General features: G+C 34.9%; 1 protein-coding gene and 2 long non-coding RNA genes across 3 annotated transcripts; 2 read left to right on the top strand and 1 right to left on the bottom strand.

The window, feature by feature from the left end:
• The first annotated feature begins 47,351 nt into the window (after positions 1-47,351).
• Positions 47,352-55,119, top strand: LOC142638232 (uncharacterized). Its single transcript, XR_012844996.1, has 4 exons — positions 47,352-47,496; positions 47,888-47,983; positions 52,651-52,890; positions 55,017-55,119. It is a non-coding gene; the product is annotated as an uncharacterized LOC142638232 (long non-coding RNA).
• Positions 55,120-58,734: 3,615 nt separating this feature from the next.
• Positions 58,735-62,061, top strand: LOC142639224 (receptor-like protein EIX2). Its single transcript, XM_075813359.1, has one exon. The coding sequence runs from the start codon at positions 58,850-58,852 to the stop codon at positions 61,952-61,954; it is 3,105 nt and encodes a 1,034-aa protein (XP_075669474.1). The 5' UTR covers positions 58,735-58,849; the 3' UTR covers positions 61,955-62,061.
• Positions 62,062-63,464: 1,403 nt separating this feature from the next.
• Positions 63,465-65,683, bottom strand: LOC142637856 (uncharacterized). Its single transcript, XR_012844919.1, has 3 exons — positions 65,618-65,683; positions 65,286-65,316; positions 63,465-63,652 (listed from the first exon to the last, which is right to left on the bottom strand). It is a non-coding gene; the product is annotated as an uncharacterized LOC142637856 (long non-coding RNA).
• Between the last annotated feature and the right edge of the window lie 6,406 nt (positions 65,684-72,089).

The raw sequence follows: 72,089 nt of genomic DNA, 5'->3' as shown, positions 1-72,089 counted from the left end.
TAGGGTAGTTCAAGCCACTAGAAGTTTGAAGCTCCCCACACTATGGCCGAGGAAGGAAAACAGCCAAACACAGAGGAACCCATAAACACTCAAGATTGAATAGCAGCTTCATATTGGGCTTCAATTGAAAAATATTCAAGCAGAGGAGGAGGAAAGCTTCTGAGATGGACTTCTTGGACTTGACCAGTAACATTGTTGCAGACGACTCCCACCCATTGACAACAATCCCCATCACTAGCCCAAGAGGCAAGCTGGATTAAAGGATCAGCAAGATCTTGCTTGAATCTGAGAAGGGATTGTTGCTCACTTTGGATGCAATGAACGTCAGATTTTCCATAGCAGAACTTAGGATCAATAGTTGCCAAAATGAGAAACACAAGGAAAAGGGTTAATGTAATGGCTCTTAATTTGAAGGAACCGTCCATGGTTATGCAAAAAATCTATATGATTATGTAAATGCTACTAATTAATGACATGGTTAACTTATTTATAGGAGGCGGATTCCTTTGCTTATTTAATTTTTGCTTTTTGTTTTTTTTTAATCCTTAATATTCTACCACATCCCATAAAAAATAAAAAATAAGATTTCCACCACACATTATTTCAGTGATAGGTAAGACTTAGATACAGTACTTAGATATTGTTCCTTAGATTCCCCTCTTAGATACAGTATTTTTTGAAGCCATAACTAACTTTTTTTTTTTTTTTTTTTGAGCTGAAACAATAGTATACTATATTAATGTAAATCACGTTGTACAATGAGGAAGAGAAAAGAGAGGCATTCTTTTAGTCAAACAATAGCCTCCTTTTTCTCTTTTGCAACACTAGCTAAAGCTAGTGTAGTACGATTACATCGTAAAGGAATACTAGCAAAAGAATTAAAATCAAAACTTTCACTAATTAAACTAATGTCTTCCAGGATCCATGCAGCCTCAAGAGAAAAAATTCTATCTGAGTTAATAAAATCCACAAGTTCAGCAAAATTGCATTCCAATTCCACTTTTGAAAAACTAATACTTTGGCGGAAAAGTAAAGCTTTCCTTATTATAAAAGCTGCTGTGCACAGGGGGTTTAAGCTCTTCTCTACACGGTCACGGGATGCAGCAAGCACTTCACCCTTCTTGTTGCGAATGATAAGACCAAAACCCACTGCTGGAAACTTCTTTGACTAGAAAATAGCCACGTTCATCTTGTGAATAGAATCTGTCTGAGGAGGCTTCTAAGTTGCTGCTGAAATCACATTCCCTTGCATATATTTCTGCTGCACATCCATAAAATCTGCTCTGCATACCTCTGCCCGAGTCCATAAATCCTTACGAGAGGGAGTAATGTTATCAAAAACCATCTTGTTCCTGCACTTCCATATCATCCAGCATGCTATGCATAAAGTATCAAAGACTATTGCAGGTAACTTCTTTAGTGCAGTGTCCATGACATCAATGAACTTAGTATTAGATGGGAACCTGTAATCATTTGAGATGGGAGATTGCAGCCAAACGGCTTGGGGAAAGGGACACTCCAAAAATAAATTATCACAAGTTTCAGCTTCATCACAGAACATACAAGAATAGGAGTTCAGAATCTTCCTGTCAAAAAGTTTAGTGCGAGTAGGTAAACTGTCGTGGCATGCTCTCCAAATAAAGGTCTTAATCTTAGGTGGAATCTGAGCAGCCCAAATACCTCCCCAAAAGGAGTGAAGCCGAGTTGGATTAGAGGATGAGGCTTGGTTTCCTTTAGTATTCCTATCAATTTCAATTTGTAAGTAGTATGCACTTCGAACCGAAAATTCACCAAATTTGTTCCTTGTCCAGATCAAAGAATCATTTGGTCTACGAAAGCTTAGAGGAATTGCTTTGATGATAGAAGCTTCAAAAGGGTAGAAAATTGTATCAATAAGTATGTTTTTCCATCGTGGCTGAGGAGATGATAAATCCATTAAGTCAGCAACTCTAGCTTCAGGTGGCAAGATTGTTCTAGGAGAAAGAACTTTCTGATTGGTTTTAGAGGGAAGCCATTTATCTGCCCAAATCAAAGAGCCATGATCTACTCTCCATCGACTCCCTTGAATGATTAAGATGTCGCCCTTGAGTAATGCTTCTCTAAGCATATGAAGAATGAGTAGGAGCAGCAGCTTCTAAAAAGGAAATATTGGGAAAATACTTGGCTTTATAAACTTTGTAGAATAAGGAGTCTTGATTGTGCAGAAGCCTCCAACACTGTTTAGCCAGCAAGGCTAAATTAAAACTTCTAAGATCTTGAAATCCCAAACCGCCATCTTTTTTTCCTAAACATAGGTGCTTCCAACTACCCCAATGAAGTTTCTTTTCCTCATTTTTCTGACCCCACCAGAATTGTCCCATCATCGAATTGATCTCATCACAAAAACTCATGGGAAGGAGAAAATAGTTCATTGCATACACCTGGATAGCTTGTGCTACTGATTTGATAAGCACCTCTCTGCCTGCCTATGATAGAAGCTTGCCCTTCCAACCACACAACTTTGATTGGATTCTATTCTTGATGTCTGCAAAAGCTTGTTTCTTCTAAGGAAGTTAATACCGTATCGGAGGTTGTACCGGTTTGGCCAACGGTACGATATATTTTGGATACCGGTCAATATTGGTGTACCGTTTCGGGTTTACCGCTATTTTCATAAATAGATATATAAATATAATATTTTTTGGGTATAATATTTTATTTAAGCAAAATTTTCTTTGGACTAAAGAAAAATCAACTAATTTATTGTTCTTTATTTGTCAAAAAATGATAATACAAATATTAAAAACGATATAATGGCCTTATGGGTATATTAGTAAAGAATGAATATATTAATGTATAAAAAAAAAAAAGCAAATAAGTTCAGACTTATTTATTACAAATAACAATTTACAAAGTAGAAAACTTGGAATTAGTGGTTTTTCTTTAATGAGAGTAATTCTATATAATTATGACAGTGGGCTAGTTGATGCCAGCTATTGTTTTAAAAAAAAGTGTTTGGTCTTATCTCTTTTCTTTGGTAAAAGAACCACAACTGAACTGACTATAAAAGCTTCGGTAAAAGAACCACAACTCAAGAGGCCGTTCTAGAAAATTCCAAGTATAAATCGAAGGTAGCAATGGGCTCAATCTTCAACTGTTATGGAGATGAGCGTTTTTTCAGCCCGTGGACAAGCGAGCAAAGCCAGAAAAAAAAAAAAAAAACAAGATTAGAAGAAATTTTTTCACCATTATTCTCAAATTGAAGCAAAGAACAACAAAGAGTAGAAAAGGAAAGCGACTAGTAGCAATGAAGAAGAAGAAGTGCAGATCTGGTAAATTGGTGTTTTTTTTTTAATTTATTTTTTTTTAAACTTTAAATCTTATACCGGTCCGAAACCAATATATCGGCCGAAATCCACCGAAACGGCCGAAACAACCCGGTACACTCCGGTATCTAGAGCGGTATGGATCAGGTCTGTTTTTGTATCGGTCCAGGCACTGGCATGAAAAATTCCGGCCGTACCGCCTGGTACGGTACGGAATTGTCTCCCTTGGTTTCTTCCCTCTCCCAATAATGGGAGGTAACCCCAAATATTTTTCAAGTGGCTCATTGGCAGTAGCATTTAAGAAAAGCCTGATATCTTCCCTTAATGAGAGAGGAGTGTTAGTGCTGAAAAATATTGAGGTTTTATCACAATTTATCCTCTATCCTGATGCTAGCTTATAAGTATGAAGAATTTCCTTGATGGTGCGACATTCCGATATAGAAGCATTACCAAACAGTAAGCTATCATCCGCAAATAGGAGATGGGTGATCTGAGGGCCTCCCCGAGAGATACTAGTCCCATGTAACTGTTTGTGGTGAGCAGCATGCTTCAGTAAGGCTGAGAAACCTTCAGTACATAGAAGAAATAAATGGGGTGAAAGTGGATCCCCTTGCCGAATGCCTCGAGAAGGTCTGATAAAGCCTGAAGGAACTCCATTTACCAAGACAAAATATGATACAGATGAAATCCTTGCCATTATGAGATTAACCCACTTTGGATGAAACCCCATCTTTAGCATCAAAGCCTGCAAGCAATCCTATTCGGCCTTGTCGTAAACTTTACTCATGTCAAGCTTGAGAGCCATATGCGCAGTATTCCCTTGCCTTTTAGACTTCATGTAGTGCAAAGTCTCAAAAGATATGAGGGTATTATCTGTGATCACTCTGTCTGCTACAAAAGCACTCTGACATTTGGATATGATTTCACCAAGGATTTGCTTTAAGTTTGTTGGCAAGGATTTTAGAGATGAGCTTGAAAATGACATTGCATAGACTGATGGGTCGGAAGTGAGCCATGAGTTTGGGATTCTTTCTCTTTGGAATGAGGGTGATATGAGAAAAATTTATGCTTTGCAAAATCTTACCAGACTTTATACAATCAAGCACAACATTAGAGACATCAATAACAACAATATGCCAATATTTTTGAAAAATAAAGGATTCATACCCTCAGGCCTAGGTGCTTTTGTTGGATGCATTTGGAATAATGCTCTCTTCACTTCCTCATGTGAGAATTCTGCCAACAACGAGTTATTCATATCAGGGGTAACAACTTCACGAACATGAAGAATTACCTGATGAAAAGAACTTGTAGAAGCACTAGTGAACATTGTTTGGAAGTAATCAGCAGCTATCCTCTCCAAATCTGTCTGTTGAGTGTGATAGGTTCCTGCTACATCTTGAAGTTTTTGGTTCTCATTACTCCTTCTCTATGAAGCCACTGCATGAAAGTGTTTTGAGTTACGGTCTCCATCCTTCAACCATGAGATTTTTGAACATTGATGCCAATAAGTATTTTCCTGAGCTATTAATTCATTCAGTTCCTCTTTGATAGCATTCCGTGCATTAGAAAGCTGCTGATTAGAAGGTTTCGACTGACATTCAAGCTCCAAACTTGTAAGTAAATTCCTACTCTGATATAGTTGAATCTTCTTAATATATAGAGATAACAAATACAAATAGAAATTAAACATTTGAATACAAATGGGTGGTGAGAATAATGGCTTTTTATTTTCCCTTTGTATGTGAGATAATATTACTCTTTTAACATTTTTTGAAAGAAGTAATTTTGTATTTTTTTTTATAAAGATAATTGAAGTATTTGAATTCAAATAAATAATAAATATAGATAGGAATCAGACATTTGAGTACAAATGGGGAGGGGTTTGAGAATAACGATTTTACATTAGTGTGGATGGAAGAGGATTTGTGATAACTATATAAACTTGGATAACGAAAATTTCAGTATTTTTTAAAGAATTTTTTAAAAATAAAAATGGACATTGGGTTTTGAAAATAGCTGGACAATGCTTTTTTTAATTTTTTTTCCCTTAATATTATACCACATCCCATAAAAAATGAAAATAAAATTTGCACCACACATTATTTCGGTGATGATGCTCCATTTTGTGGTCAATTTGGCTGATTTGTCTAAGGTATCAATTTTCTAACTTGCCGTAGGGGCGAAGCAAGAATTTTGGTTTGGGGCCAATTAAATATTGACCAAAAAAAAAAAAAAAAGTGATGTGACTGATCTTTACTAAGTCGGTGAGAATCTATAGTTCGTTCCCAAAAGATTGGGACTAAAACTTTGTTGTGGTTGTTGTATATATTTGAAGATAACTTATCATCTTTATAAAATATAAATTTTAATTAATAAATTATCTATTTTGCAATCAACACATACCCAAAAAATACCATTCTTTTATTGTATATATATATATTTTAAATCTCTCATGTTTTTTGGTACTATCATCTCCCAAGTCCCAACATTCTCTATTTAGTTTTTTTTTTTTTTTTTTTTTTTTTTCACTTAACATTTTGAATCTAAATCAAACATAGGCAAACAATTGAAAACTTTATAACAACAACAATGGGCATAGTTTCAAATTAAAATATATATAAAATAAAAATATTCTCCAAGAGAATATTACTTTTGAGTTTGAATAATATCACCCCTGATATTAAACCTCCTCTATATAGTCTTTTATTTGACATTTCGAGTCTAAATCCTGTTGATCACCGACTAGAACTCCCCAAATAAGACAAAGAAAAAAAAAACTAAAAAGGAGTTTTCTTTTTTAATGGGAAAAAAATGTTGAAATAGTGGACGGTTTACATCAACTTTCATAAGATGCATGCTTAATAATCACTATTTTTATCTTTAAAAACTAACAATAATCAATATTCTCTATAATTTTAAAAAATCACTTTTTTTTTTCGTTAAAGAAAAAAAATCAGTATTTTGGATACTACTTCACCTCTTTAGGCGTAAAGCACAAGACTTGCCAGCTGCAAAATCATTCCAGACTTTCAGTGCCTACTACAATTTCATAATACCAACAAACAAAAATCCACAAAAGAAAAAAAAGTGTATCAAGTTCCAATGTCTCCTATCTATCTATCTATCTATCTATCTATCTATCTATATATATATATATATATATATATATATATATATATATATATATATATATATATATATATATATATCAGATGTTGTGTTGATCTTACCATCGTTGGCGCCACCGCCATCGTAAAAAGTCCCAGATCCGAACAGTAAGGCTTGTGAAGCCAAGAGAGCGTGAGGGCGTGAGAGGAATAGGGTTGATGAACGGTATGTGTTACGAAATGCAACGGTTGTGAGAAAAACATGATAATTGAGTGTTATAACTAAGATAGATATTGATAGAATGTGGAGATCCGACTCCTCTGTTAGCTCTAGGACTAGTTGTCCTCCTAATATTGTAAATGAAGAAGACCTCACTGTTGGAGAAAGTGAGTACCCAGATTTTAAAAAATGGAATATTCCTAAGATTTCTACTAAATCTATTTATGATCTAAATTGGACTGAAAAAAGTATTTTTTCTGAATATAGAGCTAGGACTGTTGAACAAACCTTCTCTATTTCTAAAACTCATGAAAAATGTTGTTTATTTTCGAAGAAAAATATTAATGAGTTTTTGTCCAAGAAAAATCTTAAATATTTACACATTAGTTTGGTTCAAGTTGTTGTTAAACCTTTAACAAGAAAAGGAATTGATGCTTCTGTGCTTATGTGTTTACGTGATGCTAGATTTAAGAAATTTAATGATAGCATTCTTGGCATGATTACTGCTTCTTTGTATGATGGTCCTGTTTACTTTGATTGTTATCCTGATCTTGCTCTTGCTTTAGATGATCCTAATATTATTAAAGCTTTGACTTTGAATATATTGACTTTTGGTTATGATATGGATGATGGCAGTAGACTTTTTACTCTTATTTACCAAATTTTTTATAGATTGCTTGATTCCCAGCTAACTCCTCGGTCTAGAGGACGTGATCCTGCTAGAAAAAATATGTTGATTCAATGTTCCACCCCTAATGCTAAGATCCAAGTCCCTAAAATGATTCAATGACAAGATATTACTCTTCCCAAAGAATGGACTTTGGAACAAGTTGCACCACCTGTTAAACCTATTTTTGATGAACTTGATCTTACTAAAATTGCACAATATACTGATGGAACTGTTAAAATATTTTTTGATGATACCAAATGTTTTCCTACTAACAAATCTTTAAGAATCAATGAAGGAAGAAAGTCCTTTGCTGGATCTGAAAGTTTTATTAAGAGAAATTATGATGTTGATGAATTTTTGAAAAAGAATTTTGAATCACGTGATTTGAAGCTAAAAGGAGTTGCTAGCAACAATTCCCAGGTTAGCAATACTTATTATTCAACTAAACCTGAATTTCCTTCAAAAAATGATCAAGAAGAAGGAGAAGATGCAAAATCTGATGCTCCTTCTGGATCTGATTTTTCACCTATTGAAACACCTCCTATTTACTACAATCATTTGCGTGTGATAAATTTGATGGATATGGATTCTAAAATCCCTGCTTTTCAAATTGATATGGTTGCTTTAAGTAATGAATTCTTTTATAAAGCAAACCGTGATAAAAGAAAGTATTATCAAAGTACTTTTGCTCAGTCTGAAAAGGACAGAATCAAAAGGAAATGGAGAGAAAAAATGAATTGGTTAAAACAACATATTTTGTTTTTTGATTATCTTGAGAATTATTATGTTTCAAGAAATGAGATTCATACCAATTACTTGAACATAATAAAAAAATCTGCTTTTGTCAAACCTGATAAAACCATTATTAAATCTAGTCATCCACCCCTTGAAACTGTTTTGATTACTTGCAAAAATGATAAAGAAAGCACTGAGGTGAAAGCCTCCCCTTTCAAAATTGCTGATGATAAAACTCCTGTTTTTGCCATTATTGAACAAAACAATTTTGCTAATGAATCTTTGCATATTATTGGTCAACAACTTGACCGTATTGAAGAAAAATTTGTTGAAAACTGTTGTTTCAAAGCCTGAGAAACTTTTGATTGATTTCCCCAGTCAAAGAAAAAATATTGATTTTAAAACTTCTCAGAGTAAGGCTCTTGATTTAGTTAACTCTCAAGGATCAACTGTTGAAAAGATTGAAAAAATGCTTGCTGATTTAAAAGTTAAAACTGAGCAAACTTCTACTTCTAGAAGCGCTGCTTGTGCTATTTCAAGAAATGAGAAAGAAATTGCTTCTGATGAAGAAAAAAATTCTGACTCATTATCTTTTGGTTCTTTAAAAAATGCTTTTGATGATGGTTTAAGTTTACCAGAAATTAAAAGATTTGTTGGAAAACCCAATCCCACGTATTTTACAAAAAATTGGTATTCTAAACCTACTCCTCTTGATGTACAGTTTGAAGAAAGATATTCTCAAACTCAATTTTCTGTTTCTGTTGATAAACTTTATGAATGGAATATTGATGGTTTGTCTGAACAAGAAATTATTAACAAAATGGCTCACATGTCTATGGTTGGTATTGCATACATAAATAACCATGATAATCTTGATCATCCTGATATTGTTGATTTGCTTGCATCTGGTTTTATTGGTTCTCTTCGAGGTTGGTGGGATTCACATCTCACAGAAGAATCCAGAGAATCTATTAAACATGCTATTAAAAGAGATACTGATGGTATGCCCATTTTTGATGAAAATATTAATCATGGTGTTCCTGATGGTGTCAATACTTTGGTTTACACCATTCTTAAACATTTTGTTGGCACTCCTTCTGATATTTCGTCTCGAATTTCTAATTATTTGAATAATTTGAGATGTCTTACTATGTCTGATTACAGATGGTACCAAGATGTATTTACTTCCAGAGTCATGTTCAGAAAAGACTCTACGAAGCCTTATTGGAAAGAGAGGTTTATTGACGGACTACCTCCTATCTTTGCTCATAAGGTAAAAAATGAATTAATTGGTAAAAATGATTCTATTGATTTTGATAATTTAACTTATGGTGATATTTTTAGCACTATTAAAAAACTTGGAATTAATATGTGCAATGGTGAAAAATGGTTAAAACAACAGTTAAAAGATAAAAAGAAAGCTAAATATGAAATGGGTAATTGCTGTGAACAATATGATTTACCTCCTATTGCCCCTTCTAGGCAAAAAGGAAAAAATAAACATGATAAAATTTACAAAAGTTATTCCCATAAAAGCATAAAAGATACAGAACCCAATTTGTTAAACCCAATGATTTTTATGCTAAAAACAAATCTGCTTTTCGAAAACATGATAAACAGAGATTAGGTAAAGGTAAATACGTTAATTGTGGCAAATTTGGCCATTTCAGTAAAGACTGTAACCAAAAGCCTAGTAAGTTGAAAAATAAGTTGAACATGTTAAACATTAATAATAATAATCAAAATGAACTATTTTAGATTCTTGAATTTGCTGCTTCAACTGATTGAAGAGGATTTTTCCTCCTCATCTGATTCCGATTATCACTCCAGTAGTGATGTTTCTAAATCTCCTAATATTAAACTTGACTGTAGAGATTCTTGTTGTAATGTGATTAAATCTGTTAAAATGTTAACCAAAAGTAAAGAGAATGATGATTTACTATTAATAATGATAAGTAAAATTGAAGACCCTAATTTACAGAAAGATTATATTGACAAGTTTTTGAAAAACTTAACAAAAGAAGATAACGTTAAAAGACCTAATTCTACGATAAGTTTTGAAGAAACTCTGAAAAGATTTAATAAAAATAAATCAAAAGAAGTAACTGTTAATGATCTTCAACATGAAATAAAAACTGTTAAACAAGAAATCATTCAATTAAAAAATGATGTTAAAACTATTAAACATGATAATGATCATCTTAAACAAGAATTGTTAATTATAAAGATTGATAAAACTATGGATAAACACCAATCTGATGATGATGAGCAAAAAGACGGAGATGAATCCGATCAACAAGCTTCTCCTTCTGGTAATGTTTCTGATCGTACCTTGATTAATTTGATTGATAAGCAATTGTCTCTTGTTAAACATATGCTGCCCAAATGGTACACTAAAGTCAAAATTGTTGTTGCTCATGATTATGCTTTTGATGTTATTGCTATGATTGATGCTGGTGCTGATGTTAATTGTATTCAAGAAGGACTGATTCCTTCTAAATATTTTGAAAAATCCATTGAAAGATTAGTTTATGCTAATGGAACTAAAATGAAAATCAAATATGAATTAAACAATGCTCATGTTTGCCATGATAATGTTTGCTTTACGATCCCCTCTGTACTTGTTAAAAACATGACTGATAAAGTGATTCTTGGTTTGCCTTTTATTAATTCTTTGTACCCTTTTCTTACTGAAGATGATGGAATTATTATTGATCCTTTTGGACAGAAAGTAAAATTCAAATTTTGTTCAAAGTGTGAAACTCATATTGATAATGCTAATAAACATCTTAGCTTCATTAAACAAAAAAATAGCTCTAAGAAAACTAGTGGACAACTCTCTGCTAATTTGTTGCCAACAATAATTGCTACTTGTCACAAAGTCTTGATAAATGATAGCTACCCTGACAATATTGATATCTTTCTTGTTGACTTGCATAATGACAAAAACTCTAGTGAAAAGAATATCTTCACCAAAGAATGTCCTACGGATGCTAAAATTCAAAAAAGGATTCTTTGCACTAGGCTTTTGACCGAGTCCTTGGCATGGTCCAAACTTGTCTAAAACAAGTCTCCCTCCTACTTCAATATTCCCAAAAATAATCATTGTCATCCTAAAACTTATTGTCCTGCACAACTAAGATATATTACTATTATACATTGGCTTTTGAAACATCCTTTTCAAAAGAATTTTATTGATATTATTTACTCTCATTTTTCCAAAAAACATTCTATCATTATACTATTAACTATGGCCAACTGGCTTAAACATCTTCTCCCTTACTTGGCAGGAGAAAGTAAAATTTAATACTACCACTACTAAGTGGAATATTATGACTTCTTCGACAGAGAAAAGGGACAAGGGGAAAACGCTTGCACAGGACTTTCCTTAAGACGAAAGGTTCCCAGCGGGACACCCTTTGTAATGCATGAAGGCGCATCTTCTAGAGTAAAATCCAGTAATGCAACATCCCTTCAGGAATTTGCCCTGGCAGAGGTGACATATTTCAGTAGTGATATCATATTAACCTTACAAGAAGTATTGAACAAAGATTTGCAATTTCATAATGGAGTCTATAGTGAATTACACACACACACACACACACACACACACACACACATATATATATATATATTGTATTGAATGAGGGCCAAAATGGGCCCATTTCACACAAAAAAAGTAGCATTCTGCCTCCTTTCCCAAACATTTCAGTGAAATGCCCCTCTTTTGTAACTCGATTTTTTTAAAATCGAGTTTCAATGTAAAACTCGATTTGTAGAAAATCGAGTATGGGGCAATCAAACTTAAAAAAAAAATTGCATGAAACTCGAGTTCATGGAGCTCGAGTTCCATAAAAAATGCCACTATAGGCATCTATGAAACCCAGCTATAGGTAAATTTTTTTTAAAAAAATAAAAATTGCATGAAACTCGAGTTTGTAGAGCTCGAGTTCCATAAAAAATGCCACTATAGGTATTTTAAAACACCACTATAAGGCTCCCTAGGCAGTGATCAAACTTGAGAAAAAAACTTGCATGTTAAAATGCCACTATAGGGCTCCCTATGGAGCGATCAGACTTAAGCAGAAAACTTGCATGTTTTAAAACGCCACTATAGGGCTTAAAAAATTGCATGGAACTCGAGTTCATGGAGCTCGAGTTCTAGAATTTTATTTTATTTTTTTTTAAATTTTTAGTTTGCTATAACTTGATTGTCCAAAAATCAAGTTTTAAATTGAAACTCGATTTTGAGAAAATCGAGTTACAAAAGAAGGGCATTTCTCTAATTAGTTTGGAAAAGAGGGAAGAATGTTGTTGTTGTTGTTGTTGTTGTTGTTGTTGTTTTTTTTTTTTTTTTTTTTCTTTTTTTTTGGTGTGAAATGGGCATTTGCCCATTTTGGCCCATTGAATGAGTGTTGAATTCTTCACACAAAGCAAAGATCCTGAGTTAGGAGATATATTGTTCCATATATTTTTTATTTGTGTATGAAAATTCTAATCGGATTAATTTAGACCCTTTTGTGATTTAACAATGTGAAATAAATAATTTAAGGAAAATGCTCACGAATGCTCTTAGGACATTGGTTAATAATTCATTTAAAGAAAGTTTTTATGAGAAAAGAAAAAAAGCAACTAATGTTTTGACAGTTTTTTTCATTTCTCATAAAAATGGTGTCAAAACATTCCTAAAATGGATTGTTAACCAATGCCCTAAGGGCACTCGTTAGCATGACCTATAATTTAATATCTAATCACACAATATAATAAATTTCGTTGTTTCCGATTACATCAAATGAGTGTTTAATTTTCCACACAAAAGAATTGAGTAATAAAGCTTTTGGGCCATGGTCTCAACTACAACTCTTAAGCATGTTGGACTTAGATTACACCTTTCCACAACATATCATTATCAAATGCAGAAAAATTTGGTGTACACAACGTTAGTGTGCATGGGAAGAAATTTCATCATATTCCAATTGGTTAGGTTAGTAAGGGACCTATTCCAATTTAATGATCCTTGAATTTTGTACACAAGTAGTAATAATCAGTGAAATTTTTGTCTAAAATAAGTCCGATTTTTGCCGAGGAAGAAAATTGATGTCTAGCAAATCAAGCTCTAAGGCTAACCAAATGGACTATATTCTTATCTTGATTTGTTCCATGTACAAGACTTATAGAGTTACAGTCAATGCTTAGCGTTATAAAGAGTTGAACCTCTTATCTAAAGTCCATGCCCTGCAAGCTTGAGGAAAAAAAATCCATTTGAACCAACACAAAATAAGAAATTATAAAAGATTTTTGTTATATAAAATATTTGTCAAAAATAATGAATATTTTATCTATGCTTCAATTCTTATAAGGATGAACACAATAGCAGTAGTCAGGAATGGAGTCAAAACTTAGAGTTAAGGAGGTTGCTTTCTTGTTAGTTGTGTGCAATGACTTTAGTTTTCGACTCTGTTATTGCTTAGCCTTTGATTTTTTTTATTTTTATTTTTATTTTTTTATCTTCGATGTATGCGCTGTTGGGTAAGAACAAAATTATTTTGTTTAAAATTTTTTAAAAGGTCAAGTTATTTATTTTGGGTAAAATTGGTTGATTAGGCTTATTTTTTTTTAATTTTTTTTATAGTTTTATTATTGGTAATTTTTGTTGTTGGACTATTTTTATTTTTATTTTTTATCTTATATATTTTGTTTTAGATTTTAGATTTATAATTTTTTTTATAGTGTTTAAAATGAGGAAAATTCTAGAGCTACAAACTTTTTTACAAATTGTTAATGTGATGAGTAGTTATTGGTAAGTAAAAAAAAAATAATGTAAGCGGTGGGCCCAAATGTGAACTTATAAGAATTTGCTTCCTTAACAGTTTGTAAAAATGTTGTAGAAAAAATTATGACTATAATAGTACTCTTAAAAGAATTAATGATATTGTTCAGGGGTAAAAATGTACTTTTATAAAATAAAATTGCTAAAATTAGTAAATTGGGGGGGGCCGGGGGGGCTCTGTTCATGGCAATAGCCCTTTTTTTTTTTTTTTTTTTTAAGAAAAAACAAATCAATGCTTATTTTGTATGTATGATAAAGAGTGCGTTTGGGAAGTGATGAAAGTTGAAACTTATTAGAGTTTTCAGCTTTTTTTTGCTACTATTCATGGGTTATATTACACTTTGTAGTATTATTCATGGATCTTACTGTACTATTGGGCTAACTTTTATTTTTTTTTTTTTTTTTTTAAATTTTTTTTATAGTACTTTTAGCAAAAAGTTTTTAGTTTCAGCTAAATAAGTTGTTCTCAAATAGACGTAGCCTCCAAGGACTACAATCATTGAATCTGTCAATTAATATCTTGACTAGAGGGATTCCATAGAATATAGGTGATATGAGATCACTGAAATCTATTGATTTATCTGTAAACCAACTTTTTGGTCAAATTCCTTAAAGTATGTCAAGTAAGACATTTTTGAGCCGGTTGAATTTTTGAAACAACATTTTAACTGGGAAAATCCCTTAAAGCATTCTGCTACAACAAAAATTATATCTTGTACCCGGCATATATGCCTGGTACACCATATACCTTCTCCAGCTATCGAGCCTCTATGCATCCAGTTTTTTTGGAAACAGACTTTGTGAATCTCTACTTATTGATAATTCTACTATAATTGATGTAAAACCCAACATTGGAAACAAAAGGAGTGAGGATTTTTGAGGACTTGAAGTAGATTGGTTTTACGTGAGCATGGCCCTCGAATTTATTGTTGGGTTCTAGGTTGTATTGGATACTTTATTACTGAAAAAGCAATGGAGAATAATATACTTTCAATTCCTAGATCATCTTGGTTAGAGCATTCACATTGGTAGAGCTATTTTTTTTAGCTATTTGGCACCACAAAAAAATACTTTATCTATTTTACCTTCTCAGTTTACAAGTCATACGACATTAGTGGTTTTATTTTAGCCTTTAATACAATGAAACAATATAAACACTATAATAAAATAATATTTCATTCAATAGCCAAAACACAACCACAACCACCATCAAAGCCATGGAAACCACCAACACAGCCACAACCCCACCACTGTAACCAATACTCATAAAAAACTAGCGAAGAAGAACAAAAAATGAGAGCAGAAAAACCAAAAAAAGAAAAAAGAGCAGAGCTAAAGGTAAAAACCAAACACATGCAAAGGGAGTATCACACATGCTTGATACTTGGTTCGAAGAGAGTTTGTGTAACGGGAAGAGAAAAAAAAAAGAGAAAAATAAAAATAAAGGGAAAGAAACATTATTTTAATGGAAAGTTTAATAAAATATATATATATTTTTTTTTTTTATAACTTTTTGCTACAGTGCATAACTATAGATGGCTGTACACCGTAGATGAGGGGCTAAAATTTTTAAGTTTACCTCCACTATTGCGACTTAGATTTTAGAATTGGTGGTGCTAAAAATTGCAATATGACTTTTTAGCACCACCAATAATAATGCTCTTACAAGCTTTGTGGTGTTGTGGCTCAAACTCGGTAGCCTTGTAAATAAAGGTTGTAAGATTCTTAATATTTAGCAAATACCATGTAATCATATTTATCAATATTTTGATGATTTCTTTATAATGCTTGAGCTGGTTAATAATTGTAGTATTAGCCATATTCAATTCATTGACAAATATGAATGTGGGGTTTCTTTTTATGAACATAGAATGCAATCTGAGTTATAGTTTTCCCATATTGTTGGGTTCTAAGACTTTTGGTTTAAATATATTAAAACTTCATTTTGTAATGTTGGCAAACCATGATCAAAACGTTTAGTCTTGTTTTTAGACTTGCTCAAAGTATGTTTATGTGTAAAGTTAGAATTGAGTGCACTACAAAATTTACTGTGTAAATCTGCCTGGCTTGATCACTCAAAAATTAGACTCGATCAATCAAAGCTCATGCAGATTGTTTTTCTACAGAATTTTTCCAACTCAACCCAAGCTTGTTTGATGTGTAGGGTTTTATGTTTTGCCTTAGGTATAAAAAGGAAAACCCTAGTCACATTTTAAAGGTTGTTGCAGTTATTGTTTATGCTGTGTATGTGAATTTCTTATGAGATCTAAATGTGTTAGCCTTTACATATACTTAAGGTTATCAAGATCGAGATTGATATCGAGAGTTTGGTGATCATTCAGTTATTGCAGTAAGAGCTTAAAGATACACAAACGGGAGTGCTCGTACTTGCTGTAAATCTAAGAAAGAAATAGTCGTGAACTCGGAGCTGTTACGTAGTCGTGGTAGTAAGTTTTTTACTCGAGGTAGTAATAGGATTTTAATGGTCTAAGTCGCTATTGTGTAAACTTCAATTCTTTCATAGTGGATTCGTTTTACCTTGAGGATAACTAGATTAAATCCTCCCCAGGTTTTTTACCGATTCGATTTTCCCAGGTTATTATATCGTTGTGTTATTTATTTTCCGCACTGTTTCAATGATATGATTTATATGTTGTGGGGAGTAAAAGGACCCAAGTGGGCCTATGGGCCTTTGGGTTGTAACATGGAGGGCCGACCTGCTCCAGGATTAAACTCTATGAGTTGGCCCATACGCCGAGGGTCCGAGGATACAGCCGAGGGAGAGTTTCACCTCGGACAGATCCAAGAGAACTCAAGATTTTATTATAAAGGTCAAGGCACAACTCTGGAAAGACTAATGGATAAAAGGGGACATCCTGAATCTTCTAGATGCACCAGTATTAAAGAAAATATCAAGAGTAAAGGCTGCCAACACCGCATTAGAGGCTCTGCACCTACCTCCCTGGTCACATTAATGGGGAGGTGACCCCTGAACAGTGAGGTGGAAACTTCTAGTCATTGTTCAAAAGTATCAGGGAAGGAAGTATAAAAGGGGGGTAAAGGCCAAAGAAATAGGGGGGGGTAGCTAAGAAAGAAATTGAGAAATTGTAATCTTTAAGGAAGAAAGAGAAATACTAAAGAAGTAGTCCTTGGCTCGATTCCGAGGAGATCCATTGCAATTATTGTTCGTTACTTACCTGTATTTGTTTATAAAAACCTGTTATTGAGCTCCCAGTACTTCTAACCTAGGTTTCAAGCTCACACTCTACAAATTTTATTGTTTAAGGCTCATTGGGCTTGAACCCGTGATTGTCTTTGGGTCCAGGTGCAATTGTGCACTTACAATTGGCGCCGTCTGTGGGAATCTAGTCTAGAAGGAGTGGGAATATTATGGTAGGCTTGGGTTCTCACCATGCAGAGTCACAGGGATCACAGCCGGAGGATCTTTTTGAGCGTCTTGAGCATCGAAGGGATCGTGAGGGAAGCATCCATACAGAATACCCAGGGGCTAGCCATACTCATGGTGGGGGTAGCACTACCTACGAGGAGGGTTCTAAGTCCATACAGAAGGAAATCAATCGTTTGAAGAGGAAGTTACGCCGTGCTAAATGTAGGTTTTCACCGTCCTCGTCTAATCCTTCCTCAGAGGAGGATAGGGGAGGTGGCTACAGCTCAAGGTCGCACTCCCCCACCAGTGCAACGTCCTCTGGTGAGGAGGACGACTAGCCAACCCGCAGACGTAAGAAGCTTCGTTCTAGGGGCTTAGACAACGATGCTATGAGTAGGGCGTTGCACCAACTCTCCAAATCTCCGTTTACACGGAGGATTGAGAAAGGAAGGCTTCCCAGGAGGTTTACCCAGCCCACTTTTACCATCTACAATGGCCGGACTGATCCGGTGGAGCACGTGAGTCACTTTAACCAGAGGATGGCGGTGCACTCTCACAACGAGACCCTGATGTGTAAAGTTTTCCCCTCTAGCCTGGGACCTGTTGCTATGAGGTGGTTCAACGGCCTCAAATCGGGGTCCATAGGTTCGTTTGGGGAGCTTACTAGAGCATTCGCTTCGCGATTCATTACGTGTAGCAGAGTACCTCGGCCATTGGACTCGCTGTTATCCATGACCATGAGGGAAGGGGAGACGTTGAAAGCATACTCCGACCGTTACTGGGAGATGTTTAATGAAATAGATGGCGACTTTGATGAGGTGGCGCTTAATACCTTTAAGGTAGGCCTTCCCTGCGATCACGACACGAGAAAGTCTTTGACTAAAAGCCCGTCCGCGGTGTACGTCGCCTCATGGACCGTATTGACGAGTACAAGAGAGTGGAGGAAGACCAACGGCAAGGAAAGGAAAGGAGAAGGTTATCCCATGAGGAGAGAAGGGATTTCAGGTCGGACGGGTACCACAATAACGAGGCCGAGGAGAGATTACGTTGGGCAATCCGGCTCGGCGGCACCTCGGGCCGTGAGCCTTGTGTTTCGAGAACCGGTGCATCGGTTGTTGGAGAAAGTTCGTAAGGAGCCCTTCTTCAAATGGCACTGGTAAGATGTCGGGGGATCTGCGAAGAGGAATCGAACCTCTTTTGTCGGTACCATCGGGATGTGGGCCACACTACCGAGAACTCGGACCCTTTGGAACCATTTGGAGCGACTTATCGGTGAAGGAAAAGCGAAAGAGCGCACTTGTGTCAACCTGCGGGCGGGGCAGCGGTCCGGCTCAAACAATCGAGAGGAACAATTCGTCTCGGCCGGCATTGGGAACAATCAATGTTATCTTCGCTGCACACAGTAGGACGCTCGGGTCCCACTAGGGTGATGGCGGTTTCCCATTCTCGGGCCGAGGATGCGAGCGGAGCCGAAGAGGTTGAGGGGCACTTTGCCCGTCTTAGGATTCTCGAGCGAGGATAAGGTAGGGACTATCCGGCCCCGTAAAGATGCCCTTGTAGTTACGCTTAGGATAGGGAATTATGATGTGAGAAGGGTGATGATAGATCGGGGCGGCGGTGCGAATATCATGTACCCGATCTATTTAAGGGGTTAAGGTTGAAGTTGGAAGATCTTACTCCTTATGATTCGCCGCTTATAAGCTTTGAAGGAGAGCCGTTGTGCGAAGGGACGGATCCGTTTGCCCGTTCAATCCGGCTCGAAACGGTTGAGGTGGATTTCATTGTGGTTGACGCGTACTCCCCATATACGGCCATCCTCACCGGGCCTTGGGCGCACGCGCTTGAAGTCTCCTCTACCTTACATGTTAAAGTTAAATTCCCTCGGGGAATGTGTTGAGGAAATCCTCGGCGGCCAATCGGTAGCCGGGCAGTGCATATCGGCTGCGATGCATCGGACGAAGTCGAGCCTTCGGCTTTAATCACAAAGACTTATAGCGGTTAACGGCTCCGATTCATACGGAACGGTGACGGAGGAGAGACACATTGTGAGGAGTTAGAGAAATTTCCGGTAGCCAATGGCTCGGAGAGGTTCTTCCGGGTCGGCATACTTTTGCCACGCCAAGAGAAGATCGAATTGTTAGAATTTACGAAGGACAATATTGATGTTTTTGCGTGGGATCCTTACGAAGCTCCGGGGCGTCGATCCGAACTTCATTTTTCATCATTTAAATGTCAACCCGGCTATTGTTCGAGAAGACGGCCCGCCTCGGCGTTCTTCAGAGAACATTCCGAGGGCTATGAAGGAAGAGGTGCTTAAACTCAAAAGGGCTAGGGCTATCAAAGAAGTTTTCTACCCCAGAATGGTTGGCTCGTACGGTCGTTGTTAAAAAGAAGAATGGAACGTGGAGGGTATGTGTGGACTTTTCGATCTCGAACAAGGCACGCCCCAAGGATTCGTTCCCAATGCCTTGTATTGATCAGCGGTGGATGCTACCGTCGGACATCCTGAATGAGTTTTATGGACGCCTTCCGGGGTTACCATCGATTCCCTTAGCGTTGGAGGACCAGGAGAAGGCGCTTTCATTACTCTGGCAGGAACTATCATTATAAGGTTATGCCATTTGGGTTGAAAAATGCGGGGCTACCTACCAAAGGATGATGACTAGAATGTTTGAACGGCAAGCTGGGGAAGGCTGATGAAGTATATGTGGATGATATGGTGGTTAAGAGCAAAACAATACCCTCGCACGTGAAAGATCTAGCCGACACCTTCCGGGTGCTAAGAAAGTACAAGCGCGCCTTAACGCCTCAAAGTGCTCTTTTGGCGTGGGATCGGAAAGTTTTTGGGATACATGATTACCCACGAGAGGCATCGAGGTGAACCTAGCACGGTGTCGAGGCTATTCGGGAATTTGCGGTCGCCTCGGAACCCGAAAAGAGATCCAGAAATTGACCGAAATAATTGCTGCATTGAATAGATTTATCTCTCGGTCAGCTGACCGGTGCCGTCCTTTCTTCCAATTGTTGAATAAATGGAAAGGGTTCCAATGGACCGAGGACTGCGCGTTAGCTTTCCAACAACTCAAGCAATATCTTTCTCGGCCGCCCATTTTGTCTCGCCCCGAGGCGGGAGAGGTTTTGTTTGCTTATCGCGGTGGGTTGTCACGCAGTCGGCTGGTCCTTATAAGGAATGAAAGCGGGGTGCAAAGACCGGTCTACTACATTAGTAAGTCTTTGAATGAGGCCGAGGTGCGCTATCTGCCCTTGGAAAAAGCGCTTCTGGCTGTAGTCCATGCCACGCGCAAACTTCCCCATTATTTCCAGTCTCACACTGTGGTGGTTCTGACCTAATTGCCTCTCAAAGCAGTGCTACGTAGTGCCGATTACTCAGGCAGGATAGCAAAGTGGGGGACCATCCTAGGGGCTTTTGACGTTAAATACAAGCCTCGCACCTCGGTGAAGGGCCAGGTCCTCGCTGACTTGGTGGCAGAATTTGCCGAACCATTGCCGAAAGAAAGTCTAAAAGAGGCCCGCATGGGTGAAAAATCAGTTGGTGTGATCACAACTACGGTATCTCCGACATGGAAAGTGTATGTGGATGGGGCAGCCAATCAGAAAGGATCAGGTGTTGGGCTTGTCCTGATCTCCCCCGAGGGAATTGTTTTTGAAAAATCTCTGAGATTGGCGTTCTCGGCCACTAATAATGAGGCCGAATATGAAGCAGTCCTGGTAGGCATGAAAATGGTACATAGAATGGGAGGAAAGGAAATCCATGTGTTCTCAGACTCTCAACTGGTGGTCGGCCAGGTCACGGGGACTATGGAGGCTAGAGATCCAAGGATGCAGGAATATTTGGCCCAGGTCAAGCGTCAGCAGATTGAATTTGACTCCTTCGTCTTAACTCATATCTCTCGGAGCGGAAACACCCATGCAGACTCCTTAGCCACGCTGGCAATGTCTTCGGCTCAAGGTTTACCTAGGGTTATCCTCGTTGAGGATTTGCTAGAACCCTCTCTTATTGTTGTCAACGCGCCTCGCATTCATTTGATAAGGCCTGGTCCTAGCTGGATGGACTCGGTCGTGTCTTTTCTTAGGAATGACATCCTTCCCAAGGACAAATCTGAAGCGGATAAGATACGTCGAAAAGTGCCACGCTTCTGGTTGTCCGAGGATCAGAAACTGTATAAACGATCCTTTTCAGGACCGTACTTGCTGTGTGTGCACCCTGACTCAACGGAAGGGCTCCTGGAAGAACTGCATGAAGGGATTTGTGGCAGCCACACTGGGGGAAGATCCTTAGCCCACAGAGCTCTGACTCAGGGTTATTGGTGGCCAAATATGCAAAGGGAGGCTCAAGATTACGCCAGGAAATGTGATCAATGTCAGAGGTTTGCCCCTAACATCCATCAACCTGGAGGAGTTCTTAACCCCCTTTCCAGTCCTTGGCCCTTCGCACAGTGGGAGTTGGACATAGTGGGGCCGTTTCCGAGAGCTGCAGGAAACAAAAGATGGCTTCTTGTGGGAACAGATTATTTCACTAAATGGGTTGAGGCCGAGCCCTTAGCAAATATTAGAGATGTTGATTCCAGAAAATTTATCTGGAAAAATATTGTCACCAGGTTCGGTATACCACACACACTTATCTCAGACAATGGCGTTCAATTTGACAGCAAGGCCTTTAGGCAATATTGTGGTGACATGGGTATCATAAATAGATACTCCACCCCAGCTTATCCTCAGGGAAATGGGCAAGCCGAGGCCGTTAATAAGGTCATAGTCAGTGGGCTCAAGAAGAGGTTGGACGATGCGAAAGGCAGGTGGGTAGAAGAGCTCCCTCATGTTCTGTGGACGTACCGGACCACACCGCGTAGGTCCACGGGAGAAACGCCATTCTCTATGACTTATGGAGCCGAGGCGGTGATACCTCTGGAATCTGGTTTTCCCACCCTAAAGACGAGCTCTTTTAGCCCGGAGAATAACAATGGACTCCTGGAGAAAGGTCTTGAGACAGCTATGGTCCAAATGGCTTATTATCAACAGAAGCTAAAACGAGGATATGATGCCCACGTGAAGCTAAGACCACTTGCACCTGGTGATCTTGTACTAAGAAAAGTTGTAGGCACTTCTAAGAACCCGGCAGGGGGGCGGGACCCGGTAGGAAGGCCCCTATCGCATTGTTTCAGTAGCAGGCATAGGGTCATATCGGCTAGCTGACCTAGACGAAAGAATTGTACCACGCCCATGGAATGTAAATAATCTTAGAAGGTATTATTATTAATAAAATGTGCTTTTGCCAGTTAATATTTCAAAGTCATGAGTACCTCTGACACTTGCAGCTACTATTCTCAAGAATCAAACAGAAACTTGGTTAAGTGTTGTCCTCGGACCACAAACCTTGTGGAAATTGATATCTTGTCATTTGTTAAACAGAACCTTAGTTATGCCGGGTCCTCGGACCTCCTACTTGGGGAAAATTAACATTTGAAGTTACTGATCTTGAGAATCAAACAGAAACTTGGTTAGGTATGGTCCTCGGACCACAAACCTTGTGGAAATTGATATCTTGTCATTTGTTAAACAGAACCTTAGTTATGCCGGGTCCTCGGACCTCCTACTTGGGGAAAATTAACATTTGAAGTTCCGATCTTGAGAATCACACCGAACCTTGGTTAAGTGACGTCCTCGGACCACAAACCTTGAGGAAATTGATATCTTGTCAATTGTTAAACAGAACCTTAGTTATGCCGGGTCCTCGGACCTCCTACTTTGGGAAAATTAACATTTGAAGTTGCGATCTTGAGAATCAAACGAAACTTGGTTAAGTGTCGTCCTCGGACCACAAACCTTGTGGAAATTGATATCTTGTCATTTGTTAAACGAGAACCTTAGTTATACCGGGTCCTCGGACCTCCTACTTGGGGAAAATTAACATTTGAAGTTGCGATCTTGAGAATCAAACGAAACTTGGTTAAGTGTCGTCCTCGGACCACAAACCTTGTGGAAATTGATATCTTGTCATTTGTTAAAACGAGAACCTTAGTTATGCGGGTCCTCGGACCTACTTGCCCAGGGAAAATTAACATTTGAAGTTACTGATCTTGAGAATCAAACAGAAACTTGGTTAAGTGTCGTCCTCGGACCACAAACCTTGTGGAAATTGATATCTTGACATTTGTTAAACAGAACCTTAGTTATTCCGGGTCCTCGGACCTCCTACTTGGGGAAAATTAACATTTGAAGTTACTGATCTTGAGAATCAAACAGAAACTTGGTTAAGTGTCGTCCTCGGACCACAAACCTTGTGGAAATTGATATCTTGTCATTTGTTAAACAGAACCTTAGTTATGCTGGGTCCTCGGACCTCCTACTTTGAAAAAATTAACATTTAAAGTTACTGATCTTAAGAATCAAATAGGAAATTGGTTAAGTCTTGTCCTCGGACCACAAACTTGATTAAAGTTAATTTCTTATTGTGTTTGGAAATTAGTGCCTTACTGGTCATTAACTCGGATCTTAAGTTCTATATCTTTAAGCGTTAAGCAAATTTATGTAAGGAATGGTCCTCGGATCTTACATCCTACTGAAAACAATACCACACATTATAAGGGTTTAATCGTTATATGAGGTCTTTTTTTTTAACCAAGGCATTGTTTAAGATATCTCAACCATGTCATTTGCTGTTAAGTTTTTAATACTAAAACATGCGCACGACTGCGTGGAGGTTATGATTGTGCAATCCTTGGAGTTAGATTTGTTTACTCTGACCTTTTTTTTTTTAGCTATGTACTAATGGGAAACTTTTGCGACAAGTGCAAAAAGAATAAAGTAAAAACAGATACAACACGAGTGAAAATCAAACAAAATTGTTCTTCATTAATCATTTGGATATACATTACATATTAAGTCTGAATATAGAGAAAGAGAAGTCCTAAGCTAGGTCCTAAGCTTTTGGAGGAGGATCTTGCTGAGTAGTGCTGGTCGCCTCGGTCTCTTTCAGCTCCAACTCAAAAGGAGACAGAACTTGCTTTCCTTTGTCTGCTGCCTTCGTTGGAGGGACATTGGATTCTATGGTTTGGCTCAGGCCCTTCTCGGCATCCCCGCCTCCTTCCTTTTCTTTATTGGAACTTGAAGGTTATAGGATGCGGAATCGGCTTTGGGACCATGGGAGGAAGAGCGAGGAAGAGTTGGTTCGGGGGTAGGAGCAGCAAGAGCCTCTTCAATCTCTGTATCTCCGGGGAAGCCAACATTTCTCGGACTTCCTCGGCTCAGGGCTAGAGGAACTCTGCTATGTTTAGAGCTTCCCCCGGACTTTCTGACGGTACTCGGCACGAGCCGCGAAAGCCTCTGTCAGCTGCTCCTTGGTGGCAGCTACCCCTTCCTCGTAACTCGCCTGCTTGGCAGCTTCTAAAGAGCGTTGAAATGCGTCGGCTTCTTCCTTCATCAGCTCAAGTTCCTTTTCCAAATCCGAGTGTTCCCTTTGGACTCGGGAGAGCTCATCATCTTTTTCATGAAGGAGCTTGCGCTGCCCTTCTATCTGGGTCTTCATGGTTTTCAGGCTTGCCTCGGCCCCATTCCTCTCTCTTTTTAGCTCAGCCACCTCAGAGATAAGCTTCTCATTTTCGGCAATGGCCATGCCTAAGGACTTCTCAGTCTCCATCCGAATTTCAAGCTCTGTTCTGGCCTTCTTCCTAGTATCTTCTATAAACTTCTCGGCCATGAAGACTTCCTGAACGGCCTGCAATAAAGTATGAGGAAATTAGGTATAGCAGGACACTCGTGAATAATCCAATGCTGCTAAAAATGTTATCTTCCTAAAAAGTTAAACTTACCAGAGCTAGATCCCTTTTTAGAGACAGGAATAATTGAGGTTGGCTCATCCTCTCCAAGGTCTCCATATCTTTCGGCAGCAGAAGAGGGCGTTCCAACACTTCTGCCAAGTGATGGGCATGACCTTGCTGGGCCGCCCGATGCTTGGACCGGGCAGATAGGTGCGCCATCCGTCTTAAATCGGGGGACCGGGTGGCCGGTGCTCGGCGCACTTCGGCCACGTCCCCGATCTCCGCTTTCAGCGAGCGGGCCACGCACTTGCCTTTATCCGGCTCCTGGCCGAACGGAGTGGCGGTTGTTGTCGCGTTTTCTTTGGTTCCTTGCTGCCTGTCCCCTCGGCCTCCCACTTTCTTTTATTTTTGGGATCCTCGGCTGGAAGTTTTGGCTCAGCCGGAGGAGGGGGAGGTGGCAAAGATGAAAGAGCTTGGGACCCCCCCGTCTTTCTCTCAGCAACTTTCGTAGCTCTCTTGGTTAGGAGACCCTGCATCCTGTCCATACCCTCCTCGGATTCGTCCTCTGGTCGGGCAACGACTAACCCTGCAATTCCAGAGGCCTCAGTGGCTTCTTCTTCCTCGTCAGAGAGTACAATGAACTGGTTCCCTCGAGGTCTTTCGGTGTCTTCAAGTTAGAGTTGTTCTATCTCCTCGTCTAGCGTGTTTGAAGAAGACACTTGCTCCTCTGGGACAACAGTTGCCTGGGAGTGTATAGCTAGAAGGACCGCAGCAATCGGTTGTAAATACAGTATGGTGTGAGGGGCGTCAGGGAGATCGTGGTCGTCCAAAAAGTGGGGCCGGGCTACGTTTATCTTCTTTCGCCTTCGGTCACCCGCGACTATGGCGTTTTCTATCTCCTGGAAGTCCGAAGAAATGGGATCGTACCCCAGAATCAGATGAGCAGCCCTGAGTTGTAGGTCCTCGCTGACAAACACCTCGGAGCGCAGTACTCGGTTGAGATCTGCAACGTTGCAGTGGCTTAAGCATGGGCGCACGTGTTGCTTATCTGCAAAGAAAGACACCAAAGCAAACGAACATGGTCAGATTCACACAACATATAATAAACCTAAATAAACGTGAATACATGTGAATACGCATTTTTGTTAGTGTTAGAGGAATTTGTGCGGGGGGGAGGTTAATCCTAAGGTGTCGTACCTGGATCTCCCCACTCAACTGGGCAGTGGAGGCCGTTGTGCCAGTTCCCAGAGACGATCAGGTAGTCATCCTTCATGCCTTTGTTGGATTTGGGCAGACAGGAGATTAGGCTAACGACGCTGGAGCAGGATTTAATGTAGTAACCTACGTTGGAGAGTTTATGGGACTCGTACAGAAAGACGACATCGTGCCAGGTGAAGTTTAGACCCATTTGCTCGTTTAGAGCATCGACGCTACCCAAAACTCTAAAAACGTTTGGGAGGCACTGATCGGGACACAACCGGTGGTTGCGAAGGTACTCCCTAGTTACAGGCTTCATTGGGAGGGTCATCCCACCCTCTACAAAGGCTATCATTGGGATGATAACCTCTCTCTCCTTTCTAGAGCCGGCCACGGCTTCCGCCGGGCAATATTTTAAACCTACATCGCCGGGAATGTGATACTTGGCTCTGAAGCCTTCCATTCCAGTGGCGGTATCAACTAGACACTTAAATTTTCCCATCAGAGAGGGACGAAAGACTAAACTCTAAAAGGAAAAAAGTTTACAAGTATAGCCGAGGACAAGATCCGAGGAGAAAAGGTTAAGAAAAGGAGAATCAAAAACTTACGAATCTCAAGTTGTGCAGATTTCCACGGTTTTCTGCGGGTAAAGTATGTTTACTGATGTTTTGATGGGATTAGTCCCTGATGAATTAAATGAAGGCGCAGGTTCCCGAAGCGTCATGGTGTGCGGAAAGCGGCCTCGAAATTATATTTGTCCCGCCCAATTTTTTCGTGAAATAACGAGGACCGTTGGATGCCTATCTCACCATTGAACGTGGGGGACAAGGTGTAACTCATAGTAATAAATGCACGCGTTTTTGAAAATAAAACCGCCAAGTGGCGTCTTCTGGAACGCGAAACGGTTTTCACACGTGTGGTTATTTACAGAAAGTGTGGAGGAAGTCTTCGTTGAATCAAAACCCTATTTTTCTCCTCGGATGATGAAAAATAAAGTTTTGAGGGGCTATTGTGAGGAGTAAAAGGACCCAAGTGGGCCTATGGGCCTTTGGGTTGTAACATGGAGGGCCGACCTGCTCCAGGATTAAACTCTATGAGTTGGCCCATACGCCGAGGGTCCGAGGATACAGCCGAGGGAGAGTTTCACCTCGGACGGATCCAAGAGAACTCAAGATTTTATTATAAAGGTCAAGGCACAACTCTGGAAAGACTAATGGATAAAAGGGGACATCCTGAATCTTCTAGATGCACCAGTATTAAAGAAAATATCAAGAGTAAAGGCTGCCACCTCCGCATTAAAGGCTCTGCACCTACCTCCCTGGCCACATTAATGGGGAGGTGACCCCTGAACAGTGAGGTGGAAACTTCTAGTCACTGTTCAAAAAGTATCAGGGAAGGAAGTATTAAAGGGGGGTAAAGGCCAAAGAAATAGGGGGGGTGGCTAAGAAAGAAATTGAGAAATTGTAATCTTTAAGGAAGAAAGAGAAATACTAAAGAAGTAGTCCTCGGCTCAATTCCGAGGAGATCCATTGCAATTATTGTTCGTTACTTACCTGTATTTGTTTATAAAAGCCTGTTATTGAGCTCCCAGTACTTCTAACCTAGGTTTCAAGCCCACACTCTACAAATTTTATTGTTTAAGGCTCATTGGGCCTGAGCCCGTGATTGTCTTTGGGTCCAGGTGCAATTGTGCACTTACATATGTGTTTAACCTAGAGTTGTATAATTTTCCTAAGTTAATCACTTGGCTAAATAACTAGGTTAATCTGGTTGTGTTTAAGGGGTTTAAAAATGTACACATATATGATACAATGTAAAATCACTTTCTATAAAATACTAGTTAGGGTGGCACGTGCAAGGCACGTGCTTGCCGTGGAAAAAGGATAATGATTAAGATAATTCTAGATTTTATTTATATCACAAAACATAGATATAAATCATTTGATTTTTAAAGTACATAGAAATTTACATTAATCAAATCAAAAGAGACATTAATTCTCAAAAAATAAAAGACATTAATTTTACTATATGCAAATGAAACACTGATATATCCTTCTCAAATAAAAGGCATTAGTTTATAGGCAAATGAATCCAGTTGTATCATCCAATTTAACTTCACCTCAGCAGGTAGAAGTTGAACAATGAAATGAATAATCAATTACAAATACTTACCTGTCGTCTATGTGGTTGTTCTTTGGAGAGATACAGAGCTTCAGTTTCATAGCTCAAGGAAGCTCAACAAAGACTTGTATATTATTATCTTTTGGTTTTTCTATTCGGCTAGCATGTATATATCACCACCAAGAATTGCCAATTCAAATTTTCAGCAACTATTTGCTAGTACAAGCTAAGCAGATGAACCATTGGGAATTTATTCAGCCCTTCATATGCAAGCAGGGCCATAAAGTCCTATAGCAATAACAAATTGTTTAATGAAAAACCATATAAATGCCAACAAGGAAGCAATAATTTATAAATTCACTCTCTAGGAAATATTGTTGCTACTCTGAATACCATTTTCTAGAGCAGACAAGTTCTCATTCTTCTCCTATAAGTCATGTGCCAGCTGATATGTCAGCTCAATGGTCTTAAGTGCATTTCCCTCCAAGGAAAAATGAAAATTCCTGAGCATAAACTATACAATTAGAAGCATCAACAACCATGTATTCAATAGATAAAACAACCTATAAAATATTGATGAATTGTTCAAAAATAACAAATAAGAAAAATGGCTGAGATGATTATCAAGATCTATAATTTATATTCCCCTTTGTTATCTCCAAAGGATGTGTTGCAACAAATGGTTAGCCAAAATTCATAAAATTTTGAGCAAATTGATTAGCAAGGCATTCAACCACATAGAGAATAAACATAGATTTGCAACTACTTGAAAGGGTAAGCAAAGCCACAGAAATTTTTTTCAATTTAGTGTCCACTAACACCCATATGCATATTATATAGCCAACTTTGAAGCAAATAACTCAACTCTCAATCATGTGAAGATAAATACAAAGCCACTCAGATTGGTAATGAATGCCAGACGGTGGTTCTGTTTTCGACTTTGCGTATCAAATTTTCCACCATGCAAATCAAACCAACAATCTTGAGGCCACCTAACCACTTTCTTGAATTACATAAATGTAAAATCAAACACATATCATCATATAAGTATCTCTCGAAACTACACAGAAAATTCAACAAAACAAGCCTATCGTGCAAGTGCAATAATTACAGGAGTGTGCTCTGATGGCGTGAGTAACCATCGTACATCACTAAAAGTGAGCAGCTTTAAATTCTAAATTCTATTACTTTTCCAACCACAATAGTAAATTTCAATTACTCTTACTCACTTTTTTTTTTAAATTTTTTTCAGTTCTCCATGCCCTTAAGATAATCATTAAGCTGTTTCATCCCCAGTTCAAGCAATGAACACCTCCATCATTTCATTAAAGCAAATTACGGACAAGATTTGATTCATTGATAGCCTGTCAATGACACACAATATATATATATATATATATATATATATATATATATATATATATATATATATATATATATATAGAGATATACTGAAAATCATAAAATAAGAAGACTAATTGATGAACGAATCAATAATCAATTTTTAGTTTCTTATTAAGTTCCCAAATTGCTAGCAAAATGAAAAGCTAATAATATATACAATGTTAAATATCAATTACAAACCCCAAGAAGCCAAAGGAACAAAACATGCCCACATAATTAAGATTTTTGCCGTTTTGAGCTTTAGGTAAGTTATATTGTGAGTTGCTCTAGAACTCAGAAAAAAAATACAAATTCTATTCTCCAAAGTTTCTACTAATGAACTTGTAATCAAATGTAAACAGATCTAATCATTCTAGAGAGGAGGGGATTTAAAGGAGATTAAAAATAAGAGAATGAGAAGGAGGATCTACCGATCTAGGAATTTTAGGGAAGGCGAATCAGAAAATTAGGAGATAGACAAATTCCTAACCAAGCCACCCATTTCTCTCCCATCATGTAGAGAAGAACCATTAACCAAGCAGAGAAAAACTCTCGGCTCCCTTCACTTCCATCCCAAACTTTCCCTCGCCACCTCCCACACTCTATTTCTCTTCAAGTTTTGTTTTGGTCCCTCCACTTGAAATAGCTTTGCTTTTCCTACAAAAAAAAAAAAAATCACAGTTTTGGCTACCAAAACAAACATTACACTATCAGAAAACAAAGCTAACCTTAATAACATGCATGTATAAAAATAAATATTCAACAATCACTCCATATTTCTTCTTCAATAAAATAGAATGATATTCAATCTTAAAAAAATCCATCATCCCATAGACTCCATATTTCTCCATCAAATATTTAATAAAAAATGAAGCAACAGAACTAAAAGAGAATGATAAATCAATCTTTAAGAAATCAATCAACCCATAGAGAAGATAACAGAACTTAAAAAGAATGATAAATCAGCCTTAAAAAAAAAATCAATCAAACCACAGAGAAGAGAACTTTAGAGAGAGATACCTGTATTGTGATTAGTTGAGAATGCCGAACCACAGAACAACAAAAAGTTTTACCTGATCCTCTACTTCTCTCTCTAAACTTCCAAGAAACCCATACCCACCGACAATCTCCACCAACAATCTCAACTTCCAAGAGAAGCTTATAACCCACAGCCATCCTTTAAACCACACAATCCTCTACCCCTACAAACCTACAACCCTCTATCTTTGAGCCTTATCTCCCCAAATATGTACGGATTGCAACGGCACTACACACGTACTCAGGCAATCCGTACATATTTGGGGAGATAAGATGAAGATAAAGCAGTAGAGTGCAGATAGAGGCATGAGATGAAACTGTGAGTTTTGGGCAGTGACTAACTAAACCAAAAATTAACTGTAGAGGCATTCCCTCTTTTTATATGGTTAGTAGACAAGCAATTGATAAGTTAAAAGTAATATACAATGCCTTGAAATGACGCCAGTTTTCTCAATCTATTAGTGATCACTTTGTAAAGTCTCGACAAAAGACAACAAAGTTATGCATATCTCGGCAAAGTAAATGAGCTCTTAGTCACAAATTCAAAGGCTATTTGACAGATTCCTTGGGGAAAGCCCCAGCCTTCGATCAATGTTTATTGGGGGCTAGTGCAGGCAAGCTACAGTTTTGCTTCAAAATAATTTACAGTAAGTTTTCTATGTAGTTCTATCTTTTGTGAGTGCGTTTTTTAGATCAGAATCATTGAAGGTAAAGAGTTTGATCAAAGAGAAACATTTACAATCAAAGAAAATTGGAGAGACAGGGAATAGATGACGTGAGGTTCATGGTGGACGTAAATCATATGGGGACTTAAATTTAATATGATCAAAGCCGCTTTTCCCTCTATTAAGGGTTAGAGCGACTATGGAACAGCCTCATGCCTCCCATGTCTTGCTAGGCTAATCAGGTACAACCTCCCAGAATCTACCTTAATTCTAAAAAGTGAATTAATATAACATACATGTTCTTCATTGTTGATTTTAAATTGTGTCTACGTGGGTGGGAATTCACGATGACATGGCTTATTCACTGAGTATGTTTGGGCTTCACAGCTTTACAGAGGTGTTGCAGTAGGAGATTTTTTCTGACGATATGTCCAAGTCTCTCCTATATGCTCTCCAAACATTCAAACTCTTGGTTTAGTTGAAAGGAATGGAAATTGAACTGTCTGTTTCCTCAATTATGCCGCATTTATTTTATTCTTTGCAACATATTGGTGACACACTGTACTGAAAGTAACAGGAATGGTTAGGAGCTTGTATTTAATTTGGTGAAATCATTTTTTTACGAATCCTAACTATTTAGTGTGAGTTTCTTTCTGATGTAAAAGAGAGCTATAAGCAATTCAACAAATTAATTGAGTTTAGTGACTTCTTCATTATATTAGCTGAAGTGAAATTTAGTGTCTAGGAGAAAGAGACCTTTGATACTCGGAAAAAGGCAGAGAGCTTGGTGGCTTTAGAGTAGATTTTAAGGGTAGCTTGATTTGGTTGTTTTGGATATAGGATCATAATTCAGAAATACAAAAGAAATTTAATAGTCTATACCTAGTACTAAGAGAGGTGTTGGTGGCTAATCACAGTTTTAATGAATTAATGTCAAATCAGTTCCAAAGCTAAGAATCAGTGATCCAAGCATGCTCATCTTTTAAAAAGTTTTTCATCCTTGCATGAAATGCATCATTCCAGCTTACTGATCCTCTGTAAATTTTCTATAGGTTATGAATGTGCATTCAATGTATACGGTCTAAAAACAAAACTTTATGATCAGCACATTGATTAAAATTACATCATCAAGGAAAGTTTCTTTAGGATAAGCATATTGATTAAAAGTACACTTACTGGGGTTCCTGAGCTAGATACTAACTTGGACAACCTTTCTTCATCAATGTTGATTAGAACCAAGGAAATGGAAAGGAACATCAGATATTAGACAGAGGATGCTACCTGGTGATTACAGAGCATATCTAGCACAAAAAAAGAATCTCATATTGGAGAATTCAGTACCGTGAATGAGGAAGGGTAAAATATATTCTTGGTCTTTGGGAAGAAAGAAGTTAAACTCAACATTAAGCATAATTAATGGATTACATTTTTAAAGAAAAGTCTGTCACCAAAGTTCCATTCCCTAGAGAGAGAATTAAAATCTATCCTCAAATGAACACTTATGGCCTGTTTGGGTGGAGGAGAGAAGAGGGAGAGTAGAGGGGAGTAGAGTGTTGGCTAAAAATAAACTAATTTTGTGCTAAATCTACTTTACTCTACTCTACTTCCCCTTCCTCCCTCTCAATCCAAACGGACTATTAATGAAACTAGGGGAAAAAATAACCAAAGAAGAAAAATCAAACTGAAAACATACCTATAAAATGTAAAAGATTCAAAGCACAAAAAGGCTGGGGCCGGGGAACAAAAAAAAAAAAAATAGAAAAGAAGAACAGGGTCTAAGAACAGAAAGAATAGAGAGAAACAGACAGACACATATTACCTTCATTTCCAGCAGTTGATCTCTTAATAGTAATATACAATACCATGCAATGATGCCCACTTTCTCTTAAGAATCTCTAAGGATCACTTTGTATAGTCACAATGAAAGAGGGCAAGTTTGTGCCTATCAGGGAAAACTAAATAGGCTCTTTGATTGAAACAATATCTAAGGCTATTTTGGTGGATTTCTAGCAGCCAAAATTGGAGATTCATGGGCTGAAGGGGTAGGTGAATCTTTTGGGAATTTTAGGGCCTGATTAGTAGGAGGATTTTTGTTTTTGTTTTCAAAATAGTATAAATTTTTTTTAAAAAAAATTGAAATTGAAACTAGTTTTCAGATAACAATTTTTATATTATACATGTTTAGTTCCCACTTTTAAGAACAATTTTCAAAATACTAAAAACAAAAAAATAATTGTTTGGCGGACTATTTCTATATTTGAGATTTAAAAAAAGAAAAAGAAAAGGTAACGTGTAGAATCTGTAGATTATTACTACTGGACACCCTTGATGCAGTGGTTACTCCACAAGTATAAGTGCTTGTAGAGTGTGGGGGGTAATGACCGGGGTTTAAGTCTCCAAGAGAGAGTTTCACACACATATATACTTAGATTAAGTTAGAGTATAAATTCTATTTTGTATAAAAAAACAAAAAAATTTGTTAATTATTTTTATTTGTGGATAATTTCAAAATCCTATTTTAAATAAGGAAAATAGGATACAATTTTCTGAAAAATGTATTTAGAGAATATTAGCCAAACAATAAATTCAAGTATGGGACTCACTATTTTATAGATTGCAAAACAAAAAACTATATTTAAATACTCTTACTAAGCTCTTAATATGGTTGAAGCTGAGGGAGTATGGCCTCCTTCTCTTATCTCATTTCCTATGCTAGGCTAGTGAGGTTCAACCTCAATTTATTTTTGGATAGATATGATCGAAAATCAGCCTATAGCGTTCATTCTAGGTTAATCTTTCTTTATCATTAAACTAAAACATCAATTTTTTTTTAGTGAATTAGATCTCTAATTTGACAATTAGAGATTTCACATATTCATCTAACTAAAATTCACCAATTTACCTCGATTCTAAAAAGTGAATTAATAAAATGTAAATGTTAAGGTAGGGGCATTGCAGCAGGAGAATATTTTGTAGGACAACTGTTTGTGTATCTAGTAATTTTTGATAATTTTTTATTTTATTTTTTTAATTCGATACTCATAATGGGGGGATGGAGATTGAAACGGTCTCTGTTAGAAACACAAGGAAACTAATTTTTGGTAGTTTATTTCTATAATGTTTGTCATAAGATATGATTTTTGGTAGCTTTTAAACTAAATGTGACAAAAAGTTAAAAGTTAGTTTATTTTTTTATTTTTTTAAAGTAATTTTGTTAAATTAAAAAAAATTACAAAAATTAAAAAAAAATTAAAATATTTGACAAATATACACAAGTCCTATTCTCTCCCAGACGCTGACACTTGATAAAATTATAACTATGCACTTGAATTCCATAGCTCAGTTCCTGGCCAAATCGGCCCATTACCATCATTTTTAAAAATATTTAGGCAGAAAATACTGTTTCGGAACTAATTGGGAATGTACCACTTTTTCAAGTACTCGAGTTCTCCAAACTCGAGTACTGGATGTTACACCTCCACCGTGGCATGCCAGCGTGGAATATCTATTTTTTTTAAAAAAAAAAAAATTCACCTAGTACTCGAGTTCAAGAGACTCGAGTACTGTACGATATGTTACCCGAGTTTAGAGAACTCGGGTACCAATCTGGATTGTACACCGCCATGGGATGGGATAATCCAGACTGATACTCGCGCTCAAGAGACTCGAGTACTTTGAATGGTGCCCGAGTTTTTTAAACGCGAGTACTAATCTGGATTCCCACACAATCCAGCGTGGTTCAAAATTGCATATCCAGACTGGTACTCGAGTTTATTAAACTCGAGTAACTTGAAGAGTACCCGAGTTCTTGAAACTCGAGTACTAATCTGGATTTTCCCAAATTTGCCCAGTAAGGTCCTGCTCCTTTATATTCTCATTATTTGCACCTGGCATTTTCTGCTTTTGGCACCAGTAAGGAATGTAACTATGAACAACCGATTTGATATCTATCACAAATGAAAAAACTAAAATTTAAACTTCTCAACAAGTGCAGGCATTTGAATGCCATGTCCAAACAAAAGAGAGAAATTTCACGGCAATTACATTACAAAAGGAATGAGCCCATTCAAACAATAACATAATTACACAACACTCAAAATAAGTAACCACTCTTACACAACATTCAAACAATTCTTTAAGATTGTAAGGTCCTGTGACATTGAGAGTTCCACTCCACATTTGCTCTGAGAATTGCTGGTAGGCCTTTTCGGAAAGATGACCAGTGTCAACTAACAAATATTCACTAGCATTCTCACATAATTCATACTCTTTAACTGATCTCTTCCCTCCACAACTATTTATTCCTTTGTATGGACCAATTCCACAACATGCAATATTCCCTTCCTTGAAACCTTCACAACATGGTTATAATGCTATCAGTTAATGACATAATATAGAAGGATGCCACAGTTCAAACTTAGCGTACCTAGTCTGCGAGACCACCACTCGCCGAGGCCTCGTTCCGCTTAGGGCATGTTCTTCTGTTATGCCCCTCTTGGTCACACAACCCGCATTGCACCTTCCTCCCCCCCTCCTTCCATGGTGTGGTTCTAGGCCGATTCCCGCCCTCGTCCATCTCATTCCTGATTCGTGTTGAGACAGGGCGACCTTTCTCTCGAATCAATTGGGGGTTAGGGAGGACCCTTCGAGTTTCTTTAGGATCTGGCCATGATAATCTATCTTTCAAGACAGGGAAAACGGGAGCATAGCTCCGAAACAATGCGTCCACGCTATAGCATTGGTCAATGTACCTGCTCTGCATCATGTCGATACCTAATACAAAGCTGCAATGACATGTGAACATGGTATCTTATACAATTTCCATTTCGACATGTGCAAGTTCTTTGCAACAAATTAACTCCATGTGTGTGATCCCCATGTCCAGCGATCCCTGGATTATGCGGTGTATCTACTTGATATGATTGTTTTGCGCACTCAATCTTGTCACCCTGTGATGCTCCGCCTTCTCCTTATTTCTCATGAAGATATCCAAGGCATATTTACACCATTTTTTCCCTGAATTCAACTGCTCTATGCTCTTATTGCGACGATCATCGAAATAAGCATTCAGTTTGAACCATGTGTATTTCACCATTGCTGTAATGGGCAGGCTACGAGCACCCTTTAGAACACCATTGAAGCACTCGGAGACGTTTGTAGTCATCGTCCCATAACGGTAACCCTCGTCAAAAGTTAGAGCCCATATTTGTGGAAACCTCGCCCACGCCCACAACTGCACTAATAGCAGTGCACCACCAATTTGCTTGGCTGTCTTCTCTGATGCCTTACAGAGGTGTCTATATAGCCAACTTAGTGTTGCACTACCCCAACTATAATTCTTTCCATTGCTGATTGGATTGAAAAATTGTAGATACATGATTGAGAGCCGTTCGCCAGATTTGTCCATAAACAGTATACTACCCAACATTTGGAGTATGTAATACCGAGCATACTGTTGCACACGCACCTCAGTGGCGTCAGCAGGAAGAGGGTTGCGAAACTGCTCCTCCAACCATTTGGCTTTTATCCTCGGCCCTTCCAACACTGCAGTGTTCTTTTTTGTACCAACTGGTCTGTCCGGTGGACGGAAGCCTAGCAAATCTATGCAAAAGTCACGCCAGTGGTCCATATGGGTAAATCCTACCACCGGCAAGCCATGTACAGGTACCCCCAGGATGACCTCTATGTCTTGTAGCGTGATGGTCATCTCACCGTGTGGCAAGTGGAATGAGTGCGTCTCTGGCCGCCATCTCTCCACTAAGGCCGTGATCAGTGCATGGTCAAGGTCCATATGTGGGACTCGAAGTAGCCCATCTAACCCCGCATCTGTGATGTAAGTGGCAATCCGTGGATCTAACCCACCATCAAAAAGACCTTTATCTCGGTGACGACAAGTCAAAACACCTGGCACTTCCTGCAAACAAAGCAGCTTAGTATTAATAATAACATTCACTAACCACGTAATAATTACACTTCAAAACATAATGCCCAAAATCTTTCTACTACATATATTGATTACAATGACACAAGTGCATACCTCGCCTGCCAAAGGAGCATCCCAAAGCAAACTTGAACGATGCATAGGTTGCCTCGTCAAGACAGTCCCTATAGAGGGTCCTGCTCGATGTGGGTCCATACCTGGCATAAATTAAAGGTGATTAATGGCCCATTAGCATAGCACAAGATTCAACATAGCACAATCACAAACTAATATAATTCTATAGGGAATATTTCCACAACTACCAAATCACAAACTAAATATGTTTTGGAATAATTATAAGAACTTGTACAATTAGATATACATAAAAAGATCATGCTTTTATTAAGAAAGCAAAAGAAAAAGAAAGATGAGACATTTCAACTTTTAAGTTTATGTTCCACAGGCAGAAATGTTTAAGCTAGATTCTAAGGCCTAACACATGAAATGTACACCTCACACTCTAAATGTATAAGATGGTGGATTTTCACAAACCACAACTTAATGGATTCAGTCAACATTGATAACCAACAAAAGTAGATAATGGTTGAATCAAGTTCAACCACCTACTTGAGATAAGAGAGAGTCACTTGAGATGGTTTGGTCATTTTCAAAGGAGAGCGATTAATGCACCGGTAAGAAACAGTGACATGACCCAAGTTCAGGGAGCAAATTAGGAACTATTCAAAATAACCACAATTGACTTCATCCTAAAACCTTCTAGTCCTTTGCCATCATTGTGTCCTCTCTCTTCACATCATAACCCAAAAAAAAAAAAAAACTATGCTTATTTTCTTACCAAATTAAGATTTGTTTTAATGACATATCATGGCAGCTTTGGTCATTCACTTGCAAGGACAGCTATTTAAGAACGTTTACACGGTAACTGACTCAAATACGTGCTTTATAATAGTATATAAGTCTTATTTTGATAATACTCAAAAGAATTCCTCAAGACGCTTCTTTCCTATGTGGGCAATGTAACATTTTGGAGTTGGAATTTAAACATGATATGAATTTCTCCAGTTCATATCCATAAGAAAATCCAGTTATGGCAATACTACCAATATACTTCTAGTTCTCAATTAACCAGTGTATCAACTTGATTTCACAAAGAATAGTCAAATAACTTTCCCTCTTCACACATCTATGACTTTCTTCAATCTAAGCATGCACTGAACAATATATTATCGTTCTTTTTTTATTTTTCCCGGTGTGAACTTTATGTTCTACACAATAGTGGAAATGCAACACAAACATTTTATTACTCATATCCACCAAATCAATAGCATGAAAGTACTGTAGCACCTACCAATTGAAACAGTTAAACCGTGCAGTCCACCAATGCATACAATTTTCAAGGAAGCACCAATTGAATGGCCAATAAATATCTAACTCACTTTTAACATGTTCTAGGTGTTATCCCAATCAAACTATGTACCAGTAGAGAAGCAAAGAAACTCAGTCACAGTTACAAGACAAAAATTACCACAATTAGTTAAAAACTCATGGAAAGAACAAAAAAAAACCCCAAACATTGCTAACCTTTAAGTGCGACGTCACCGGCGATAAAATGGGTGGATATCTTGCGAAAACGCCGGCGATGAAATGGGTTTGGGGTTTGAAGGCCGGCGCCGGCAAAGAAACGGGTTTGGGAGTCCGACGTTGCCGGCGATGAAAGGGGTTTGGGGTTTCTACGGTGGCGTCGGTGATGAAACGGGTTTGGGAGTCCGAGTTTCACCGGCGATGAAATGGGTTTTCGGTTTGGAGAGTGAGAGTGTGCAACTGAGTGAGAAATGAGAGATGAGGGAAGACTGGTTTTAGTTCGCCATACTCGAGTTTGACATAAGCGAGTACCTTAAATAATACCCGAGCCCATGAAACTCGAGTAATGGGCATATACACAAAATTCCATATCCAGATTTATACTCGAGCCTCAAATAATCGAGTACCATGAAAAGTACCCGAGTTCTTAAAACTCGAGTACCAATCTGGATATGTTCCATGGGAATCCAGATTAGTACTCGCGTTTGAAAAACTCGGGTACCAGATTTGCCAGTACTCGAGTTTTTCAAACTCGAGTACTTGGTGAATTTTTTAAAAAATAGATATTCCACGCTGGCATGCCACGGTGGAGGTGTAAAATCCAGTACTCGAGTTCACCAAACTCGAGTACTTGAAAAAGTGCTACATCCCCAATTAGTTCCGAAACAGTGTTTTCTGCCTAAATATTTTTAAAAATGGTGGTATTGGGCCGATTTGGCCTCAGTTCCTTTTGTTTAACCCTTGCATGACAAAACTGTGTTCTGGGCTCCATTTTGGGACCAATTTAAATTGGGCCGAACAGCCCAAGTCAAAACGGAAGGGATAAGACTTTTTTGGGCGAACAAACGGACAAGCACATAATGGCCCTATGAGCAGAATATAACTTTGGACGACATTAGGTCACCATATGGGGCCACCACACTTATTTGAATAAATACCTCCTAAAGCCGAAAAAACTTAGGTATGTTTAGTAACTATTTTTTCTCTTTTATTTTTTGTTTTTAAAAATAATTTTTTTATTTTTTAGATTAAAAAATTTGTTTGGCAATTCAAAATGAATTGAAAACAAAAACTGTTTGAAAAATTCAATTTATGAAGAAAACTAAAAACACGCAAAAGACTGTTTCCAGTTTCTAATTTTCAAAAGTCAATGAAAACACGCATAAAATTTAATGAATCTATCTCATTTAATAAGATAGTATTAGAGTTCAAATCCTAGTAATAACATATTTTTTTTTATTTTTTCTTGAAAAAATTATCTTTTTAATTTCAACTAACCAAACATGTTTTTGATTTAAAAAATACAAGATTTTTTTAAATTTTTTTTTTATATTTCTAAAAACAAGATTTTGAAAATTAAAAACAAAAGCTGTTACCAAAGATAACCTTAGTCTGCTTGGCTCTTCCAAATTCAATTTCAAACAATCAAATTCTTAACCAAAGGGGCAAAGGTTAGGCTGGAGGAAGATGCATGTGGTCTTCTGCTGACATGGCAACCTGATTCTTAGCCACGTGTCAGATTTGGACCACACAAGTCATGAAATATGGGCCACTTCAGCTGGTGCATGATCTAAATTTCCTCGCTTTTTAGCCAAAACACTAGCCATTAAATGCCCAATTTTAGAGAATTTGCATAAGTAAAAAATTACTCGCATCAGATCATGAACCAGTGATGTAAAATAGAATCCGGCCATAATGTTTGTCTAAATTTTGGAGGCACTATAAGTTATATTCAAAACAATTTTTTATTAATTTTTTATGCTTCTTGAAGGTGAAGGAAGAGAGTGTATGTTAATCATTGTACATGATAAGAGAGAAACAATTAAAAAATGAAGAAAAAAAATTGACATTTTAATAAAATAGAGTATATAATAGATAATTAGATACAAGTATTTTGAAAAATAGTTAGCTAAAAGAGAAGAAATATATTCTTATTTTAAAATAGACTGTAATTGTCACATAAAATAATGTGAACGCTTTTAACATGAAACTTTATTGATGAGAGGTTATCTCATGATATGGTTTCATGAAATTATCTTCATGATCGAGACTATCTCATAAGACAATTTTTCCTTCCTAGGATAATCAAAACAACCTTGAATCACTAACCTGTCTTATGGCTAATCAATTCATTAGCAAGGCTAGCTAGCACTTCCTCTTATAGCTAAAATGTGATTACTTAAATTGATTTAATTTTCAAAACTAAGTGAGAAGAGTAATGAACTCTTGAGCTTGGTACACACTCTCTATCCCAAGTAAAATAAGACTTTAAATTACTATCTTGTTTGTCATCAGATTTTGCTCTCCATTAGTGGTGTATCTAATAAATTTCATATTGTTCAATATGAAAATTTCTGGTGTTGGATAGAAAATTTTCCTATTGTTGTATTAAAAATTTTCGCACTGTTGAACATGGAATTATGTATTGCTAAATTCAAAATGTCCTTCCTATAAAATAGTGAAATACAAAACACCATCCTTGCGGAATATTTCAGTTTTTCCTACCAACTTACTACTCAACTTATAATTTGGGTTCGATCCTTGTTTCAATCAAAGTTTTAAGTGTTTAGCCTATAAGTTAAGGCTCAAGGTGCATCGAAAGTAGCTACATAGATGCTATTTGACGAAGTGGTGTAGATTTGACTCTCATCTTGAATTGGAGGCCGAGAACCATACAAACATGGATTGAAATGTGGTGAGACAAAAGAAACCCAACAAATTGATACCTTTAAAAAATAAACCAATCATATCTGTCCTATTAAAATTAAAATACAATCAGAAGCCAAATGAATTTCTAATTAATTTGTAATTTTGCACCAAGTGTTCAATATTTTAAGTTTCTTACTTTTAGTACCAAGTGACCAATTTATAATTTTCAATATAATATCTGAGAATCCGAGATGACCACTTTATTTACTTAGATAAGATCACTTCATACAACTATATTGTTAAATGCTTCCGTCCATAAACACAAATTCCAACCTAGCAGTGGCATGATTTCATCTAGTGTAACTAATTTCTTTTGCATCTCCACAGTAATGTGAAATCAGTAAATTAAACCGAGCCTAATAGTGAACTAAAACTTGGCCTAAAAACTGATTGATGATAATTCACCTTTGGAGCTCCAGAGTCACTTCAACCTAGCCTAATTGTTGTAATTCCACTACAAAAAAGCTGCCTATAGTAGCGTTTTTTTAGTGGCGTTCATAAAAAAATGCAATTATCGATACCTTATAGTGGGGTTTTTTATAAACACCGCTGTAGGCTTATCTATAGCCACGTTTGCTTCAGAATTCTAATATGCAATATTTTCCTGGGTTGCACCAACATGCCATTTTTGGCGACGTGTCGGTGTCTAACAAGTGTCGGACACCGGAACCGGTACGATTTGCTGGACTTCGGTGTCCGAGCAATGTCTTTTTTTTTTTTTTATTTTTTTTTTTTTTTTTTTTTTTTTTCTGCTTCTCCGACACGGCTTTGACACATCCGACACGCCAGCAGTGAAAAAAGAAAAAGAAAAAAAGGAAAATCATAGATTTTGACAGATGGACTTACCAATACCGTTGATTTCATGATATACCCAAAAACAAAAGTTTGAGAACTCATTTGCCCAAAATCCACATCTCAAGCTCTCACTTCTTAGTTCTTAACCCACCAACCCTCCCTCTGATCTCCGCCCGTTGTGCCACTGACCTCTGTCCCTCGCCGAAGCTAGATCGGGCTGATCGGCGAGCTCCATAGACGTCGACGCAATCCTTGTCCCTTCTGATCTCTTTCTCTCAGTGTGGACAACTCAGGTCCGACCTCTTTTTAAGCTTCTCTCTATTTTTTTTTTTTTTGTGTGTTCTTTCAGATATTTGTTTGGCTGGTTGGGTGAATGGGACGAGTTGCTTTATTTAAGTTATAACTTATAATTTTTTTTTTTAATCCCACTCTCATGGTCATTGTGTGACCATGAGAGTGGGATATACTGGGATTTTGTTACATTATGTGCCATATGATATAATGTTGTTAGTTGTTACTGCCATAGTTTAATTTATTTATTAAAGTTAAATTACTTAAATATTGTAGGTGATTTACTAAAATAAATATTGAAAGTGAAAAATCAATTGAGTTAGTTGCTCCTCTATGGAAATATGTTACTAAGTTAGAAAAAGTAGCTGGTGGTGGTGGGAATGTTACTTTCAGATGTAACTATTGTGAAAAAACTTTTAAGGGGTCTTATTCAAGGGTGAAGGCACACTTGTTAAAACTGTCTAATTGTGGAATACAACCATGTGGTAAGGTTGGAGATGAGTATCTAAATGAAATGCAAAAATTAGAAGATGCGTATGAGGAATCTTCGGGTAGATTGAAGAAGCCTAAGCTAGTGTCTTTACCATCTGATTCTCTTAGTAGTCCTCATTTGGGTCCTACTCTCAGTAGTACAGCTTCAAGTCATCCATTTTTTTCAGAAAAAAAGGGGTTGGGAATCCTACTTTGGAGACGTGTTTTAACAATCAATGTCGAGAGCAATTAGATTCTCTTATTGCTAGGACATTTTATTCTGCTGGTTTACCCTTTCACTTTGCTAAGAACACATATTGGATTGAGATGATCAAATTTGCATGTAATAATAATTTAGCGGGCTATATTCCTCCAGGTTACAATAAATTAAGAACAACTTTGTTGCATAAAGAGAAGGTACATATTGAGAAGTTGTTGAAGTCAATTAAAGACACTTGAAAAGAAAGGGGTTTAAGCATAGTAAGTGATGGGTGGACAGATCCACAAAAAAGGCCACCTATCAATTTTATGGCTACATTATAGAAATGACCACTTTTTATCAAATCATTGATGGTACCAAAGAGTACAAAGACAAGCACTTCATTTCTGATTTGTTTCTAAAGGTCATTGGTGAGGTTGGGCATACTCATGTTGTCCAAGTTATTACTGATAATGCATCTATTATGAAAGCTGCAAGACCTATTGTTAAAGCTTAATATCCTCATATATTTTGGTCACCTTGTGTTGTGCATACCCTCAATTTGGACTTGAGGAATATATGCGCACCTAAGAATTCTTTGCAGAATGAGGTTGCATATAATTAATGTAACTGGATTGCACAAGTTTCAGATGAGGCAACTTTCATTCGTATTTTTATCACAAATCATTCTATGAGATTAGCAATTTTTAATTCATTTTCCCCTTTGAAGTTACTTGCTGTTGCTGAAACACAATTTGCTTCAATAATCATCACGCTTAAAAGATTGTTTCAAGTAAAACAACATCTTCGAAATATGGTCATAAGTGAGGAATGGATGTCATATAGAGAAGATGATGTAGGAAAAGCTCAAACTGTGAGGGATTATGTTTTGAATGATTTGTGGTGGAATAAGGTTGCATATATTCTGAGATTCACAGGACCTATTTATGAGATGCTTCGAGTCGCTGACACGGATGCACCCATTCTCCATAAGGTGTATGAAATGTGGGATTCCATGATAGAAAATGTGAAGAAAGAAATATACCGGCAAGAAGGCAAGGAAGAATATGAGGAGTCTCCATTCTATGATGTGGTACATGCTATACTTATTGAACGGTGGACTAAAAATTGCATACCACTTCATTGCCTAGCCCACTCCTTGAATCTGAAGTAATTTTTCTATCTCTTTAATTTTTTTTATAATATTCTTTAGGCATTTCTAATTTGTTTTTAACTAAGTATTATACTAATCAATGGCTTGAGGAAGTCAGAGGTCGTGTTGCACCACACAAGGATGCTAAACTTTCTATGGAGAGAAACAAGTGCCTCAAAAGATTCTTTCCTGATATTGATGATAGGAAGAATGTTACTATGGAGTTTGGTTTGTTTTCAAGAATTAGGGCTTATGATGATGATAACATGGATGATAGGTGGATCTTGGATCCAATGCTCTGGTGGTCAAATTATGGGTCTAGGTTGCCAATGCTTCAAACTTTAGCTCTAAAGCTTCTTGGATAGCCTTGCTCATCATCATGCGCTGAGAGGAATTGGAGTACATATGGCTTCATCCATTGTACGAGGAGGAATAGAATTACTCCTAAACGTGCTGAAGATTTAGTATTTGTTCATTCTAATCTTTGGCTTCTTTCAAGGAGGAGAGAAGAGTACACTAAAGGGAACTCTAAGAAGTGGGACATTAGTGGAGATACTTGGAATGAACCATTTGGAGGACCTGGGTTGCTTGAGATTGCTTATCTCACACTAGATGAGCCAGAGATGGAGATAAGTCTTGTTGAGAATGATGACTATATTGATGACGACGATGTTGTTGTTGTTCTGTGATCCTTTTATGTTTTTAGTTATCCTTTTATGTTTTTAGTTTGATATTGAACTTCTTGTTCTATGGTAATCTTCACAGTTTAAAGCTTGGTTTCCTTTTATGTTTCTAGTTTGATGTTGAATACTTGAATGTAGCCTATTTAAACTTTTGGTTTGTACTCTAAACATTTTATATATATTATTGTATTACTTTGGGTGTTAATTTGCTTATTTGTAGTTCTTACATAATTTAAATTTTAGACATAAATGTATTTTATGTCTAAAAATATTTTAAAAAATGCCTAAATATAAATTTTAATTAATTATTTAATTACTGTGTCCATGCCGTATCGTGTTCTTATTTTTCAAAAATTGCCGTATCGCCGTGTCCATGCCCGTGTCCGTGTCCGTGTCCGTGTCCATGTCCGTGCATAATAGGTATTTTCATGGAATGCCATTAAAACTTCTATCCCTTTTCTCTTTGCAATATTTTAAGGTACTTAATATTTAGCTAAACTCCATTAAACCCTATTATTAATATTTCATTCAGAACTCTTTATATGTTTCTCAATTTTACTTATCTTATTAGAAAATATGTTACTAATATCTTTTGGTATTATCATAAAATAGGAAAATTTAATAACAAACTGTCATCGTGAGAGGGATAACTTGTTAAGTGTTTGACCTCCAGAGAGATATTCAATAATCATTCATTCAGAACGCTATATATGTTTCTCAATATATGCTCTAGTATAAAAAGTCAAGTAAAAACTGCCTCACCAGTCACCAGATACCATTTATCACTCCCACCAGCAAAGAAATTCAAAGTCTACACAGTCGCGATACCAAGCCACTTGTGTCAGAGAGGACTTGGTGAGGGACAGATAACCTAATCCATTTTAATGAACCTTGACTAATAACCAATGAAATTTCCGTCTAAAGTACGCTGCACTTAATTTTGACAGGTAAGAAAATTGATATATCTAGACAAGTCAACCTATTCAGCCAAAAAACAAAAGAGATGTCAACCTAAGGACCCACAAAATTAATAGAGTCCTTTCTACGACTACAAGACTTAATATATTTGACTTGTAGTCGCAAATTACTGCAGGATCAAATTCAAAGCTGAATCATAAAGTTGAATAAAGCAATCGAATCCAATTATTAAATTTCTCTGAAAAAATTTATTGAAGATTGTACCAATAATTAATTTTAGGTTTACAGCTTCAATAAATTAAATAATAAAATAATAAATAAATAAATAAATGTTTGATATATTTTTGTGACTCATAGGATAGTTTGTAAGGCTTCCAAAGTAAAGTGTTTAGTATTCTTTATAGGAAAATGTTAATGGGTAACGTAAGATAGTGCTTATTAAGGATGAGTTGTTAATTGTATGGTTTAATTAATAAAAAATTGGTATGAAATGATGAGGAAACTAAAAATATTATTGAAGTAATAAGTGGAATTTAAAAAGTTAGTTTCATTGGCTTTATATTTTATAAAACTAATAAAAAATTTGATATAAAGCAAAAAGATTTAATGCAAATTATTTTTTCACAATGCCCATTAACTCTACCCTCCTTTAAATCTTTTTTTTATTTTAATGTAAGTAAAAGTGTAAAACCATAAAAAAACTATCAAGCAAAACAACATTGCTTCATCGACCTGGATATCAATCATTTAGAAGAAATATTTCTGCCACACTTAGAATTAATTTGCCTTTAACCAAGAGTCCTAATTATAAATCCTTTGACATTTTCTGATAGTTTTTAAAAAAAACCCAAAAAAAGAAATGTTTAAGATTCAATTTACTTGTCCCATCTCAACTATTGAATTTTTTAGTTTTCAAAAAAACTATTGAATTTTCAAAAATAAACGATTTTTTTTTCTTTTATTTACTGCACTCACTGTCAAGGTACAAAATTTCATATCTATCAAGAGAAATCTAAGGGCCCATTACAGGCAGCGTCACATTCACAAGGTTTAAGTCTACGCTTGACGATTAGTGTCAGAATTAATGTCTAGTAGAATTTCAAGCAAACAAAATAGGAAAGCAGAAAGAAACTCAGCGCAAGACTTTCAAGCATGTCCTAGATAATTTAGTTTAGCACATGATCATGGGTTGCTCATTCTACCAACCATTGATCGTAACTTAAGAATAAACTGTTTATTCCTAAGTTCTGAAGTGGAGATCAGTCGTCTGAGTTTCTTTACATCGAAAGCGAGCGCAACAGGCACAACATCTCAGGTTTAAGCGTGTTCATGCTTTTCTACCTTTATCACATTGCTTCTTGATGCTTCTGCACATTCATATCAAAAGCCATCTGAAAGAAAAATACCCAAGAAATTCCAACCAACAAAAACACATTAAAAATACTTTAAAGACACAAATACATATGTCCAGAGACCTTTATGTAGATATGCCCAAAGAAATTTATACTACATGAAGTACATTTGTTCTATCTCTTAGTTCATGGGTAGTGAAGCAAGATAGGATTTGTCAATTTCTTCTTCCTCAAGTTCTCATAGCATGCTAGCATAGATTTTTTACCATACTAAAACAGAAACTATTGTCTTTCTAATCCATTCATATTTGACATGTATGATAAGTTACTAATTTCTTTTGGCATGGATCACAGGCTAAGCTTAAGTTCCACGGATACTGCTGTTACACCTCAAGGTCTTGTGTTAATGTTCCAAACTTACCGAATACCTAGTCTTGCGAGCTATCAAAGGTATTCGAGGTCTTCCCCTACTACATTTCCACAGTTCAGTGTTCACTCATTTCATCTCTCATATACACATGCACTCGCTTACTTATGCATGAATTCCACCAAAAAGGGACATAAATGTAGACACCCTATTTCATTCTGCTTATCCTCTCCAAGCTCTTTCTCATTTGTTGTATTAATTTTGTTTTTTAAGCTTTTCCTTTAGTTGGGATTTTAATCATATTTTTATTAACATTAATTTTAATCCTGTCTTTATTCGAACCTAGAATTTTAATTCACGAGACATTAATCATCATTTGGTTTTATTTTATTGAAGTTTTTAATTTTAACAAGTGATCTAAAATATAATTTAATGTTTCCTCCTAACGTTGTTTTATTTATTTTTGGTCTAAACACATATTTATGATATTTTTTTCTTATATATATACACACACATATACATATATATACACACAAAAATTTAACCAATTTTAAGCCAAGTTATTAATTAGTCCAATTATACTTAAGACCTTAGTTAAAGCAACCAACATCAATATTGTGAACAATTAAAATAACAACGAAAACAAATAGTACGGAATATGATAATGTAAGGAAAAACAAATGGGTCAATTAACTCATGAGCAATTTTAGCCCCTAAAATTTAAAGTAATCACACATTTAGTTCCATAGATTACTTGGTCAAACTATAAACGGACCCTATAGGGACTAAAGTGATCATTTTAAGTTTTTTAGGAACTGAAAATGATAATGTTAAACTTTAGAGACTACAATCACTCATGAGCGTAAGTTTAAAACCACTGCCAAGGCTTCACCACCAACCTGAAGGAAACTAGATTCACTAATGAATTGAAGTTTTACAGTATTAGAATAACCATATTCTAAATTGTACTTATTAGCATTATCCAACGTAGCTTCAAATTTAAGAACTCTTCAATAGTAGAACTCTGTTGAACATGAACAACTCATTTATGAGTCCAAATATCCTCTTGAAGCTTTGACTTCTAGCGACAATGTATTCTAGATGTGGTAGTAACTTTTACACCACTGGATCTTGGGTTTCTTCAAACTTAATCACTAGAAGAGGCTTTTTGAGAGCTTGGCACATGTGAACCTTAGATGTTCATTAATGGACTCTCCAACCTATAGATGTTAATGAACTTATTAACACTACCCAACCTCTAGATGCATCACGATTCACATGAAGGTGTTCACAATTTGGTGATTCTACTCGAGACTTGCTAAAGGGGTCTAGTTTGAACATGAGTCAGGGAGATATTTCTTTTAATTAATTATTTGATGGACATTGAAATTTTGTGTTTTGTTCTAATTGTTAAGCACTTGACTTCCTTGTATTTCTTGTATTTGTTCTAATTGTTACTACTCGATATATATTTTTCACTTGTGTTGATTGTGAGCATGCTTGTGTGGGTGTCGGTATGGTGAATTTTGTGGTTATATGTGTGATTTAATATAGGACTAGTTTGTATATCTAGCATTCCATTGGGAATTTAGTTCTAGCCACATGCTTTTATTTTTTGCTTCCATGATTTTTCCTTTTTTGCATTTTTTGTGGACTCACTCAAATCCCTATGGTACAATGACAAAAACAAATATTTAAAAGTATTTTATTCTTAAACTTAATTTCAAATTCATTTTTATGGTATTTTGTTCTTCAATTTGAATTCAAATTCGGTTTTCATGGATTTTCAACTAACTTTTAAGAGAGGTTATATGTCTATAATATTTTCACAATAAATTATAGATGATAAGTTGTGGGCATAGCATAGAATTTCTCAACTTCTAAGGTTAATTTTTTTTTTTAAAGGTGGGAAAAACAAGAAATGAAGAAAACTGAATTTGTGTAGTTTAAATGGGTTTTTTTTATGACCATTGGATTTTAAAAATATCACATATCTTATTCTTACCTCATTTTCAAATTCATATTTATGGTATTTTGTTCCTCAATTTGAATTCAGATTCAGTTTTCATGGACTTTCCAGCCAACTTTTAAGATTAATGATAAAAAAATAAAAATAAAAATAAAAAGTGGGGAAAAAAAGAAATGAAAAAACTGAATTTGTGTAGTTTAAATGGGCTTTTTAAGACCATTGGATTTTTTAAAACATCACATATCTTATTCTTACCTCATTTTCAAATTCATTTTTATGGTATTTTGTTCCTCAATTTGAATTCAGATTCAGTTTTCATGGACTTTCCAGCCAACTTTTAAGATTAATGATAAAAAAATAAAAATAAAAAGTGGGGAAAACAAGAAATGAAAAAACTGAATTTGTGTAGTTTAAATGGGCTTTTTAAGACCATTGGATTTTTTAAAACATCACATATCTTAGCTCTGGATTAAATTGGATGATTTAAATGAGAGGGATCTTTCCCATGAAGTAGTATGAAACATCTTAAGGTGGTACGTCTTGAGGAGGTTTTCTTGGGTGAGAAATGAGAATGAAATATTTTGAAGAGGCTTGTTGTATTGGTGAAGAAGGAAAAATCTGGGAAGCAGAGTAAAACATCTCAAAGAAAAAAAAATCAGACGGAGAACAAAGAAGAGCCCAATTAGCTATCGAAAAAACTGAAAGAATAATAACAAAATCTTTGTTTGTTTGTTTGTTTCTTTTTTTTTTATATTTAAATTCATTTAATTTTTTAAATGTTTTTGATCTTAGGTTTAATTTTGAGAGAGATGGAGAAACATTTGGAGTAACATCAGAGTCCAAGTGAGGAATCCAAATCTTTTTAAACTCATTTACATCTGAGTGAAAATCTCATTTGCTAAATCTAAAAAATTCACACATACACTTAGCTTATCTCTCTTCACCACCAGTATGACACCGCAAACCTATTATCAACAAAAATCCATCCTTCCTATATTTAAATTCCCAGATTACTCCATGAACAATTTGTCTAGTGGTATAATTCATTTCACATCTACCAAATAGCAAATTGTTTTTTTTTTTTTTTGGGTTAAAAAATAGCAAATTGTTATTAGTAGGTAAAATGTTATGCAAGTTGTGGGTGTAAACAAAAATTAAAATTAAAAACATTTTAACTAAATTATTCTGAAGTTGTGTATGTAGCAATACTCTTTCTTAATAGAAAATCCCATAGGGTCCAGCTCTTTCATAAACAAAAAAACACCCAAACCCTGCCCATAAGAACCTCTGAAGCCGAATCTATCACAGTACAGATTGCATTATTTGTCAAGTAATCTAACCTAATCACAAAATTATGGTTGGGTGACTAGGATTAAAGTCAGTATAATGTAAGTTGAATCATCTTATATATACGACTCTCCCCCACCCAAAAGTAGAATGGGTAGAAGAAGAGTAGGGTGGAGGGTTGTGTTGTACCAAGGCCAGTGGCTCATCAATAAGGAACTCTATTTTCTCCTCATCATAACTTCTATTAGAAGCAGGAAGCAAAATGTAAAATCTTTTTTATTTTTGGGGGCCAAGACTGGTTGCACTAAACCAAACAAGATATTAAGTATTAAATACATATCAACATCCTATCAGGTACAATACACATGAAAAGCACAAACTGTTTCCATTTTTTTATGGGATTCTAGTTTCTAATAATAGCTACTTCCTTTTGGTTGTATTGTGTCCATATAATTAACTAAAAACCCACTTCAAAAACCTAATCCTCCATTATTTTAAAATTAGCTTGTAATTCCGTGCATATGCATGGATACATTTAAAAATATATAATAAGATGTATAATATAATTCTTATATATATATATATATATATATAATTTAAATACTATTGATAGTCATCTTTATATTTTGTTAACTCTTTAAAAAATTTGTAATGATATTATTAGGTATAAAATATAAATTGTCCATGTTATTTTTTTAAAATTATATTTTTGTACTTAATAAATCACTTGGATGAATATTTATGATGTAGTCCCACATTTGATTTCAAAAGTAAAAAGTAAAACTCTTTAAGAATAAATAATTTAGGACACATGACGCAAAATTGGAACTTTAATTTGAGTTTCTCTCACTTTCACTTATTATTATATATAGGGTTATGCTAACGAATGCCTTTAGGGCATTGGTTAACAATCTATTATAGGAAAGTTTGAATACCACTTTTATGAAAAATGAAAAAAACTATCAAAATATTAATTGCTTTATTTCATTTTTCCATAAAAACTTTTTTTAAATGGATTATTAACCAATGCCTTTAGGGCATTCGTTAGCATTTCCCTTATATATATATATATATATATATATATATATATATATATATATTTATATATATATATATATATATATATGAGACAGGTTTAAGTTATACCTAGTGTAACTTTACAAGAGTTAAACATTTTTTGGACCTTTAATTTGTATTAGATCCAAGGGTGAAAAAACACTCATAATCATGCATTTATTGTTCCCTAAAAATTAGTAACTAAGTTATTAACTCTTCTTATTAAAAATAGAAAAATAAAAAACAACATTAACTCTGCTCTCCATCATCATCTTCATCTTCTCTCCCTCTCTCACATGGTCTTGTGTTCTATGTACTTTCACCCTTAACAATGGAAATTAAGAGCAAGTTCAGGAAACAAGTGAATTTTTTTTAATAATTTTATGTCTAGGAGTGTTGGAATGAAGAAGATACGTGTTTTTTTTGGAATGTTTGTAGGTGGAGGTGACGCAGAAGATGCGCGTTGATGGAGAAGTGAATAGGGCACGGTGTATGCCAGAGAACTTGGTAGTTGTGGGTGCAAAGACAAGTGGGTGTGATGTGTATGTATTTGATTGTAGCAAGCAATTGGAGAAGCAACAGGGTGTGATTGTGAGCCTGATTTGAGGGTAAGGGGTCATGATATGGAAGGATATGGGTTGTCATGGAGCCTGATTTGATGCATTGCATGTTTATAAGGTAATTTTCCTGAGTCAATTTTTAAGTATTGGTGGTTAACGTATCTTGGCATTCAAAGAATGAATTTTTTTTTGGGTCTATGGGGGACGATTGTCATTTAATGATTTGGGACTTGCGCACAAATCAACCCCAACAATCTGTCAAAGCTCATGAAAGAGAGGTAACAAAAATAATAAAAATTTCACTTGTTTCCTGAACTCGCCCTTAATTTCCATTGTTGAGGGTGAAAGTACATAGAACACAAGACCATATGAGAGAAGGAGAGAAGATGAAGATGATGATGGAGAGCAAAGTTAAAGCTGTTTTTTTATTTTTCTATTTTTAATAAGAAGAGTTAATGATTTAATTACTAATTTCTAGGGAACAATAAATACATGATTATGAATGTTTTTTTCACCTTTAGATCTAATACAAATTAAAGGTCCAAAAAATATGTAACTTTTGTGAAGTTACACTAGGTGTAACTTGAACCCATCTTTTATATATATATATATATATATATATATATATATATATATATATATATATATATATATATATATATATATATATACACACACATTAAATCCCCAATACCGACCTTCCCTAGATGATTATCAACTTTTAGGTGATACATGTTAGCATGGGGACATGCTAAACCATTAGTGGTTGTAATGGTACATTATTTTGACATTGGCATGAGGCTTATGACCACACATAGGGGTGTGCAGAATATCCGTTTGACCCGCCAACCCGCTCGACCCACCTGCCTTGTACGGGTCATTAATTTAAGCGGTTTGAGTTGGGTGGGTTAGACGTCCAAAATAGTGGATGGAGTTGGATAGTAGATTGAAACATTGCCAACCCGCTGCAATCTAACCCGCCCGCTTAATTATACATAGATAATATATATATATTAGTTCAAATTGATCAATCGTATATTTTGTATGTAAAGTTAATCAATTCACCTAATTAATTTTTATAGCTAATTAATAATCAATTCCTTATACAAAAATATAAAAATTCAATATTAAAACTCTAAAATCACTTCAACTATATACTACATACACTCTGTATGTAGTATATATATTAGTTCAAATCTAACCCGCCCGCTTAATTATACATAAATAATATATATATATATATATATATATATATATATATATATATATATATTAGTTCAAATTGATCAATCTTATATTTTGTATGTAAAGTTAACCAATTCACTTAATCAATTTTTACAGCTAACTAATAATCAATTCCTTATACAAAATATAAAAAGTCAACATTGAAACTCTAAAATCACTTCAACGGTATAGTACATACTCTGTATTTAGCTTTCACCTTAAGCTACTTCCTCTCCCTCCCTCTTTCATGTTGTTTTGTCTTTTCTTCCTCAATTCTTCACCTTCTGTCAACTGTGTACTCTCCTAGACAACCACAAAGGTAGTTGTTTTTATGTCTTGTATTGCTTAATGTTTGTATCTATATTTTTATTGAGTATGTTGTTTGTCTTTTTCATTTGGATCCCATATATTCTTGTAAATCTTGAGACCATGCATACCATTTTGAAGTTTATTTATTATGTTGGTATGTTATTATTTTGAATTCTTGATGTGACTTTGGGAATGCTAAGACTTTGGGCTTGTTGATTTAATTTTTCTCAATTGTAAGGCAACAACCTTTTTTTATTTCTTTGAGATGATATATCTCTTTTTTATTAACCTTATGTTTGTGTTGGAATTGAGATTATTCAAGGAAATCTACCTTAAATTTTTTGGATACATTTAGTTATATTTTGAGATTATGCAATAATAAATTGTAAAATGTGATAAATTTTTTTTTTTTTAAAATAACATTGTTTATGCCAACACCGCACAACTCACCCAACCCGTCGAGTCGAAATTACCAAAATTTGTAACTAATTTGCCGGATTTAGACTTTAGTAGGTCGGTGGCAGATTGAAATTTTCTTAACCCGTCAGTGGTAGATTGAATAGAAATATTAGCTTTTAATTACCCAATTCGATCTATGCACCCCCTAACCCACGTACCTATATAATATAACATTTATCCTTTAAAAAACTTCAAAATTTGAAATTTTAGATGCAACTGTCTGACCTTTGACTTTTCTCAATTGAAACAAAGCTGAATATATGGTGAATCGAATATCAATGAGCTTCCTGACTTGAGAGTTGAAAGTTCCACCGTTCCTAAAAGTTGCCGCGTGAAGCGCCACAAAAGTCATATGAAAGGGGGCTAGGTAGAAGGTAACTCGAATCTGTTTTTGGACTTATTTATTGATTGGATGCCTTGATTGTTGGATTGAAGTTTCCAAGACACACATATAACTTTCCAAGAAGAGACCCAATTTATTTTGAGACACAGCTCCAATCCAAACCTTCCTTTAGAATAAGGTCCAAAGAAAATTAATTTTTCCAATTTAAATTAAATTGGTTCGATTTGAAAAGTCAAACTTTTTAAGAAAACATCATTTATTGTCTTATCTGCCTTATAAAAATGTATTAATTTACAAAACTGCCCTTAAATAAATTTATTAACTTTTTTTTAAAAAGAGTTATTTTTAATAAGGCAACTAAAAAGGTGCCTTAATTAGATTAATATTTTAAATATTTGTTAGTTTTCTTTTCAAATAGTTTTGAAAATAAAGTAGGGGTATAATAGGAATATTAGTTAATTAATTAATTTTATTTTTAGAAACATGACAACATTTTGGGACATCTCAAAATAGAATAGATGACAAATAAACTGAGACGGAGGTAATAATAGAACAAGTTAATGTTAAGTAATTTAATTGATATTACTTCATTACTTGCGCTTGTTAATCTCATTATTGTTATCATCGTGTCATTTCTATTATTCATTTTTCTTAGAAGAATTTCTATTATTCATTGGTCTGTCACATAATGTAATTTTAATATCCCGCCATGCCGTGAAAAAAAGATAAAGAAAAAAGTCACTGCTTGCTTGTGTTATTATTAAATTCAAATAATAAATTCGTGTCCATTACATAATCAATTAAACCTTAAATTACCCTTACTAAATAGTGAATAGTAAATACCGCAACTAGTTTAATTGACCCAAAACTCGTCCTTCTTTGAACATAAACTAATTTACCTTAACCACAAAGTTAAATATAAATGAAAAAAATATTTTATTTCTATTTTCCCAAAAAATTATCAAATAAAAGCCGCAACTACTAAATTTTCCAGAACTCCACAATTTTAAAAATAATTTTTTTTTAATCATCCAAGGGCACCAAATAACAATGTTCACAAAATGGCTGTCTTCATTGAGATCAAAACTTAAATAATCTTTTTTCTTCTCCAAGGCATCAATGTGTGCACATTACCATGTGAAGCACCTATAGAGGGAAAATGTTTCTCTCCAAAGTAGTTTGGAGAGAAACACTTCAAACTCCACAAATATCTTTTTATTGGATGTAAATTTTGAAAATCTAAACGTTAAATTGCATGTTCTTATTATATCTTTCATGTTTGCGAAATTTCGAGAAGATCAAAGATCAATAGTTATGTTATTAATTAAATGTTTAAATTTCAAGTTTTTGTGGTCTAAAATTATATATAAAAAGTAAGTTTATTAATCGAATAATAAATAATATTTGATTTGAACAAAATTTGACATGCATGTTAAGAACATAAATATTATAAAATCCAACGGTTAGATTTTCAAAATTCACATCCAATAAAAAGATATAAAAGGAATTTGAAGGGTTTTCCTCCAAACCTTATCCTCTAGAGAGTTATTCTAAAATACTAATTTTTAAAAAAAATTATAAGTTTTGGCAAATCCTAGCTCTCTCAACCTCATGATTTAGTCAAATATGTATCTGAGTGTCTTGGTTATAATTGATTTGTGCTCAAATGTTAAGTTTGGGCATTAGCAACCCTACCGAGGAAAAAACTCAAATCTGTTATATCTCTTAACTGCATGGTTTCCATTTCATACACATAAACTTTTTCTTTGCTAAAAATAACTTGATTCTTTTTGGGAAGGTAGAAATTAGGTTAAACCACCACTAGTGGCCTATTTGGATTCAGGAGATCATTAATTTTGTTTTATTTCTAATTTACCTCGAAATTTTGGTTTACATTTGTGAGTTTGGCTAACTTATTTGCTTAGATGAGAAAAACAGCAATGTTAAGCAAAAAAGTTGGTTAATGAAAAAACCAAGCTTATTTGCTGTAACTTTTCTCTCTCACATTTAAGTAAATAAGCTTAACAAAAGTTGTCAAATACAATATTGTGTGTACACAGACAATAGCACCCACTACACAGCCAACTTGATTCAGAGAGGGACTTATTCCTATTTCCAAAATAAATGAAACTTCAGTCTAAAATACGTTGGACTTAAATTTTGTCACGTAAGAAAATTGATATCAAGATTGAAAAAATGGAGGTTTCCCATCTACTTGCACTTACAGTCAGTGCTTGACTCAGTCCAATTAATAGTGATGGAACACCGAGCAACATTCACAAGTTTGAAGAAAAGAATCAGAGTCCCATTAAATTTTGAACAAGTCTACCGACATACGTAGTTTCAGTTACACTCTTGCCCTTTGAGTTTTCAACTTTTCATTCACCTAGTGCCCGCTATAATACAAAAATTCTCTGTGTGTGTGCTAAATTGTCAAAATTTCTGTAAACTTGTTCATATATATGATGGTTACAAGCAGTGGCAGACGGAGGATTTTGAAAATTCCCCTTTCCCCTAATTTGTTTTTTTAGTAGAAATAAGAAATTATATATAAAATTTAATTGATGGCTTTTATTCTTATAGTACTCTTATACAACATATAGCTTATAAAAATCAAAATATAATGAATATATAAGTTTATAAAAATAGATGATTTTATAAAATAGGAAAATTATTAAGTATTCTTGAAATGTTATATTTTCTCCTCTCACACATGTGATAAATTTCACGATGAATTTAATTAGTAATACCTACTATTATGTGAAAGGAAAAAAAAAATATCATTAACACTATACACTTTGAATACCGAATAATAACTCAAATAAATGACTAATACGCAAGGAAAAAAAAACTATTATTGGACCATGCCCATTGGAGATAGATGTCAGAATTTGTGAATTTTGGCATGGATCATAAGCAAATTTAATAACAACCTACCAGTTTATCCACTAAAAAGTATTTCAAACTTATGACATTTGCTCTGTGATAATTGTTTTTTTTTCTTAATGACTAGGCCAAGATAGCAATTGGTTTTTTGACGTGTGTAGGGATTGAATCATAAATTTCTTATTTGACGATAAGAAACTTTATCAATTGAGCTAACTGAAACCTATAAAAAGATTTTTTTTTTTTTGGAGAGGGTGGGAGGGACATACTAAGTTTTTGATATCTCAACCAAAATATATTTTATTATACGTTTAGACTTCACATATTCACAGGTAATTTCTATCCAAATGGTCCTAAACTTTTCTCTAAATAAAAAATTCACAAATTCAGACAACATTCTACACATAACACCTTTGGTACTCTGCTTGGACAAGTTTTATATTAATCACCAATTGATTTTAATTAATTAAGCTATTCATATATTCAATTGGAATTTTAAAATGAGTGGAATTGGAAGATTGGTCAATGTTACATATTGGTGGCATGAAATGAAAAAAAAAATTGAACAAAAATTTATTGTCAAGTATGTTCATTGAATATGACCACAAGAATCACTATCAAGTAGAGCAACTTGGATAAGTTTCATCCGACTATTTCAAAAATATTATTTCGTTCATTGAATGCCTCACATCACAAGACTTACGTCAATTCTTAGAGTTGGAAACAATGTGTGGTAGCATTTTAAGCATAAAAAACACTGAAAGCAGAAACCAACTAAGCACAGAACTCCACCTCCTATATATAACCATGCCATTAATGTAGCATTTACATAATCATATAGATTTTTTGCATAACCATGGACGGTTCCTTAAGATTTAGAGCCGTTACATTAACCCTTTTCCTTGTGTTTCTCACTTTGGCAGCTATTGATCCTAAGTTCTGCTATGGAATATCTGAGGTTCACTGCATCCAAAGTGAGCAACAGGCCCTTCTCAGATTCAAGACAGATCTTTCTGATCCTCTTAACCGGCTTGCCTCTTGGGCTGGTGATGGGGATTGTTGTCAGTGGGAGGGAGTTGTCTGCAACAATGTTACTGGTCACGTCCAAGAACTCAATCTCAGAAGCTTTCCTCCTCCTTTGCTTGAATATTTTTCAATTGAAGCCCAATATGAAGCTGCTATTCAATCTTATGCACAGTCAATGTTTGGTGGTAAGATAAATCCTTCCCTACTTGATTTGAAGCATTTGTTTTACTTGGACTTGAGCTACAATAATTTTGGTCTACCAATTCCTGAATTCCTTGGTTCCATGAAGAGTTTAAGATATCTTAATCTCTTTGGTGCGGGATTTGGGGAATTGATACCTCCTCAAATTGGAAATCTCTCAAATTTGCACTATCTTAATCTTGGAGGCTTTGGCTATAATTTTTTATCTGTCAATAACCTTCAATGGCTTTCTAGTCTTCCTTTACTACAAGTGCTAGATTTGAGTGGTGTAGACCTTAGCAAAGCCTCCGATTTACTTCAGGTGACAAACAAAATCACTTCCTTGTCAGAGTTGTGGTTATCACATTGCAGCCTTGGTTCCATCCCACCAACACCCAATTCTAACTTTTCATCTGTTGCCACCCTTGATCTTTCTTTTAACAGCTTTGAAAACTCTTTGATTCCATCATGGGTCTTTGGTTATCAAAATTTGGTTGCTCTTAATCTATCTGCCAATGGTTTTCAAGGTCCAATCCCTGTTGGCTTGCAAAACATGACTTCTCTAAAGCACCTTGATCTATCTTTCAACAATTTCAACTCTTCAATTCCCAATTGGTTGTATAGTTTTAGTCATCTTGAGTTCCTCAACCTCCGCAAAAATCTTTTGCAAGGTACAATCTCTAGTTCCATTAGAAACCTAACATCTGCCATTAGCATAGACTTCACAAGCAATCAACTTGATGGAAAGGTACCAAGATCTTTGGGCAATGTTTGCAATTTAAGGGAACTAAGATTGTCAGACAACAAATTGAGTCAAGAGGTATCAGAAATCTTAGAAGGTTTATTAAGATGTGTTTCGTATGGACTAGAGGTCTTAGAAATGTATGATGCTCAACTATCTGGTCATTTGACTGAGGAACTTGGGCAATTTCAAAATCTTACTAAACTTTCTTTGGAAGGTAATTCAATTTGGGGTCCAATTCCAATTTCAATTGGAAAACTTTCATCTTTGAGATTCTTAGACCTTTCAAATAATCAATTTAACGGAACTCTTCCTCAAAGTTTTGGAGGACTCTCCAAACTAGAGTACGTTTTTATTGGTGGGAATATGTTGAAGGGAGTAGTCTCTGAAACTCATTTTGCCAATTTAAGAAGATTAAAGGAACTTAGCACAACTCCAACCCGTTTGACGTTAAAAGTAAGTCCCAATTGGATTCCTCCTTTTCAAGTTGTCATTTTAGGATTGGGATCGTGGATTTTAGGGCCAAATTTTCCCTTATGGATTTGTTCACAAAAGCAAGTTTGGTCTTTGGATATATCCAACACAAATGTTAAGGATGCAATTCCTCCTTTGTTTTGGAATATGTCCTCTCAGTTCAATTATCTGAACTTGTCTCACAATCATTTCTATGGAGAGATTCCAAATATCCCTGTGACTTTGTATCCTTCTTCTGTGATTGATATGAGTTCTAATTCATTCAATGGTTCGTTACCTCTTATATCCTCTAACGTGAGCTTTCTAGATCTATCTAACAATTTATTGTCTGGATCTATTTCTCACTTTTTGTGTTATAAGAAGAATGAGCCCAAACAAATGGAACTTCTCAATCTTGGAAAAAATCGTTTATCAGGAAATATAAGTTATTGTTGGGAGAATTGGCAAAAATTGTTGGTCTTAAGTCTTGGAAATAATGATTTCACTGGTAGCATTCCAGCATCCATTGAACATTTGAGTCTTCTTAAGTCTTTGCACCTAAGCAACAACAAAATTTCTGGGAAATTGCTACATTTTTTGAAAAATTGCACTGATTTAGAGATTATTGATATCAGTGAGAATAAGTTTTTTGGAATCATACCTTCATGGATAGGACAAAGACATTCAAGTTTGCTCATCCTCAACCTTCGCTCAAACAATTTCCATGGCCCCATACCGAAACAACTTTGTGCTCTAACTTCACTCCAAATCTTGGACCTTTCACATAACAAGCTATTTGGAAGCATACCTGGATGTGTTAACAATTTGAATGCCATGGCTTCAACTTCTCACAATATTTTACACGACTTGTTTGTGGTTGATGGTGATTCTGTGGATTTTGAACGGGCATTGCTTGTGATAAAAGGGCAAGTTCTTGAGTATACCACCAATCTGGGACTACTAAGAACTATAGACCTTTCAAAGAATAATTTATCAGGAGAGATCCCTAAAGAAGTGACTAGTCTTCAAGGATTACAATCATTGAATTTGTCATTTAATAATTTGACTGGAAGGATTCCTGAGAATATTGGTGTTATGGGATCCTTGGAATCTCTTGATTTCTCTGAAAACCAACTTTCAGGTCACATTCCTCCAAGCATGTCAAAATTGTCATTTTTGAGTAGGTTGAACTTGTCAATGAACGATTTATTTGGGAAAATCCCTTCAAGCACTCAACTACAAAGCCTTAGTGCATCTAGTTTTATTGGAAACAAACTCTGTGGACCTCCACTTATGGATAATTGCAGTATAAATTATGCCAAACCCGACACTAAAGACAAAGGGAGCAGTGGTGGGCGTGAAGTGGATTGGTTTTATGTAGCTATGGCATTTGGATTTGTGGTTGGATTTTGGGTTGTTTGGGGTCCTTTACTAATGAATAGGAAATGGAGAATAATGTATTTTCAATTCCTAGATCGCATGGAGTACAAGCTTGGGGTGTTTTGGCACAAACTTGATAGCTTTTACTTAAATGTTGTGAGATTCTTATCTTGTTACTAGCTAATGTTTCTTTTGGTGCATGGATATGTTGCAGTTTCATTTTGAAATAATTTGTATCTTTTGTTAGCTCAGTCATTTTGAAATAAATTGAAGAAAATTTTATTTCTTATATGTGTATTACTCATGTTGTGGTATTGTATTTAGAGAATTAATTAAAATTATATTACAGATTCAAGTGATGGCCTAGTGGTATAACATCCCCTTTAATTCCCGGTTTTTATTGTTCAAACCCCACCTTTCCCGTCCCACCATTCGCCTAACAAAAAAAAATCAACAAAATATGTACAGAGAGACCTTTAACAGTGTCGGATTGGAAAATTTAGCAACAGTAGTAAAGCAAAAATACATAAGGATTGAGGAGTGATTAAATAGAAAAGAAAAAAAAAATCAACAAAATGAATTTTAATGGCAAGCCATTTCTACTTTTCCCAATATTGAATCAAACAAGTAAAGGAATTTCATTTGAGATTTTTGCCCTTCCTTTCTCTCATTTTCCACCACACATTCACACTCCCTCTCACTTTGTCATCGCACCACAAACCAAAACTCACATTGAAATAAAAGCAACACAGCCATTCACACACCACCACGATAGCCCAATCTCTCTGCCACACCCTCCACACATGCCATTGTAGAATTGCAGTGTATAAAATGAAAGGTTCTCATAGAAACATACACTGATAGATAGCTCTAGGAACTTATGTATCTTTAATAAGAATAAAGGAAGGAGAATAGAATTAATATTTTGAATAGAATAAAAAATATAACAGGGGCCATATTGATGGAAGAAAGGCTACCTAATTTTTGCCTCCGTTTCTACCTCATCTTTGGAATGATTTGAAGGTGTTTGAGTCAACAAGCGTTTTAGATAACCTCAGGGTTTTGTACTAGGATGCACGGGCACAAATACGAACACGAGTACGGATACGGGTATGATACAACAACCTGAACAATTTTTGAAAAGTTATAACATAATACGGTAAATAGGACACTGATATGCACTACAACAAAAGTGGACTATAGTGACGAAACATTTCGTCACAATATATCCTTATTTCGTCACTGAATACGTATGGTGACGAAACAACATTCGTCACCTAAGCTCCGTCACAAAATGTATTGGTGACGAAAATGTTTCGTCACCAATAAAAAAATGATAGGTGACGAAATTTTTTCGTCACCAATAAAAAATGATACGTGACGAAAGCTTTTCGTCACCTAATATTTTCGTCACTAAACCTTATTTTTAGTGACGGAATATTTCGTCACCAAATGTATTTTTTTTCCCAATTTCAATAGATTAGGTGACGAAGTTTTGCGTCACCGATTGTTTTTTTTATTTTTAATTTCAATAGATCAGGTGACGAATTATTTCATCACCAATTTCTGTTTATAGTCAGATATGGCGACGAAAATTATCGTCACCAATTTTATTTTTTTATTAATATTCTTTTTACATTTACTTGTCATTACATTAACCTATTCATTTTTAACCAAATCCATATAAAAAAAATTCATTCATTTCTAACCAAATCCATAAAAAAAAACATCCATAAAATCTAAAAATGCAATAAAGATGTTCACAAAATAATTACAACCATTTATATACAAATGATGTCTTCGCTTCCAAACTTTACAGAAAATTATTTGAGTTCAAGTAGTCCCACAAAAGCTATCTTTTTGCCACCAATCCCATATCTGCACAAGCATAAAGGAAAATACATCAATAGCAAACTAGACTGCAAACCTATATCCCTGATAAGATGTACTACAACAACAAAAAAAAGATTATTATTAGTAAGACAATGCAAAAAATGTCCACAGAATACCCAATAAAAAACTAAACAAAATAATCATAATGCAACATCATATGAAGCCAAACTATCAAAGAAAGAAGACCCACAACATTCTCATCAAATAAAAACCCAACCCACATTACAAACCATGGAGAAATCATAAAGAATGCAGAAAAATCTCAATTTAAAACAAAACAAATAAAAAGAAATCCAAAACAAAAATCCAGCCACCATCATAAACACAAACCCAACCACCACAACAAATAAAAAATCTAGCCAACACTATTAAAAAAAAAAATATTAGCCACCACCATTAAAAAAAAACCACAGCCACCACCATAAACAAAAAACTCACTACCACCATTAAACAAAAAACTCAGCCACCACCATTAACACAAAAACCCAGCCATACCATAAACAAAAAACCCAGCCATCACAATAAACAAAAAACTCAGCCACCACCATAAACAAAAAACCCACCACCACTATTTAAAAAAAAAAAAAAAAAAAACAAAGCCACCACCATTAACACAAAAACCCAGCCACTACCATAAACAAAAAACCCAACCACCACCATTAAACAGAAAGCACAATCACCACCATTAACACAAAAATCCAGTCACTACCATAAACAAAAAACCCACCACCACCATTAAACAAAAAACACAGCCACCACCATTAACACAAAAAATCAGCCACTGCCATAAACAAAAATCCAACCATCACAATAAACAAAAACCCACCACCAACATTAAACAAAAAACTCAATCACCACCATAAACAAAAAACCCACCATCACCATTAAACAAAAAACATGGTCACCACTATTAACACAAAAAACACAGTCACTACCATAAACAAAGAACGCAGCCATCACAATAAGCAAATAACTAACCAATAATAGTTTTAGATCTATAATAGTTCGTTCACACCCCTCAAAACCTCCAAGCATTTTGACAATAATTCTCTTCATGTACAAGTTTCATATGCCCCATGCTCATTTACTAGCACGACACACTAGCAGATTCTAAATGAGCAAAGGGATCCATTAGCCATCATCACAAGCGATAGATTGAAATGAATAAAAATCATTAAACCCAAATCCAGTTACTAAAAATTGCATCAATTACCCCCATTTTCCCAAAAGAAAATGCACAAGTGCTATGTGGTACAAACTAGAAGCATTCAAGTTACCAAAAAAGCTTACGAATAAAAGAATATACTACTATACTATTCATTGAAATAAATGTTTGACTAAAGACTAACCTACAAGAAGGCAGTCTATGATTCTACATCAAAATTCAAACAATGAAAAAGTGGCAAATCCCCAATATTTATGCTTTATTTGTTAAATTTTTTCAAGGCCAACAACAAAAACTTAAAATACCCAGATCCATTCCAGAATATCCAATTAATTTCTACTTATGATCAAAGTAACAAAAACAGTTACCCAGTTTGAAAGATCTAATGCAGCACTTTCAACCACCAACAAAAATCACATATCTGAGAGAGGATCGATGAGAGAGAGAGCTTACCAGTTTTTTTGGGAGGCTGAGAGGCGTGGGTCTGTATGTGGGAGGAGAAAGAGAGTATCAGTGTTTTGTTTACACAAATAAAAAATAAATAAATAAAATTTTTAGAACGCGCCTGAAAATTTGGCACCACGCAAAAAGAAATTAAAATATTTGAGAGATATTATCTCCACAATATTTTTATCATAATTTCACAACAAATTATAGGTGGTTAGTTATTCCGCTTAAATTTTAATGTAACACTAAAATTACTTTTTTGCCCTAACATAACAACCAATAACAAACTACTACTTAAGATTTGTTATAAAAATATTGTAAAAATATTGTGAAAATACCATTTCTATTTGAATTTGGAAGAAGAGACCACGACGAAGCATGACCACAGTATTGCTTGAGTTTCTTGAAATGAACTTCTGCTGCAGAAATACGGAAAGAGACAAACAAATCAAAAGTTACAAAACAACTGAACCTTTAAAAACTGTGTGCTCTATACACAACAAAACAATGAGAGCCACACCCTTTTATTTTTAGTTATTAATCTAGAATAAATGAGAACCACATGCTATGACTTTACTTTTAGCATTTGTTTTATTTATTTATTTTAGAAAGGGCTTTTGTTTTACTTGACATAGTTTAAGGTCTGTACATTGTAGATTGTACAATTACAACTTCTTTGTCCTCAAAAGCATTATTATACTACTCTATGTTAAAAGTCACGTGAATTTTTTTTTTCTTTTTCTTTTCCTTTTTGTGATAATTATGGTTAGAAAAAAATAGTAATTTTAATTAATTAAGTGAATAAACTTAAAAAATTACTTAATTTTTATATAGAATTAATTAATTCATTATATATAAAATATTTTTTTTTATTTTTATGATTACAATTAAACATGTGATTGTCCATTCCAAGAAAAATTAATTGCTTGACGACACGCCTATTAATCTTTAATCACTTTTGAAATTTTCTAAGTGTATGAAAAATATATGAAAATAATATAATCTAACGGTATATTTTTAAAAATTCATCATTGAATTAAAAAGATAAAGTTGGGTCACATAACTGATCTAACTCTAAAAATGTTACACCACCAAATAAATTATTATTTAATGCATATTTTGAAAATCCAACCGTCGTTAATAACATGTTCTATACGTTTAATACTTACGCCAATTTTCATGCCAATCGGTTGTAATTTACCATTTTATCTGTAACTCATCTTTTATGTGTTATTTCAAACTACAAAAATTTGAATTCAAACAATGATTGATGACATACCTATTAATCTTTGATAACTCTTGAAATTTTGTAAGCATGAAAAATATTTGAAGATAATGTAATCTAACGGTTGACTCCATTAAAATTCACAACGAATTAGGAATATAGGGTTGGGTTCGAGTTACACCGACGTAACTCTAAAAATGTTACACTACCCAATAACTTATTATTGAATTCATATTTTGAAAATTCAACCATTGGATTACATTATCTATATGATCTTAATATTCATGCCAATTTTCATGATAATCGAATGTAATTAACCATTTGATTCTATAAACTCATCTTTTAGGTATTATTTTAAATTACAAACACTTGAATCTAGACAATAAATTGATGACAAGGCTATTAATCTTTTATCGCCTGACATTTTGTAAGCATGGAAAATATAAAGATAGTGTAATTGCACCAACGGTAGATTTGTCAAAATTCACATCGAATTAAGAAATATAGGGTTGGGTTAAGCCAGTGATATAATTTAAAAAATGTTACATGACCCAATAACTTATTATTAAATTCACATTTTGAAAATCCAAACGTTGGATTACATGTACTATATGGTATTAACACGCATGCCAATTTTCATGTCAATCGGATGTAATTTACCATTTGATCTATAAACTAATATTTTACGCATTATTTTAAACTACAAAACTTGAATCTGTACAATTGATTGATGGCATGACTATTAATTTCTTATCACCTTGAAATTTTGTAAGCATGAAAAATATATGAAGATAGTGTAATAACGGTAAATTTGTCAAAATTCACATCGAATTAAAAAATATAGTTTGGGTTCGATTTACACCGAAGTGACTCTAAAAAATGTTACACCACCCTAATAACTTATTTTTGAATTCATATTTTGCAAATCTAACCGTCGGATTACATGTTCTATACGGCCTTAACACGTACGTCAATTTTCACAATTTGATTAATTTACGATTTGATCTATAAACTCATATATTTTTGAATTATTTTAAACTACTAAAACTTGAATCTAGACAATTGATTGATGACATGACTATTAATCCGTGATCACCTTGAAATTTTGTAAGCATGAAAAATATATGAAGATAATGTAATCTAACGGTAGATTTGTCAAAATTCACATCGAATTAAGAAATATAGGATTGAGTTCGAGTTACACCTAACATAACTCTAAAAAATGTTACACCACCAAACAATTTATTATTTAATTTATAATTTGAAAATCCAACCGTTGGATTACATGTTCTATATGGCCTTAATATGCATGCCAATTTTCATGCCAAACCGACCTAATTTAACATTTGATCTATAAACTCATATTTTATGCATTATTTTAAACAACTAAAAATTGAATCTAAACAATTGATTGATGACATGTCTATTAATCTTTGATCACTTTGAAATTTTGTAAGCATGGACAATATATAAAGATAATGTAATCTAACGATAGAATTGTCAAAATTCACATCGAATTAAGAAATATATGGTTGGGTTCAATTACACCTGACGTAACTCTAAAATGTTCCACCACTGAATAACTTATTTTTGAATTCATATTTTGCAAATCCAACCGTTGGATTACATGTTCTATATGGTCTTAACATGCATGTCAATTTTCATGCCAATTTGATGTAATTTACGATTTGATCTATAAACTCATATTTTTTGAATTATTTTAAACTACTAAAACTTGAATCTAGACAATTGATTGATGACATGACTATTAATCTGTGATCACCTTGAAATTTTGTAAGCATGAAAAATATATGAAGATAATGTAATCTAACGGTAGATTTGTCAAAATTCACATCGAATTAAGAAATATAGGATTGAGTTCGAGTTACACTTAACATAACTCTAAAAAATGTTACACCACCAAAGAATTTATTATTTAATTTATAATTTGAAAATCCAACCGTTGGATTACATGTTCTATATGGCCTTAATATGCATGCCAATTTTCATGCCAATCAGATGTAATTTAACATTTGATCTATAAACTCATATTTTATGCATTATTTTAAACAACTAAAAATTGAATCTAAACAATTGATTGATGACATGTCTATTAATCTTTGATCACTTTGAAATTTTGTAAGCATGGAAAATATATGAAGATAATGTAATCTAACGATAGAATTGTCAAAATTCACATCGAATTAAGAAATATATGGTTGGGTTCAATTACACCTGACGTAACTCTAGAAAATGTTCCACCACCGAATAACTTATTTTTGAATTCATATTTTGAAAATCCAACCGTTGGATTACATGTTCTATATGGTCTTAACATGCATGTCAATTTTCATGCCAATTTGATGTAATTTACCATTTGATCTATAAACTCATATTTTTTGAATTATTTTAAACTACTAAAACTTGAATCTAGACAATTGATTGATGACATGACTATTAATCTGTGATCACCTTGAAAATTTGTAAGCATGAAAAATATATGAAGATAATGTAATCTAACGGTAGATTTGTCAAAATTCACATCGAATTAAGAAATATAGGGTTTGGTTCGAGTTACACCTGACATAACTCTAAAAAATGTTACACCACCTAATAACTTATTATTGAATTCAAAATTTTAAAATCCAACCGTTGGATTACTTGTAATATATGGTATTAACATGCATGCCAATTTGCATGCCAATCAGATGTAATTTACCATTTGATCTATAAATTCATATTTTATGCATTATTTTAAACAACTAAAACTTGAATCTAAACAATTGATTGATGACATGGCTATTAATCTTTGATCACCTTGAACTTTTGTAAGCATGGACAATATATGACAATAATGTAATCTAACGGTGGAATTGTCAAAATTCACATCGAATTAAGAAATATATGGTTGGGTTCAATTACACCTGACGTAACTCTAAAAAATGTTCCATCACCAAATAACTTATTTTTGAATTCATATTTTGAAAATCCAACCGTTGGATTACATGTTCTATATGGTCTTAACATGCATGTCAATTTTCATGCCAATTTGATGTAATTTACCATTTGATCTATAAACTCATATTTTTTGAATTATTTTAAACTACTAAAACTTGAATCTAGACAATTGATTGATGACATAACTATTAATCTGTGATCACCTTGAAATTTTGTAACCATAAAAAATATATGAAGATAATGTAATCTAATAGTAGATTTGTCAATATTAACATCGAATTAAGAAATATAAGGTTGAGTTCGAGTTACACCTAACATAACTCTAAAAAATGTTACACCACCAAATAATTTATTATTTAATTTATAATTTGAAAATCCAACCATTGGATTACATTTTCTATATGGCCTTAATATGCATGCCAATTTTCATGCCAATCAGATGTAGTTTTTCATTTGATCTATAAACTCATCTTTTATGTGCTATTTTAAACTACTAAAACCTAAATCTAAACAATTGATTGATAACATAGCTATTAATCTCTGATAATTTTGAAATTTTTTAAGCATGAAAATTATATGAAGATAATGTAATCTAACGGTAGATTTGTCAAAATTCACATCGAATTAAGAAATATAAGGTTGGGTTCGAGTTATACCTGACGTAACTCTAAAAAATATTACACCACTCAATAACTTATTATTTAATTCATAATTTGAAAATCCAACCATTGGATCACATGCTCTATATGGTCTTAATATGCATGCCAATTGGATGTAATTTACCATTTGATCTATAAACTCATCTTTTATGCATTATTTTAAACTACTAAAACTTGACTCTAGACAATTGATTGATGACATGACTATCAATCTTTTATCATCTTGAAATTTTTTAAGCATAAAAAATATATGAAGATAATGTAATCTAATGGTAAATTTGTCAAAATTCACATCGAATTAAGAAATATAGGGTTAGGTTCGAGTTACTATTGACGTAACTTTAAAAAATGTTCCACCACCTACATCCTAATATTGGGTCACCAAAAACACCTACATCCTAATATTGGGTGACGAATTTAGAATTTTGTCACCTCTGGTAAGTCTTTGGTGATGTGAATATTTCGTCACCCTAGGTTTGCCTTTTTTCATGACCTGTAGTGACGAAATGTTGATTTCGTCACCAATTAGTACATTTTTGGTGACGAAATATTGATTTCGTCACCAATTTTAAAACTTTTATAATATTTGGTGACGAATTCTTCTTTTCCTCACTAAATATTATCATTTGGTGACGAAATTTTTTATCCTCACTAGATTTTGTCACCATAGCCCACTTTTGTTGTAGTGATGACATAGGTACGACACTCCAAATTAAGTGTCCGTGCATCCTAGGTTTTGTATGGGGGTAGCCAGAGAATTGAAAATAAATTTTAAAATGAAATAAAATACAAAGAATAATTAAGGGTGTTTCTCAAATATAGAAAAAAGAAGAAGAGAGAATTATTAAGAGTGAGGCCAAGAAACTTATAACTTAGTAATATTGTCTTGTTCTCCTTATAAAATTGTAGTGTAAAAAATGGAATTTGTTAGGTTAGCTTGGCAAATCCATGACAATGTATCTTGTTTTGAGGTGTAAGTGTCAAATATCAAGTACAAGATCCAAAATTCAACTCAAAAAAGGGCAGTCTTGAGAATTTTGACTAATCCTCAATTGTCTCTCAACTTAGGCTCGCCTAATCAAGACTCGTAAAACCTAATTCCTAATAAGTCGGCTAATGACATGTTAATCGTGACCTACTTATCAAATTATATAACGGCTCACTAAAGTCGATTGAAAGAGGTTAGAGATTGCTATGTCGCACTTTGGTATGTTATTTGTGATTTTTTTTTTTGAAAGAGTTTCAACTTATAGCATCCGTTTTTTATGATAACTCTTTACTATTAGACTAACTTGGTTTCATAATTGGTTAAAATGCAAAGTTGATTAATTCTACTAAAATCAATCAACAAGTCAAAATTATTTTTTCAGAATATATAAAGGAACAGAAGAAAAGATGAATAAAAGGAAGAAGATCAAATGGTGAACGTGTTAAAGAAAGTATAACCCAACCGAGCATCATATGAGATGAATTGTTATTGAAGACCAGGTGTGGGTTGTCCTCATCAATCATCACGAAGAAATTTAAGTAGGCCTTGTAGACACTATTGTGCAACTTTCCGTTTAACCCTATTCTAAGGGCAAAATCATCATTTTATTAAATTGAATGCTTAAATTTGACCACCAGATTCTAAGATATAGCTAAATCAAGATTTTAACGTTTGATACGTATTCTTGAAATTGAGGTTGATCACATGTGATTATGATCAATTAGTTATGATCGGTTTTGTTTTGTTTTGTTCTGTTTTTCTTTTTTTTGGGAAGTGAAAACCTCTAAACTTTTAACTCAACAAAGAAGGAATTACAGAAACTTGGTATGATGTTACAGAAGGTATTAAAGGAGATGGGTTGCTGACTTGCTGTTCACCCAAAATTCCCTGTCCATAAGGTAACCTGTATAGCATGTTGTGCTAAGATGTGTGCTTCTGCATTAGTGTCTCTTCGGAACAAATGAAACTTAGGCTTCATG

This window comes from Castanea sativa, chromosome 6, assembly GCF_040712315.1.
Source record: "Castanea sativa cultivar Marrone di Chiusa Pesio chromosome 6, ASM4071231v1".
Classification (NCBI taxonomy): Eukaryota; Viridiplantae; Streptophyta; class Magnoliopsida; order Fagales; family Fagaceae; genus Castanea; species Castanea sativa.
The sequence above is the reverse complement of the archived record's forward strand: the minus strand, read 5'-3'. Positions and strand labels throughout refer to the sequence as shown.

Excerpts from the sequence above, each read along its gene's own strand:
- LOC142639224 (XM_075813359.1), top strand. The coding sequence starts at position 58,850 with ATGGACGGTTCCTTAAGATTTAGAGCCGTTACATTAACCCTTTTCCTT.